Source organism: Panicum virgatum, chromosome 1K (genome assembly GCF_016808335.1).
Source record: "Panicum virgatum strain AP13 chromosome 1K, P.virgatum_v5, whole genome shotgun sequence".
Lineage (NCBI taxonomy): Eukaryota > Viridiplantae > Streptophyta > Magnoliopsida > Poales > Poaceae > Panicum > Panicum virgatum.
Window position 1 is genome coordinate 41,505,507 of NC_053136.1, and position 70,893 is coordinate 41,576,399.

The 70,893-nt window shown below is 47.0% G+C and overlaps 4 protein-coding genes and 2 long non-coding RNA genes across 7 annotated transcripts; 5 read left to right on the forward strand and 1 right to left on the reverse strand.

The window, feature by feature from the left end:
- Nucleotides 1-12,914: 12,914 nt before the first annotated feature.
- Nucleotides 12,915-13,844, forward strand: LOC120708661. Its single transcript, XR_005689413.1, has 2 exons — nt 12,915-13,057; nt 13,359-13,844. It is a non-coding gene; the product is annotated as an uncharacterized LOC120708661 (long non-coding RNA).
- An 860-nt stretch (nt 13,845-14,704) lies between these two features.
- LOC120708702 lies at nt 14,705-17,987 on the forward strand. The gene is made up of 3 exons (XR_005689434.1): nt 14,705-15,689; nt 15,768-17,520; nt 17,735-17,987. It is a non-coding gene; the product is annotated as an uncharacterized LOC120708702 (long non-coding RNA).
- Nucleotides 17,988-19,664: 1,677 nt separating this feature from the next.
- LOC120655390 (neural Wiskott-Aldrich syndrome protein-like) lies at nt 19,665-20,222 on the forward strand. Its single transcript, XM_039933182.1, has one exon. It carries the CDS (start codon nt 19,665-19,667, stop codon nt 20,220-20,222), a length of 558 nt encoding a protein of 185 aa, XP_039789116.1.
- An 854-nt stretch (nt 20,223-21,076) lies between these two features.
- On the forward strand, nt 21,077-22,303 carry LOC120708606 (caldesmon-like). 2 transcript variants are annotated; one of them, XM_039993968.1, is made up of 2 exons: nt 21,077-21,441; nt 21,533-22,303. In XM_039993968.1, the coding sequence occupies exons 1-2, from the start codon at nt 21,316-21,318 to the stop codon at nt 22,142-22,144; spliced, it is 738 nt and encodes a 245-aa protein (XP_039849902.1). In that variant the 5' UTR covers nt 21,077-21,315; the 3' UTR covers nt 22,145-22,303. The 2 variants fall into 2 exon arrangements, with proteins under 2 accessions (XP_039849902.1, XP_039849894.1); XM_039993960.1 differs by having other exon boundaries at nt 21,518-22,301.
- A 1,156-nt stretch (nt 22,304-23,459) lies between these two features.
- Nucleotides 23,460-24,716, reverse strand: LOC120655402 (putative nuclease HARBI1). Its single transcript, XM_039933188.1, has one exon. It carries the CDS (start codon nt 24,714-24,716, stop codon nt 23,460-23,462), a length of 1,257 nt encoding a protein of 418 aa, XP_039789122.1.
- An 18,092-nt stretch (nt 24,717-42,808) lies between these two features.
- Nucleotides 42,809-46,480, forward strand: LOC120708493 (receptor kinase-like protein Xa21). The gene is made up of 3 exons (XM_039993782.1): nt 42,809-42,941; nt 43,238-45,803; nt 45,955-46,480. The coding sequence occupies exons 1-3, from the start codon at nt 42,921-42,923 to the stop codon at nt 46,329-46,331; spliced, it is 2,964 nt and encodes a 987-aa protein (XP_039849716.1). The 5' UTR covers nt 42,809-42,920; the 3' UTR covers nt 46,332-46,480.
- The last annotated feature ends 24,413 nt before the right edge of the window (nt 46,481-70,893 follow it).

Genomic DNA, 70,893 nt, shown 5'->3' on the forward strand with positions numbered 1-70,893 from the left:
ATAAAGACGGCAAATTAGGCACGAGTAGCATGCTGGAATTGATGAAGAACCCTGCTAGAAAGCTATATGTGGTGGATATACAAGTCGTATGTACTGCGAGCTCATACTAAGATTGGGTTTCTGAACATTTGGAAAAAGGATTTGGTAAAGCATCATTGGTTTTGGTGAAGTGCTTGTGTGACTCTAATACCAATAGGTGATTTATTCAGACACCTCAACATGGCGATTAAGACACTTCTAATCTAATTGCGAATCTAGAACCTGGCTAAAACAGCACTTCTAATCTAGCTGCAAATCTGCAGCCTGGCTAAAACCAGCTCAGTCCCCTCATCGAAATCCCAAACTGAAATTACCATCAACCAATCACTTCAAAAGTTCAGAGAGTAAGGGCTAACACGATCACTTCATACCACTGGTGCAGCATCAGATTGGCCACGTGCTGGCCCGTGCCATTGAAGTGACGCCATGCTCCGCCTACGACGACGCGCCGCCGCATGACCGACCGCCGCATGTACAAAATGTAGGCAATTGACATTTTGACCGTTATTTGGACTCGAGGTTTTCCTTCACATCTGCATAAACTTGTGATCCTGTAAAAAGCTTGACAACAATTAGGGCCTTGAGTGTCTAGTCTCATAAAGAAAGAGCATTGGTCAATAAAGAAAGACAACGGTCACTTCAGTAAGGCATACGAATGTGAGGAACGAGAGTACTCTATCTTGCTTGTGATGAGTGAATTGTCAACCGTGCGGTGTGATCGTGCGCTTGGTCTTTGGATTGCAGGTACACGGGTGTCAAGTGTCGACGGGGAGCTGACGTGGAGGTGCTGTGGCCGATGGACCGTGCGGTGGACGGCGGTGAAGGGCAGCCGGGACCGGAGCTCGGACCGGGTGGCAGCTGTGGCGTCCACTCCTGGATCGGGGGCGCAAGCGGCGACGGAAGGCGGGTTTCTTGGTTTGCGCCACAAAACCAAGGAGGCGGACGGCGGTTGAAGACGCCAAGTCGTGGAGGCACGTGCGTCGGTCTCGGGACTGACGGAGGCGACGGGCGTCGACGGCGTCTAGGGCCTCGCTGCGGGCGAGGAGGTGACGGGCGTCGGGCGGCGTCTAGGGCCGTCAGAAGGCTGAGGCGGGAACGGCGTCTAGGGCCACGGCGTGGAGGCGGGAATCTTCCCGCGCGTGAGGCTTTGGCGGTTTTCTCAAAACCGGCCACCTACCCAGGTTTCGCGGACCCTCCAAAACCGCGGACCGGATCTTCGTCGATGTGGCAGCATCGCAGCAAAGACTTCGAGTCGAAGAAAGAAGCTCCGCCGTCGATCGAGGTTGTACAGCAGGGTGCTGCTGCCCCGACCGGTCTGACCGGTCCCCTGGACCGGTCTGACCGGTCTGGCCGCAGCAGCCGGGTATAAATACCCCCCACCAACCCGTGGGTGGGTGAGTCTCTTGAGTCTTTTGTTTTCTCTGAGTTTTTTCTTCTCCCAGCCTCTGCTCTAGGTTAGGGCCAAGGACTCCAACACAAAGAGAGTTTAGATTATAGCTATTCTCTTCAATCTAGTGGGTGGATGATGGGCGGATGGCTCTAGCCTTTATATAGGTGAATTCCTCTGTGATTAATGGATGAAATTTGTTTGAGATTCACTTGTGTGTGCTGAGCATCTCGTCCTTCCCTTCTCTCTTGCGTTTTGGGTTTAATTCTCCTCTTTTGGTGAGTTTCTTGTTTGGAGGAGACCAACCCTTGAATTCGTGGTTTGATGGACTCTTTTATGATGATTCTAATCTTTCTAGCCAAGTGCTAAACCTACTGGACTCGAGAGTTCTCACGAATTGACGATTTAGTGTTCTTGAGAAAACCCCAATCCTCTTTGATCTTTCCTCGATTTCTCTTGATCCGTGAATCTTTTGGGAGAGATCTTTTGGGGGTATGTTCACGGAGTAGTAACGAAGCTTTCCACAAAATTTGGTTGGATTTGGACTTTGTTTGCTCGAGATTCGACATTTGGAGCTTTGTTGGCGGGCTGTCTGGGAGCGACCGGTCTGACCGGTCTGTGCAACTGGTCTGCAGTTTGAATTTCCCAGCCCGATCGGTCAGACCGGTCCAGTACACCGGTCAGACCGGTCTGTGTGTGCTGTGCTGCGATCTGTGAAGTTTCTCTCGCCTTTGCTTCCGCGCTGCGATCTAGGTCTTCTGCTTCGAGATAGCTTGTCCATAGCTATTCTCGCTTACCTAGGTTCGAGGGCTTGCGGTGATTTTGGGACATAGGCCGACGTTTCAGATTTCGGAAGAAATTTTGATCGGCTCCCATTCACCCCCCCTCTGGTCGCCGGCTTCGGTCCCACAATTGGTATCAAAGCTCGGTTGTGGTTTTCAGTACCTTAACCGGTTCGAAAACCACTCGGCGACCATGGCGAGTCTTGGTAAGATCCCCGTATTTTCCGGTGAGGACTATGCCTACTGGCAGGTTCGCATGAGAGACTTCCTGCAGAGCATGGGAGCCGAAGTCTGGGAGATTACCACGAACCAGCTTTACGAGGTGCTGGCTGTTCGGACCACACCTCTTCAGGTGACCCAGCACGAGGCTAATGCCAAGGCCATCAATGCCTTGTTCGCTGGCGTTTCTCGTGCGGAGTTCTCACGCGTCCAGGGTTTTCAGGAAGCCCACAAAATTTGGACGTGCCTTGAGAACTACCACGAGGGTACACCTCAGGTGAAGGCCAGACTGTTCGAGACTCACCGGCGTGAGTACGAGAACTTCACACAGGAGCCGGGTGAGAGCATTGACCTGATGTTCAGTCGTTTTCAGTCGATTGTGAACAAGGTCAATGCGAACAGATCTGCTGGTGCCCTTGAGTACACAGAGCACGAGAAGGCTCTCAAGTTGCTCTACGCACTTGACCGCTCTGTGTGGGATCTCAAGGTGAACACGATCATTGAGTCTGCAGGCTATGAAACTCTGACCGTGAACGAGTTTTTCAGCAAGCTCAAGGCCACGGAGGTGGATAACCAGACACGAGCCAAGCTCAATAGTGCCCCTCCTTCCAAGAGCGTCGCTCTAATGACTGGCCCAGGTGGATCGAGCTCTAACGCTAACTCTGCTCTTGGCTTTTCTCTTGCCTCTTTGCCTTCTGTTTCAGATGAGTAGCTAGAGACGCTGGGCGACGACGACTTGTGCCTCCTCATTAGCAAGTTCCAGCGCGTCTACCACAACAGGCAGAGGAAGAAGAACCCCGGGTGCTACAACTACGGCGATCTGAACCACTTCATCGCCGATTGCCCCAAGAAGTCCGGCGGTGGCCAGAACAACTCCTTCGACTACTACCGCCACCGCGACCGCGACGAGGGAGGCTCCAACAAGGAGCGTCGGCGACACAAGCACCGCAGTCGTGACTGGGGAGGATGCTTCGACAAGGAGTCACTCAAGAAGCGCTTCTAGTACAAGGCCAAGAAGCGGGAGAAGGCCTTCCTGGCGCAGCTCAGCAACCTCGACAAGAGCTCCGACACCGACCGCTCTTCTTCACCGACCTCCGACGACGACAACAAGAAGAAGAAGAAGCGGGACAAGGAAGCCACCAGCTTCATCGGCCTTTGCTTGGTGGCCGGTCGGCGCAAGAGCTTCTACACCATGGCGGGCGAAGCCGATGGTGCTCGTGCATCTTCAGGTGGACATGCTACACCGACGCACTCCGGCTCTTCTCCTGGATCCGAGAGCGATTCAGAGGTAAACTCCACGATCGACCTGCTTGATACAGAGGTTAGGGAGTTATACGCCACTCTCGACAACCAGAAGAGGCTGCTTAAGGAAGCAGCTAGAGAGCGTAGAAAGCTTAGGGCTGAGCTGGCTTGTGCTAGGGAGAAATCTAGTGAGGATGAGTGCGATGGCTGCATATCTCACATGAATGATATTGTTGCTCTCCGTGCCAAGCATGATGAGAACGTCGCGAACTTAGATGTTGCTAAGACTTCGCTTTCTGACGTGTCTCACGAGCTAGCCAAGGCCAAGCATGAGCTTGAACTTGTCAAGGACGCTCCCATTGTTAGTAATGTACTTGAATGCGATGAGTGTCCTATATTCAAGTCTGATCTAGCTTGTTTGCAGTCCAAGTTTGCTACTATTATTTGTGAACTAGAGGAGCTTAGATCTAGGCCTGCTTTGCTTGGCGCTTGTAAGCTTTGTCCCACGCTTAGGTCGGAGCTAGAGGAGAAGAACGCTTTGATCAAGTCTTTTGGAAAGACTAAGGTCGTAGAGTCTAGCCCACCTATTGACTGCTCTGTTTGCCCTGGTTTGATCTCTGATTTGGATAATCTTGCGGTAGAGAAAGCCAACCTGGAGAATGAGAATACCTATCTTAGGGCGATTCTGAGTTGGGTTTCTGCTAGTGAGCCGCAGTTGGGCATGATGATCAAGCAGTTCAAGCATGGTGATGGGTTTGGGGTCGGTTACACATACACGAAGTCAGAATTTGACAGGTTGTATGGTAAGATTGGCAAGGCTGCTGGAAACACTGCTAGCACGAGCACACAACCTTCGCTTGTTGACCCCGCGGATGGTGTGCTTAAAGAACCACCGAAAGCACCTCCGCAGAAGCAGGTTTGAGTTCCAAAGTCCAATGCACTGAGGAACCCCCTTGACATGCTCCATGCTGCCACAGCCCAGGTTGCCCAGAAGATGAGGGCTGCTCCTCCCCGTCCGTAGGCTAGGCCTCCACCTCCCAAGCGTGAGGTGAGGTACCACTGCGAGTTCTGTGACAGGGAAGGTCACCTGGAGGAGTTTTGCTTCAGGAGGAAGCGGGCTGTGAGGAGAGAGCAGGAGAGACGGAACGCGGACATGTACTCTGCTCGGGTGCATAGTCCTTCTCGGCGTGGCGATAGGCGAGATGCTAGGGCGCGCCGTGTAGGTGGAGGTTAGGGAGACGGTGGTGGTTACCGTGCTCCAGCGGGTGGTCGCTTTGTCGGTCGTGCTCCTGGTCATTTTCAGTACGGCTATGGACCACGGGACTGAGGCTTTGGAGGAGGTTTTGAGGCTCCACGCTTTCCTCGCGGTGGTGATCGTCAGCCTCGCGGTAGACGTGATAGGTGATACGCTTTGCCTGACTTTGCTTACCCTTCTGTAGAGCAAATGGCTCGTCACTGGTTTGCTTTCTCACTTTGCTAACCCCAGTGTCGAGACATTTGCTCCTCCTTTGTCTCGATGGTGATGCAGGTTGGAGGCCTGGAGAACAAGTGCTCCATGGATCTTGGTCTTATGCAGGTTTGATCAAGACTTGATGGTTCTCCAAGGCTGATGGATAGCCCATGGTGGCTGTTGTATCCTATGTACATTTGAGTTTGTCTTTTGAGTTCTTTGTACATTTTCTGCGTGTGACATGTTGTAGATTCTACATCTCTACTTGTTTTGCTTGATAGGTCTGTGCTTTGGTGACTAGCCACTCTGTATGCTAGTTTTTGTGATTTTCATTTTGTCTTGACTCTTGCTAGCTCAGGGTGTGTGCTTTGTCCAGTCCCCTCATGCTTGTGTAGCTTTTGCTCCTTAGTTCTGGTTGCTAGCTCAAGTATCTTCTTCATATAGTCTTGCTGTCTTGGTTCATGTTGTTGAGTGACTTTAGATTATTCTAGGGATATCTTTTGTCTTGATATGTTCTAGAGTGTCTTTTGGTATACCCTTGCATGTGGCTTGACTAACACCTAACCATTTGCTTGAGTTTTGCTCTGGATCTTTGGTGTTTGCTATCTTCTTGTGTCCTAGCTTCTCTTGTGCTAGGTATCACTTGTTGAGGGGGAGATCTACCTCAGGTGCTGATGATGATCCGGAGTTACTGCGCCGGCTGCAGGCTCTGGCCCCTTCTGCTTCGACTACCTCAGCTCAGGAGGACGATCCAGTACCACTACTTCCACTTCGATCTTTCACCTCTACAAGAACTTGTTCGAGCAGAAGGTGGACCCGCTGAGAACGTAGGGGAGGTGACCTCGAGCTTGCTATGCTCTAGGTCCACCGGGATCTTCATCGAGGTATGTGAGCGTTCGGCTTGTACGTTTTCCTCTCAGGATGGACTTGTGGTTTTCTGATTGTTGCCTTTTTCATGGTACTCAGTTGGATCCATTTGGTATAGTCCTGTGTGTTTTTGAGCTGTTGTATTTGCCGAGTGCTTCATTTGCTTAGCTTTTGGCTTGTCTTTGTCTTTCTCTTAGTTTCAGCTTGGTTAGTTGCTTTGTGCATATGCATTGTACATGTTTGCATTTCGCATTGTCTCACTTGCACTAGCATTCTTGTGTACATTGCTATGATCTTCTAGTGCCTGCTAGTGTGAGTTGATAAACTTGATCATGTATAGCTTGCTTCATTGTGTATATGACATCATCTGAGTTAAGCTATTTTGATTTGAAAATCTGAAAACATGATCACCCTGTCTTGGCTATTAGCATGTTAGGGCGTGTTGATATGCTTTGCTATTTTATTCATGCTAGTGTGGCCTTTCGTTCAGCAATTCATACTCGAAATGATCTAAATCTGATAAAATTGCTTGAACTGTTCGTGAAATGGATTGAAAAGATCCAGGTGGGATTGCTTGTCGCACTGATCGAGCTTTCGGGACGGCTCACTTTATACTTGTGAGAACCCGGGCAAGGCTGTGCATGACTGAAACGAGTGCTTTAAGCTTCTGACTGTCTTTTGGCATAGGCTTGGCCTTGTTACTAAGTGAAGCATGACAAGCTTTTAACCCCTGGCATTAAGAATTGATTGCTATAAATTCGATTGAAAAATGAATGTTGGCAACTTGTTTTGGCTGGTTTGCCTCACCTGTATGAGTTTGAGTAGCACTGCTTTCCATTTCCTACTTGTTAGTGCTAGATCATGGGTGATGCTTTTATTTCTCCTAAACTGAACTTGCCTAGCTCTAGACTGATTTGATATACCCTGTTGAGCTAGATACAGGTCTTGTTTATGGATGCACACGTGCTTGTGACTAGATGTTGCTCATATCCTTGTATCCCTGAATGCTTTCACTTACATCTCCTGCATTGCATTCATTGCATAGCATCAGTTCAGGGGGAGTCTCAGCTTCAGGGGGAGCTTTAGGTCTTTTTAGACTTGATGTGTGCATGTGCCAACAAGGGGGAGAATTTTGACAGAAGTGATCGAACAAGGGGGAGACTTGTTTAATTTTTTTTGAAAAACTTGTTGTGCACAGGGCTTTGAGAGTGCATCATTTTGGGAGAGCTGCACTTGTGAGAGGGAAAAGCTTTGCTTGAGGAGTTTCTGCTTTGTTCTTGGCTCCTGGTTTTCCTCGTTTTCCCTCTGCTTCTTGCATGACTGCGTCGAGCGTTAGCTCTGTCTTTGAGGAGTCATGTTTTGGCTTTTGATCGATTGCGTCGAGCCTTTGCCCTTGTCTTAGGGGATCGATCTTTGCTTGAGTAAGTGACTGTTCCTGCCTTTCTGAGCTTTTTGTCACTTGCTTGTGCTTCTTTGTTCTTCTTTGGTTTCACTTCTCTTGGTTTGTTTGTGGTGTGTTGACAATGCACTCATCAAGGGGGAGATTGAGGAACGAGAGTACTCTATCCTGCTTGTGATGAGAGAATTGTCAACCGTGCAGTGTGATCGTGCGCTTGGTCTTTGGATTGCAGGTACACGGGCGTCAAGTGTCGACGGGGAGCTGCCGTGGAGGTGCTGTGGCCGATGGACCGTGCGGTGGACGGCGGTGAAGGGCAGCCGGGACCGGAGCTCGGACCGGGCGGCAGCTGTGGCGTCCACTCCTGGATCGGGGGCGCAAGCGGCGACGGAAGGCGGGTTTCTTGGTTTGCGCCACAAAACCAAGGAGGCGGACGGTGGTTGAAGACGCCAAGTCGTGGAGGCACGGGCGTCGGTCTCGGGACTGACGGAGGCGACGGGCGTCGACGGCGTCTAGGGCCTCGCTGCGGGCGAGGAGGTGACGGGCGTCGGGCGGCGTCTAGGGCCGTCAGAAGGCCGAGGCGGGAACGGCGTCTAGGGCCACGGCGTGGAGGCAGGAATCTTCCCGCGCGTGAGGTTTTGGCGGGTTTCTCAAAACCGGCCACCTACCCGGGTTTCGCGGACCCTCCAAAACCGCGGACCAGATCTTCGTCGACATGGCGGCCTCGAAACAAAGACTTCGAGTCAAAGAAAGAAGCTCCGTCGTCGATCGAGGCTGTACAGCAGGGTGCTGCTGCCCCGACCGGTCTGACCGGTCCCCTGGACCGGTCTGGCCGCAGCAGCCGGGTATAAATACCCCCCACCAGCCCGTGGGTGGGTGAGTCTCTTGAGTCTTTTGTTTTCTCTGAGTTTTTCCTTCTCCCAGCCTCTGCTCTAGGTTAGGGCCAAGGACTCCAACGCAAAGAGAGTTTAGATTATAGCTATTGGATGAAATTTGCTTGAGATTCACTTGTGTGTGCTGAGCATCTCGTCCTCCCCTTCTCTCTTGCGTTTTGGGTTTAATTCTCCTCTTTTGGTGAGTTTCTTGTTTGGAGGAGACCAACCCTTGAATTCGTGGTTTGATGGACTCTTTATGACGATTCTAATCTTTCTAGCCAAGTGCTAAACCTACCGGACTCTATAGTTCTCACGAATTGACGATTTAGTGTTCTTGAGAAAACCACAATCCTCTTTGATCTTTCCTCGATTTCTCTTGATCCGTGAATCTTTTGGGAGAGATCTTTTGGGGGTATGTTCACGGAGTAGTAACGAAGCTTTCCACAAAATTTGGTTGGATTTGGACTTCGTTTGCTCGAGATTCGACATTTGGAGTTTTGTTGGCGGGCTGTCTGGGAGCGACCGGTCTGACCGGTTTGTGCAACCGGTCTGTAGTTTGAATTTCCCAGCCCGACCGGTCAGACCGGTCCAGTACACCGGTCAGACCGGTCTGTGTGTGCTGTGCTGCGATCTGTGAAGTTTCTCTCGCCTTTGCTTCCACGCTGCGACCTAGGTCTTCTGCTTCGAGATAGCTTGTCCATAGCTATTCTCGCTTACCTAGGTTCGAGGGCTTGCGGTGATTTTGGGACATAGACCGACGTTTCAAATTTCGGAAAAAATTTTGATCGGCTCCCATTCACCCCCCCTCTGGTCGCCGGCTTCGGTCCCACAGAATGTACAGTACAAGGCTATCGAAAATTTTAGCAATACTTGTTTCCCGTGTACATATCTACCATTAATAATTAATGCATAAGTGCAGGTATCCTCTGCATTTGCCCCTACTCCGAGCCACCTGTTCCGCGGTCATAGTCAGAAGCGATCGCTACAGGTAGGAGTGGGCATCAGAAGCGATCGCTACAGGTAGGAGTGGGCATAATTAACCGAAAACCGAACCGAAACCGAAATATTCGGTCATTAATTCAGTCTTAAGTTCCCAGTAACCGAAATAATTACGGTTAGTTCGGTTATAGGTCTCGGGTAACCGAAATACCTGAACAAGACCGAACTATGCATTCAAGCCTATGTATACTTCTAGCCCACCTGGCCCAATAACATATTCTTCCAACCCTAGGTATATATTCCCTCACTCTGTTCATTCAATGATTCAATCCAGTCCGGGCCTCCTTTCCCCTACGCCGCCAGGGGCCGCATGCCGCCACCTCGCTTTCCCCCCCTCCCAGGCTTCCATTGTCTTGCTCACCGGCTTCCTCCTTCGCTCCCTGCCTCTCGCTGTCCTGCTCGCGTAGTTGCGCGCCCGCTGGCTCGCTCTCCTGCACAGCGCATCGGCTTCTGGCCCCGTGCCTCGACGGCGGCCGCGGGCTGTGCGAGTTGCACAGCCGCTGGCCACAAGCTGCAGCGATGGTGGATCCCGAAGGCCTCGAGCAGCACACATCCTTTCTTCTCACTCCCGTGGCTATCTGTTAAGCTCGTTGCTCAGGAGGCACAATAGTCCCATTAGCTGTGCGCGTTGCTTGAAGTTTTTCTTTGGATAAACTTTGATTTTTATTTGATTTCCTATCTAAACACAAACTACTCGGGTAGTTCGGTTATGACCGAGACCGAACCGAATTACTCAAAACCGAATTTCGTCGGTCTCGACTTTTTCAACTACCTGATCGGTTCCTAAATCTAGATAACCGAAATTTGTAAAAGACCGAAGAACCAAACCGATCGGTTTGGTCTAATCGAATGCCCACCCCGAGCTACAGGGTTCTAAAACTCGGAAAATTTTCAAGTGCATACTGGTGACGAAATTTTCTAGGACTGTTTCCTTCTATGCCAACTAGTATCTCTAGTATAGATGGCCAAATGGACCAGCACGACACGATCCGATCCTAACCCTAACAATCGTGCTTTGGCACTGCGTTCCTGGTCTCACACCCAGACACGACACTATCCACATGCAGTCGTGCCCTGCTAGCATGATAGGCACGGTCGGCACACCGTGCTCGTGCCGACCCGAGCCTGCTCGGCTGTTGGCCTCCGCCCTCTGCCATGTGTCCCGGCAATTAGCGCCGCCACATGTGCCGGCCGCCACCGTCCGCCTCACACACGCCGACCTGTGCCGCGCTCTTGGCTGGATGCTAGCCTCCATCCCGGCCTTCATTGCCGCCACGCACCCCTAGGCTGGCCTCCGCCATGCCCCGGCTGGTTACTTTCCGCGCCCACTAGCTGACCCCGCACACGTCGGGCATTGCTGGCTGGCCGTCCCCAACCCGTGGCCCCATGCCCGCCGTGCGAGGCTCGCCGGCCGGTCCCCAGCCCGCGGCTGCGCGCGTGACAAGGGCTGCTCCTGGGCCGTCCCCTGCCCACAGTCACGCACCCGCCGGATGCCACCGCTCCCCGGCCGCTGCTCCTCCATAGGCGGGGGAAGTGAAGGGGAGGCCACGGGCGAGATGACCAGATGGAGATTAGGGATTTAGTGTTGGGTTGGGGAGTATGAGCTATTAATGGACCAGATTGTGCTAGGAACAAAATTAGTCGGGTCGGATCGGGTTAGGCATGTTAGTCGTGTCGGGTTAGGGTCAGTACTACGGGTCAGAGTCCCGACCCAGACACGATCCGAGATATCGGGTCGGGTTGGCCCTGACCCTATTGGTCGTGGGCTGAGCTAGGTTAGGGTCATGTTTTTTTTTTTGTTGTGCCTAGTGCGGCCCATTTAACCCAACTCATTTGACCATCTATAATCCATTCTCCAGGATCCAGTTCAGTTACCCGAAGCAAACCAGCCAGAGAAGTTGCAAGGTTATGCATGTTCAGCCAGCCTCGAGCTGTCCTTCATTTCTGCAGATGACCATGTACTTTGCACTTTTATCTGAATACAAAAAAAAAGTCAGGATCCAAACGTGGTGTTAGTAGGTCTAAGAAGATAACACCGATTACTTCACCATATGCTAATGTAGCTTCAAAAAATATTGAAAATTCTATTTACAAAAACTGAATAAAACTGTATTGTGAAACTTCTACCGTCACAGTACTAGTTCTGGTTGCGCTAAAAATTTGGACGATCTACAGTACAATAATACAAGGATGATTTAAATTTACCAAGATCTACAATAAAACAGTTATGCCAGGCGTGAGAGGACATCAAACGCCTGCCTGGATCGCTTGGCTTCGTGGCGAGACCAGCTAGGCTGCTAACAACATCTTTTGGCGGCGTCGGCGTCGGCGTCGGGAGCTCACCCCTGCACAAGACGGCCGTGCCGTTCGATCTCTATCCCACGCCGGCGGGGCGCCCGAGGGGCCGGTGAATCGTGTCGCGAGCAGCCTCGAGTGACCGCTAGCTCCGGTTTTTGCAGACGAGTGGCACGCTCACGTGCACGTACGAGTACAGCGAGCAGCAGCTGGGATTTTGCAGCTCATTCGGTTGGGTTCGTTGGTTTTGTGCGAGCCTCTTGCGGATGGCGGGATATACCGGCAATGGGCAGTGGGACAACCGGACAAGGTGTTTGTACTGGCTTCGTACAAACAGCTAGCTCTCAAGTGTATTACGTCCATCTTCTGAAGTACTCATGATGATCAGTTTACTAGGTTTGCTGTCTAAGATGGGCTAACTACTTGGTGCAATCACGGCGACGACACATGTAAAAAAGTTGTGTTGATGAAGATGCTGACTTTTTTTTTCAAGCACGTGCAAAGCCAACCACCTCCATGATGGTGATTTAGCAGAGTTCGAACCTGAAATTTCTAACTTTCGAAAAAAAATCATGAAGATCATATGCATGACAGCTTGCAGAATATCATATCCTACAGTTATCTCGTCCTCAAATGAACCACTTTGTACATAAAAAGGGGAGTGATGCTAGTATCTTCGCCTTCACACAAATAATTGTTTCACTAGATATTTCTGCGAAGAATATTTCACCTTTGCAAAATAACCCTATGAACCACGGCACTGTACAGACCATTCTTGTCGGGATATGATACATACAAGTTGACTTGACCCGCGACCCTGTCAAAGATAACCCATGAACGAATCATGCCCACACGATGCAGTCTGGAAGCGCGATCATCACAAGGGTCCAAATCGTATTTGGAAAGCGAAAATCCAGCGACCGTAGACCATTCCACGAGCTAAATTTTTGTCGTCATCAAAACCGCGCGAGACATGTCACACATCAGCCTGGAATATCTCTGGGCGGTTGTGCTGAAAACGACTCTGGGATTCGAGGCTGGCCACGCAGCAACAATTGACAATCCTGTCCAGCTCGGACAAAGACGGCGGCGCTGGGTGATGGGGTGGAAGAAGCTGAAAAGTGGCGGTAACTGGCGAGTTTGACGGACTCGGGGTCTTCGCTGAGATGCCGGTCAAGCTGAAGCTAAGGAGTAGCAATGTGTGGTTGTAACGGTGAGGTAAAACTGTTTTTAAACCCTTGGGGACCTCAGCCAGTTGAGCATCCAAGCTCATACTTCCAGTTCAAACATCGTTTCCAGGCAAGACTAGGGGTGGTAAAGGGCCCTAGATTTTGGCCTAAAAAATCTAAGGACTGAGCCATTAAAGGGGCGGACTCTAATCTTATACAATTTTGAGCTAAAAAATTTAAAAATCTTGTTAGGTTGTGAAAAGGCCACTAGAGCTATAACTCATTACCACCGAGACCAAGCCGATCAGAAAGGCCGCCGTCTCCGGCACAAGCAGAGGTACCCTACCCTGTACACTCTCTGCTTTTGATTCCTGTACTTCTGTCTGGCTTGTCAATATTTATCTCTGGCAATGAAGGGTGGTGAACATTTGTCAAGCTGTAGCCTTTCTTCTGCTCGCTTCGTTCTTATTCTTATGAATAAAATGGGGAAAAGAAACATTGCAGAAATATTGTTTAGGAGCTTATTAGGATTGCAATCTTGCTCATACCTCTGCTTACAGCATGGACGCGATGTTGTTCCTCTAGATTGAGCATGCACGCATAGTACGCCGCCAAGTTTAAGCGTTTATATTTTGCAGGTGGCAGTGAAGTGCATCATGTGTCATTCCAAGCAGCTGGCGAAAGTCGCCATGCCCATGCTTATACTATTGCCGTTGCTGCTGCTGTGCTATGGAGTTGGAAACATCCATTGCTCAACCGTTCATGATAACAGCGGAGATCTGAAGGCACTCCTCGATTTCAGGCAGGGCATTCCCAGCGATCCATATGGAGCCATGAGCAATTGGACCATGAACTCCCACTTCTGTCGGTGGAATGGTATCACGTGCACCTGGACACGACGACAATGGCGTGTCCTGTCGCTCGCCCTCCCAGACAAAAATTTAGCTAGAAAAATCAGCTGCTCTCTCTGCAACCTCACCTTCCTTGTTTATCTTGACCTCTCCTCTAATAACTTCGTGAGTCCCTTACCAGACGCACTTACAAATTGCTCCAACTTAAACTACTTAGATTTATCATCAAACTTACTGGTGGGTACAATTCCTCCAAAATTAGGCCTGCTGTCACATCTAAACTTTCTCGATTTGCGTTCAAATCACTTCGAGGGAAGCATTCCTGGTGAGCTTGGCCAATTGGTGAATTTACGAAGCTTGATCCTAGGAGAAAATAGTTTGTCAGGTGAAATCCCACATGCCATCTTTAATAATCTTTCTTCTCTACGATATCTATATCTGTATTCCAATTCCCTAGGCAAGGCATTGCCATCTAACATAGGAGAACTTTCCCTAATCTCATAGAGCTTGCCTTGGAAAACAACATGTTTGAAGGTCCCATCCCAGCTTCCCTAGGGAATAGTAGGCTACGAGTAATAGATTTATCACATAACAATTTCACAGGGAAAATTCCTACTTCATTCGGAAAACTTTCAAATTTAACTTTTCTAAGTCTTCAGCATAATCATCTTGTAGCAAGGGACGATCAAGACTGGAAATTTTTAAATACATTAAAAAATTGTAGATATCTAAATGCACTCTCACTCAATAACAATAAGCTGCAAGGATCTATACCGCAGTCAGTCGGTAATCTATCGACAAGCCTTCAGTATCTTTTCCTAGGCGGGAATAGCTTGTCAGGACAAGTTCCGCAGAGCATAGGGAAACTTAGTGGCTTAACTAGACTGGGACTGGGTGAAAACTATCTTAGTGGTACAATTGAATGATGGATTGAAAACTTAAAAAACCTACAAAGTATACGTCTACAATCCAACAACTTCACTGGGCCAATCCCATCCTCTATTAGCAACCTTACTCAGTTGGAGTACCTCTACCTATATGAAAACAACTTCACTAGGCTAATCCCATCCTCTATTAGCAATCTTACTCAGTTGGAATACCTCTACCTATATCAGGTTGATTAAAACCTACTGCCCTTTGGGCTCCTCCCCGCGTTCGACGGTAAAAAAACGGACGCGTGTCGATCAGCGCTCGGTATGGCATTTTTCCAAAAAGGCCCTTTCACTTTCTTAAAATCATCCAGCAGTCTAACTTATCAGATTGGAACAGTAAAAACTTTATATTATTTTGCGTTTAGATCCTTGTTGTAAATCTTATTTCAACATAAAGAAGAGAAAAATCGGAATTCTTGTCATTTTACAAAAAACTGCCCGCGTATCGTTTTTCGGAAAACCCCCTCCCCAATCCAAACCCTCACCCACTTCCATCCCCCCCTCTCTCTCTCTTCTTCTTCCCTCTCCTCTCCCTGCCGCCGCCGCCGCCACTCTCCCTGCCCTCGTGCCTCTGCCTCCCCTCGCTATCTAGCTCTCCGCCTGCCTACACCGCTGCCGCATCGTCTCCCACGCCGCCTCGCCCAGCTCAGCCCCCCAGCCTTCGCCTCCCCGGCCCTCGCCTGCCCCTCCCACCCCGGCCCCTACCTCTGCCGGCACGCGGCTGTAGCCCGGCTACAGGGCATCCCGCGCTAGATCTGGCGGGGGCGTGCTCGGCGCGGCGGCCGGCGACCCCCCGGTGCGGAGGCCCTGGCCGGCCTCGGGCACGGCACCAAAGGTCCCCGGAGCGGAGGCCCTAGCCGGGCTCGGGCACGGCATCGGAGATCTCACGCGGGCGGGGGCAGGAGCTGCGATGGCACGGCGACCGACTGCGGGAGTGGCGTGCGCCTGGAGGGAGCGGCGGCGGCTGGAGTCGCAGAGCTGCAGTCCCTCCCTTCGCTCTCAGATCCGGCGAGGTCATCCGCGTCTCCCGATCCCCCTCTGGCCCTCCCTCCTTTTCTCTTCCGTATCTGCATCTAAACCCGACGGCTGACCAGCTCCTCCTCCGCTCCCGCCTCCGCGCGGAGTCAGGGATGGGATTCCTCTACATGAGCCGCGGCAAGGATTGGATACTGCTCGCATCCCACAAGTAAGGGTACGAACCCTAGCGCCGGTCCCGCCTCCTCATCCCCTCCGCTGACACGTCGGTGCTCCTACGTGCCTGCAGGCAACTCCAATCAGTAGCCATGCTTCGTGTCTCCTCTCTCTGAGCCAGCCATGATTGGTTGAGGAGGAGAAGGATGCGGGCTGCGCCCGATGCTTGTTGGACTCGACGCAAGCGGCGGCGGCGGCGTGGCTCGCATGCCTGCATGGGCACATGGCGGCGTTCGTTTCTTACTGCTGCTTCGCGCGCGGAGAATCCAAGCACTGAAGGCAGAAGAATCCGCTGAACTGATCCACTGCAACGCCTGCTTCACCGATGCCTTCATGTCCTATTTGCTCACCTCCAATCTGATTCAAGTAATGAAACTAGACCCGCACTCAGTAAGATTTTGACTATGCTGGTTTAATCAGATGGCCATTGATTCATGTGTTACTTCTACAGAACATAGTTTTTTTAGCAGTAGTGATTTTGTGAAGTCCTGCATTATGTGACATATATAGTTCAATGGGAATAACTTGGAAACCATTTTTTATGTAAACACATTTCTGATATTTTAACTTAACAGGTATATTGCACTGACTGGCTTTTTTCATGCTCCATTTTGTTTGCATTTGCATCTGGTTAAATATAGTAATTCCATTTTGATTAAATCAAAATGAGTTGTGATGTCTTCTGTTCAAGTAACTGTTCATAAATATGTTTGGTCTGACCACGGAGAACAAACAGAAGGCATACAATTAGGTAGCCATTGATTGTCCTAACCAGCATGCACGTGCATTATATCTTGCAAAATATATTTGAGATGCTTGCTTGACTTTTAGTTTGTTCATTGTGGCCTCATCTGTTCATGTGTTTTGGTATCTATTTTGTCATGTAACCTAGGACAGCCTCCATTTAGAATATAAAACTTCATATTTTCCTTTTGTTGCATTTTTGTGTCTTTTAATTTATTGTGACTGCAATCTGTATTCAATGCCATGTTGGGTTCCTACATTTGTATTCTTCCATTTGCTATCTCATGCCTTATTTAGGAGCTTCTCATGATTATGGATCTCTTTTATTTATGATAAATAATGTGGATCATTCATAAGATTTCTGCCTCCATTGTTAGGTAGTTAGATTTTCATTCCACAATGGTTACATTGGACACCTCACTAGCTTCCTTTGAAAGAAGAAGAGAATTATATATAGCCTGTGACTTGGCTAATGTTTGAAAAATGAATAAATGACTACAATTAGCGAAGAAGGAAAACCAGTTGCTGTTTGATAGTACGTCAGTAGCAAACATAAATATAAAATATCATCTATCTGTTGTAAAACTGTTATGCATAACTCTTGCCAGTGCATCAGTATGACTACCTCTTTTTTTTGGCATTTGCATTAAAATCTTGGAAGTCTGGAAACGTGGTTCCGGATGCAAATTAGTAATTTAGTAGCCTGGTTAACTAGGCTGCTGGGTTCCAGAAAATACTACGTATTATCAAATCATGGTAGCCATAGTTTTCCTTTCTTTTCTTACATCTGAACTATTTCAAAAATGTCTCACCAAACAGAATATCCTTCAGCTACACATGTGCTAATTCCTTCTTCCATCAGTAGGATAGCTATGGAAGCAATTGCACAGACACAAGAACGACAAGGTAATGTGTTCTAGCACTACTTGTTTTAGATCAACTGAACCTCTTGCATCCCTATGTCGAAAGTTGTCCTATGTGCAGAAGGATCCATTGGTAGGAGCAAAAAGAAAAGAGTAAAGATCAGTATACACAACTAAACTGCTGCTTTGATGGCTCCACATTAACCTCTTGAACTCTTGGTAATAAAAAAAGCATCTGCATCATGCATGTTTCTATATCATTCATGGCCTGTCTTGGGCTCCCCTGCAGGGCTGCATCATGCTTGCTTGCTTGAAAAATGCTTTAAGTTACTCCATTTCTATTGTTTAACGGCATAAACCTGATGCTGTTGTTTTCCACTCACTGCCATTCATGTTGATAACTACTGATTAGAGAATGTTTAATTTGGTGCAGCCCCACAGCTAGAATACCTGGTGGTCAGATACTCTGATGATCTCAAGTTAAAAGGCCCTGGGATTATATAAGAAGATAGTTATGTGAAGGTTTTTAATGTGTCCTAAAAGCTTAATCAAGACTGCGGGGCATTGACTGTCTCTTACGGTTATACTACGAATATTACGCATTCATGTAGCACTTGCTTATTGTCACGATTGACCATTATATGCATTGTCAAGAAATTAATGTATTTTTATTGGCTTCTTTTTAACGTGACTGGGAGCATTGCTCTGAATGGGGTTATGTGGTAGGGCGCGCAAAGCGCGCCAAATGTTCTAGTGAAAATAAATTTGAGGGTCCCTTACCAGTCAGCTTGGGGAATCTTTCACATCTCATAGAGTTGGACCTTAGCTATAACAATCTTCATGGGCCCGTACCATCGAACTTTGGAAACTTTCAACAACTCATATTGTTAGACCTTAGCGACAACAATCTACAGGGTGGCATGACTCTGGCAACATAACTCTAGTTTCTACCAAAACATAAATATAGCTCAACTGTCCACATTTTTATCAAATACATTTAGTGGAGGATTCTAAGACACTTTTGGCCAGTGCGTAGTTCTTCGGAACACGAAACCCTACATGTGCAAAGTACATCACGGGAAATTTTCTTGATGATGACGTGAATGTTCATTTGGGAGACTTTGGCATTGCAACTATCATTCAGTTGGACATTCAGGCTGTAGCAGTTCACTCGCTGGGTAGCGGAACTAATGCTGTATGTCCTCAAGAAAACTTTTCAAACGTTTTGGCATCTCTGCCCTTGATGATACTGTTTGACACGACGACGGAGATACAAACAACGAGTGGAGGCAACGCAGAACACACGTGAGAGACTTTTCCCCGGATACCAAGTTAAGAAAAGTATTGGTTGTTTTTCTCCAGCGTCGGCCAGTGGCAGTCGGTGACCCCGGTGTCGCACCTCACGTCAGATGCGCCGCCCTGACGCATGCCTGACCATGTTGCTCTGCTCAGAATTCCTTCATCTTTATTACCTAATCTCCTCCCTAATCTTGTTCTTCTTGAGCAATAATCGGTGCACGTGTTGCGAAACGGGTTCTCACGTGGGGGAGGATAGATCTGGGTCTTCTCTTGATCTGCAGCTAAAAAGAATTGATCTGGAAGCGATTGTTGGTCCTTCACATTCTGTCGAGTTATATGTGCCGTTTGTTTTCGGTCCCATCAGGTAGCTTTTTTTAATCTTTTAATGTACAGTTTGTTGTCGCTTTGAAAAAATTGGGATCGAACCACTAGTCGAATTAGCGGCTACACCATCCGTTCCTTTCAAGGATCGCTCTCCGTTTAAAAATTGAGTTGTTGAGCCATTGTAGGCTGTAGTCTTGTAACGTAGCCGCATCATTTTTCTTGTAACGTGGCTGCACCGCTGCAGTAAAAATACGAAGAAAAGCCAAATTTGTTTTTCCTGGCCCGTGGCCCGTGGGCAATATTATTGTGTAATGACTGAATTTCTATATATGTTAAAAGACCCACCGCTCGATGACTTTCTATTCGTCCACATCGGCTAAAAAATTTTGCACCGCTTGATGCACATCTCACGACTTAGAGCAACTCCAACAGATTGATTTTCCCTATTCCCTTTCCATTTTTTCTCAATATAGGGGATTGATGTTGAAAAAACATACTCCAACAGATTGATTTTTCACTCCCCTTTTCCCTTTATTTTTTCTCAATCCCCAATAATTTCAATCAAATCCCGAATAGAAAGGGGAAAACCCCGTCGCCCCTTTCCTCGTCGCTCGCGTCGCCCCTTCCTCGTCGCGCGCCGTCGCCCCTCCCTGCCCGCCGTCGCCAAGAACTCGCCGTCGCCCCTCCCTGCCCGCCGTCGCCCCTCCCTGTTCCGACTGCAGCCCCCGCAGCGCAACGCGATGGCCGCCGACGAGCCCTACCAGCAGCCGCCCGCCAGCCTTCGCCAGCCTCATCCCCCTCCTGCGCCCATCCTTCACTGGGGACCGCCGCCGCCCATGGCATCCACTGCCGGGGCCGCCGGGGCGGTGCGCTGGGCCGACCTCTCCCAGGTGGCTGCCACGAGCATGCTCCCCATGGAGGGGTGGCTGGTCGCGCCGCCCATGGGCATGCCCTCCATGGAGGGGTCGCCGGCCATGTCGCCCACGGGCATGCCCTCCATGGGCACAGCGCCCCAGCTTGGGCCAAGGGCACCGTGGGCGGTCGTGCCACCTCGTGCTGCGATGATGCCCCCAAGGCCGAACGCCCCACCGAAGCCCAAGATCCCTACCACCGGCTTGGCAAAGGCAGCGAGGAAGAAGCCGGGCCCGAAGAAGAAGAAGCCTTCAACTCTGGTGGCCTCTGCTTCAACGCCGACAAGAAATTCTTCATCGTCGTCAAACATGGCAGCTCCCAATTGTGGCACCGAGGAAGACACCCATGATGCCAACAACGTGTTTGATGGAATGTCTGCAAGGTAAATTTCAGAAGTTCCTTGCTCTGAATATATGATATGCATGAAGCCTAATAGGAATGTTGTAGCCTGTAGTCCTGCACAATTAGTTCCTTAGCTTGCTGTCACTGTACTCTGTTAATCAAATGTAACAAAGAAATGACATGGCATTTTATTTAGATGGCATGCGTAGTATCATGTCTCTTGATATGCTGTGTCACATCAAAGATCCAGATGGCGTTGTAGATCACTTATTCACTTCACAAACACTCCTGCAATTAGCAGTCTGCAGTGCAATGAAGGAACTTTAGAGACTTGCAGTACCAGATTGAACACATTGAATGCTCTTACATTCTAGTTTACTGCAGGAAATTAAACACATCATTGCCTTTTCTTTCTCTCCTTCCTTTGCATTGTGTATATTCAAGTCAGGGATGCAATATTGATGTTTTAATGCAGGCATTGTCAATTATCATAAAATAGCCATCCTTGGAAATCCTTACATTTATGGTTTTTTTTTTCATTCTGGGCCAACATCTGTTAATAATTTAATGAGACCCCTGAGGCCCTGACTGCAGGAAAATCCCAATAATTTACTTGAAAGAAACTGGGTCCTCTGTGGTCCTGCCCCATCAATCCAGTAAAACATGTCAGAAATGCTGAACCCTTGTTCCCTTATTTTACCACCATATATTTCCATGAGCTGCCTTAATTTCCATATATTTCTATTTGACTTGAGTACTTGAGTGATTCTACATCACTATATATGAGTGATTCTATTGGTGTTCAGTGTTACTTGCATCTCTATATATGATGAATTTGTTTGAATGTGCAGTGCCCAATCTTTTTCAAATATGATGGATGAAAGTGTTGAATTAGAAAATATCTCTCTCTTCCAACCATTGCCAAGTGCTGATGAGGAGCATGATGAAGATGACACTTTGATCAGTCCAACAAGGAAAAGAGGACACAGGTCTGCCAATTATTCATCAGATGAAGATGTTGCCTTGATCAGGGCATGGGAGTTTGTGTCCCTTGATGCCATTGCAGGAGTTGATCAGAGTAGTAGCACTTATTGGAGCCGCATCTCAGAGCACTTTCACCGTAATGCCAATACAACAATGTCTAGAACAATCGGGTCGCTCCAGCATCGTTGGTCTACAATCCAAGAATGTTGTAACAAATGGAAGTCATGTCTTGCCCAAGTTGCTCGCCAACATCCAAGTGGAGTCCCACTTCAAGAACAAGTGAGTAGGCCATTTTGTTCATTTTGTTCATTTTGTTCACTTGATCCTAACATTTTGCTCTTTTTTGCCTTGATAGGCCAACCTCGCGCAGGAGAGGTACAAGGCCATGGATCAGCAGAAGCATAGGCCCTTTACCATGCAACATTGCTGGACATTGCTGCAAAACAATCAGAAGTGGATAGACAGGGAGTTTGAATGCCCACCAAAGAAGCCAAGGTCCAACTGTTCATCTTCAACTGATTTTGAAGCTCATGAGGAGGATGAAGGGACTGATGAAATGAGCAAGAGGCCTGCAGGGAGGAAGAAGGAGAAAGATAGGTCGAAGAAAGATGCCGGTGGCTACAAGGAGGCGATACAAAAGATGATCGAATCAAAGGAGAAGCTTGCGGTTGACAAGGACTCAAGGTGGACGGAAATCAAGGCCATTGAGGAGCGCAAAGTTGCAATTGAAGAGCGCAAAGTAGCTGCGGAAGAGCGCAAGGCAGCAAACGAGGAAGAGAGGCTAAGGCTCAAGGGTGAGAAGGCACGGGCTCAAGCAGCTGCGGAAGAGCGCAAAGCAGCTGCAAAGAAGAAGGACGAGGACCAAAAAATCATGTTCATGGACACGAGTGCTCTTGATGACACACAGAGGGCATATGTCGAGGCCATGCGTGCTAAAATTCTAGCTAAAATACTAGGAGGCAGTGGAAGTGGGAGTGTCTAGTGCTTCTTTGGTGTCTAGTGTCTAGTGTCTAGTGTTTGCAATGTGTTCCTAGTTTATCTAGCCTGAACAGATGTGTCTAGTGTTTGCTAGCATTATTGCAGTTGCAGCAGCATCAGTTTACCATTACCATTGTATCAGTTTGATATCAGCATCAGATTAACACACTTCTGCAAGCTGGGATATGCTCTTTGGTAATGTGTTGGAGTAATAGTATTCTGTGTATTCTGTTACACAGCAATACAGCACTTTCTTGCAAATATTACTTGCAAATATTACTTGCCCGGTCAGCAATGTGTCTCAGATTACTTGCAAATATTCAGTTTAGATATATTATTCTGAATGTACATTGTTATCCCTGTTTCTGCTTCATTTTTGCTAGACAAAATTATTGCCATCAGAAATGCAGGGCTAACATGTCAGGCATATGCCAGGGATGCATATTCAGTTTGATAGAGGCATCTTGATGATGTTCAGTACAACATCTTTTTTGTGTGTGAAAATTACAGCAATTATGTTGACCAATAACTTGGAGACATCAGGTGCCCCTTCCTGATGATACTGAAAGGAGACACTGCTATGAGTTAGTTCAGAACAAATGAATCATGTCACCTATGCTAGTATTTGCTCTTGTATCAGTATTCAGTACTACTACTCAGCACCTGGTAGTGCTCTGTGCTGGGTTTGAAATGACAAGCTCGAGCTGTGCCTCAGCTGCATGACTCACAGAGTGCATTCAATTAGATTCGAGTTGAATCAACAGGCTTAAGGTAGGACAAGAGTGTGTTTGAGCTAGTCAACAGAAAGGTTACAGAACTGGTCAGCATTTGTTCTAAGAATTTGCATTCATTCTACAGGTACAACAGAAGAGTAGTTGTACAATTATGAAGCCAAAAAGTGACAGCTACAAGAGTAGTTCAGCTACAAGAGTAATTTTCATTGCATAATGTCATTTCAATCAGGTTGCCATTTCAAACATTTCAAGCAACCTGATATTCAGTCTCTGAATTCAGAGACCATAACACTGCATCTTGTCAAACATTGCAGTTCAGGTTCAGTTCAGGTTTGCAATGGTGCATAATTTATATCTGAAACATTGTAGTCTGCATAATTTTGTCAAACAATGCAGTTCAGAGACCATAATACTGCATAATTTATATATCAAACATTGCAGTCTGCATAATTTTGTCAAAGAATTCAGAATTCAGAGTGATGCAGAATAGTGAACAATTATCATCATTGATACAAAAAGTGAGAAATATACATTAAAACAAAAGTAGTTTCAGCTACAAGAGTAGTTCAGCTACAAGAGTAATTTTCATTGCCCATGTAGTTGCCACAAATGCTCAACAAGGTCATCACGAAGCTGGCTATGTGCCACGGGGTCTTCGATCTTTCGATGCATTTCTAGAAAATTGTAGATTCGGTCTTCATCTTGTTCGGGTTCCACAGGTGTTCCCACATGGTCATACACAAAATCTTCAGGTTGATCCCTTTCATCCTCTATTATCATGTTGTGCATGATGACACATGCTGTCATGATATGCCACAAGGTCGTCTGGTCCCAAAATCGAGCAGGGCCTCGGACAATTGCAAACCGAGACTGCAACACCCCAAAAGCTCTCTCAACATTCTTCCTCTCAGCTTCTTGAACCTTTGCAAAGTGTGCTGTCTTGTTACTGCTTGAGTTTCTAATTGTCTTGACAAAGGTGGACCATGAGGGATAAATGCCATCTGCGAGATAGTAGCCCATAGTGTAATCATGGCCATTGACTTGAAAGTTCACAGGTGGAGCCTTCCCAGCAGCAAGCCTTGCAAACAGTGGAGATCTGTGTAGGACATTGATGTCATTGTGAGAACCAGGCATCCCAAAGTATGCATGCCAAATCCACAGATCACGTGATGCGGCTGCTTCCAAAATGATTGTAGGATCATGGCAATGCCCGGTGAATTGCCCATGCCATGCTGTTGGACAATTCTTCCACTGCCAGTGCATGCAATCTATGCATCCAAGCATCCCAGGGAAGCCTCTAGCTGCACCCATTTGCATAAGTCTTGCTGTGTCCTCCTCATTTGGTGCTCGCAGGTATTGCTCCCCAAAAACCTCAACCACAGCTTTGACAAAGTCCCTTAGGCTCTCAATTATGGTGCTCTCTGCGATGTAAAGCGCCTCATCAAGAGAATCAGCAGGAACCCCATAAGCAAGCATGCACAATGCTGCAGTGATCTTCTTCAAAGCACTGTGGCCAAGGTCCCCGGCTGCATTCCTCCTCTGCTGAAAATATGGACAATGTGCTTCTACAGCACCTGCAATGCACAAGAACAACTTCTTTGACATTCTAAACCGCCGTCTGAATGTGACCGGACCAAACACAGGTTCTTCTGCAAAGTAGTCATCAAAGAGCTTTGCATCTCCTTTCTGCTTGTTCCGACGAACCACCTCATGCCCTTGCACAGAACCACCATGTTTGGGCTGCTCATTCTTTGCAAGATCAGCGAGCATTATAGCCGCCACATCATAGTCCTCATTCGATGACGAGTCATCTTCAAGCAACCTCAGGAGCAATGAGTCCATCTGCACATAACCCACAGAAAAATAAGTTGCAAAATTAATCCCTCATGGCGGTGGCTCATGCTCCAAACTACTGGATGTGTGATGGGATAATTAAGGGAGATGGAACAAGGGAGATTACTGATGCATTGCATCAGGAAATACATTGGGTGCGCGATAATGCTTCTCTGCTTGACGAAGTGTTTGAAAAAGTACTCATGGAAGACCCGGAGGCTCCATTTTTGGTGGTCAAGAAGGATGATATTTCTTTCTCTAGAAAGAGGCCATGTTGTCGTTGGATTTGTATGACTTCATGTGTTGGCAGTTAATAAGTAGTAGATTAAAGGGAAGGTTGCATTACCTCCAAAAGCTTCGCATAATCAAACCCACTCATAAAGCAGAGACGCCATCAACAGATTGCTACAGCTCATTCGTGGACAAAATAGATCTGGAAATACTTGATTTGTCAGGCAACAGAGACATGGAAAATCTGCCAGAAAACTTATCAATGGCTAAGAGCCTCCAGATGCTTATCCTTGATGTGGAAATACCCAATCGACCACGGGCTTCTTGGCGGTGGCCTGCCGCCGGACCGGGCGCTGGCGTCCCTGCCGCGCGCGCGTCCAAAGTGGAAGATGCGCGCGGCGAGTGCGAGGATGACGACGGGGAAGAGGAGGACGAGCTTGGTGCCGAGCAGGACCTTGCGGAGGGCGGCGAGGTCGGGCTTCTTGCGGAGCGAGGAGGAGGGCGGCGGCGGCGGCGCACCCTGCTCGCGACGGGAAAGGAACGCGGGGGGAGGGGAGGGGAAAGAAAGATGTGACTGATAAGTTGACCCCACGTGACAGGATAGGGAAAGGGGAAAGGAAAAAATCTAGCTGCTCTATAAATTGAAAGTTAGAAAGGGAATTCCCCTATATGATAAGAAAGGGAGTAGAGAAAAATCAATCTGTTTAGTTGCTCTAACTCCCTCCCACCACCGCCCGAACCCGGCCTCCTCCTTCCCACCGCCATCCCGTCCTCCCCTGCTCTCCTCCCCGCCGCCGACCCACCTCTCCTCACCCTCCCCGTCATCCCCGTCCTCGGCTCCTCCTCCTCCCTCCCTCCCTCCCCGCCGCCGACGCGGCAACCAATCTCGGCGCCGGAGCTGCTCGCGCCGCGCGGGCCGTCATTCTCCTTTGCCCCTCATCCTCGGCGCTCCCGCGCAGCGTGGCGCTCGCGCGGCCTCCTCTTCCCCATGGTGGCGGGCAGCGACGACGCCACCGGGCTGCGGTGCGGCGCCAGGCGCGTGCCCGTCGGTGTCCGGCACCGCTGCTGCGCCGCGCGAGCGGGTCCCGCTGGTGGCCACGAAAGCCTAGCGACGGCCGCCGGCATGACGACTACCCGATGTCCGGCGGATGCTTGATGCTCACCACTTCGCGCGGCGCCAGCACAGGCAGCGGGGGTGGAGGCGCGTAGGCCCGCGCACACAGGTGGCGGTGGCAAGGCACCAGCCCTCGCTCCCAGGCAGCAACAACGGCGACGGCGCCGCTGCGCGGTGGACCGGGAGGCTGGGAGCAGGCGACCCGCCCGCGGTGCCTGCGGCGGATGGGACGCCGACCACGTCCGGCGCCTGCACAGCCACGCGCCCGTCGACCACGAGGGCAGCTCCAGCCCCGTCCAGCACATCAAGGTGCCCGTCCACCTCGTAAGCTCCGTTCCATCCTCCTCACTGCGGTGGTTGGATAGCAGCTCCGCTGCAATTCCATCCCTGCTGACTACAAGTGCTTCGTCCATGGAGGATTTACACCATGTGTTTCATGGTTGGCTCGTGCAACTTGTGCTTCGGCAATGGAGGATGCAGTCCATGTGTTTGATGGTTTGCCTCTGCAGCACTGACCAATTAACCATGCTAGATTTAGCTAACAGGGACTTCTATTTGACGGAAAAAAGACACATTCAGGCTACTTGCCTTGTCTAAGATAATGTTCCTAGGTCGGATATGATTTTTATTTTTTAAGCAATAATTTAAGCAAGTTAAGTGTACCTGGGATATGATGCTCCTTTGTCAGTCTCACATAAAAGAAAATCCGGCCAGATAACATGTTTGCATTAATAAAATAACAACCATTGTTTATCCTTCGCAATTAAGCTCATCATATGTTTTTTTGTGGCAAGATCTTACCTGATGTAACCATACTTACCACCAGCTGTAGATGAGGGCTCGTGCTTATAAAGGTAATGAGGTTTCTTGAGTGCTTTGCAATTAGTTTTCTTGACTGCTGCTGTATCTCTATAGTAGCTATTGCTATTCTTCTATCCTTATAGACCATTTACAATAAATAGTGCACCTATTATAATGATTCCACGCTAGAGTATCATACAGTTGAGTTCTTTTTTTGGCCATAGGGAAACTTAGAGATACTTTGTTAACAAAGATTTTTTTTACAATGCTAAATCGCAGTTAATACTTATCTGATGTTCAAAACTAATCTTTTGATTGATTGGGATATATACATATGCAGATTGGTATTTACACCTTCAGGTATCCTTTAGACAATTGGTTCAATGGAACTGTGCAAAACTCACCACAGTAAGGGATTTATTTTTCAACAAAAATATTTCACATTGTTTTTTTCCCAAATGCGTAATTATGGCGGAAGATAAGGGAAAAGAGAGGTTGCTGATAAGCTCCTTCAATTTGTAGGAAATCAATATTTATGTAAACCTTTATTAGCTATATTCGCTATTATTTCTCGCTCGACCGGGCTTCATCAGGTTGTCCAAATCGAGCCAGAAATGGGCCTTGACGTGTCCTAGAAAGGAAATGCTATGGATTTCGGCTGTGAGTCTGTGACTGAAAGTGGCCTAGAAACCGATATCACTAAGCCCAAGAAGTACCCGTGGAAAGGACTACTGGCCCAGTCACGGAGTCACCTTGAGTCCTTGATGTACCTGCACGTGTACAAACTGATAAGTTTGACCGACTCAAGGTCTTCGCAGCAATGGCAGTGTTGACGCAAAAATCAACACACTAAAATTCGAGGGTAAGTATTCGCCAAATAAGAAAAGTAGACCAAGCGTGCCAGTCAATTTGACCTGAAATTGACAAGAGAGAAAACAAAGTCGAATTCGAGAGCGTATCGGTTGGGATTCCGAATATCTCTCATATAGGCATATCAGCAAGCTCTGCTGATACAGTAAACGACAAAAAGATATTAAATGTGAACGTATAATAAACAACTGTGTCGACAGGATTAGTCGATGCACTAAATGACAAAACCGGCTTGAAGTAGCCGATCGCGCGTGTATAACAAAATCTAAGTTACGAATGTGTAACTTAGATGATGTAAACTAAAAACAAATCTAAACCGGCTCTTGAGATAACAAAAGTGTTACTGCAAAACTTAAAGACGATCTAATATGTTTTTAGCAGATAGATCTGATAATGACAAAAAAGCATAGAAAAACCTACAAATCTAGCCGATATCAATAAATTGTGAATAAATCTAGACGAGACGACAGCGATATACCCGAAAGTCAAAGCCTAGATAAACTTGATAACTTTTGAATAGATTTGAACGAAGCCACAGCGATGCGCCGGGTAGCTAAAGCTCAAATATACTCGGTAAAACAAAAACTTACCAGCAGATCAAGTCGCTCGAATGTGAGGCGTCCTCGATCAACTTGAAAGAACTCGTCGAAAAAGAAAAGAAAAGGCGAAATCGTCGAAAAAGTGCAAAGAAATTGTAAAGTGTTGTTGTATTGGATGTGTATCAAGTTTCTCCGGTCCCTTACAACTGATATATATAGCCTAGCGATATCAAGTCCTAACCGATTACGGCAAACATTACTTGACTCTAAAGAAAAGACTTACTAAAGATAAACTACTTTAAATATTACAACCGAATCGTCAAGATTCTCATAGAGTCCGGGTCCTCTTCTCCTTCCTTGACCTCATCGGCAACTCTCCATCGGCCGAGCACCAGAACGGACAAATCAGCATCTTCACAGCATATTCCCCTGGTCCATCGGATGGACTCCATCGGCCGATTCCAACCCTGTGTACCTTTTGGTTTCTTTCAAATTGGCCACCTTCCCTTCACAAAGATCACCTCCTTTGACACGTATCAAAAAACGGTGTCAACACATGCCTCTCAGTTTCGGAATAATTTATTTTGTTCCGAAACTAGTCCAACCAGCATTTAAAGCCATTCCTCATACCCCGTGTACACGCCTTACTCCGTACAACTGGGTAAAACTCTTATTTGCCCCTGGCCTTTTGTCTTCCGTCCGCGCAAACCCAACGCGCCGATTCACCTTCCGTCTTTTCACCTACCCAGACTGGGCCATAAATATCACCCCTTGGCCTTGCATCGGCAACAAACCTCCATTAGCTACAACACCTCCTTCCTTCCTCCTTCAGTAAAAACCCTAGGTCTTCCTGTAGCAATGGCGGGCATCAAACGCTCCAACGAGGGTCCTTCCGACGCCCCTCCGGCGATCCGCCGCCGCTTGGGGGTAAGCTTCTCCTCTTTACCCCCAATCACTATATTCTGGCTTGGTTCTAATCTCCAATCTTTGCACAACGATGACGCCCCCTCTTCTTCGAACTCCTACAATTCGGAGGGTCCCTCCCCTGGTGCCGATGAAGGCACAGTGGAGTACATTCGTCAACTCCTCCGAGAGAAGGATGAGGAGTCTCGGGAGAACTACTCCCAGGAGACCATCAGGTGTCAGTGCCTCGCCTCCGAATTGGAGGCGGCACAAGCCGACCGGGCCATTATCCGGGCCCAACTCACCGCCGCCGACTCCAGGATTGCCTGTGAGTCATTTCTTCCAAAGCATTGTCTCTTTCTTTCTCGAATCTTTATCTCTAATTCTTTGCTTCAGTCCTGGAGTCACAGATCCAAGCCCTCCATGCCGCAGCAGCCACCGCCACCAGGTCGGTGAACGCCCGCGGCAACACCGTCGCCGCCCGCCTGCAAGATGATTATTTCTAGGAGTAGCATCTTCCTAGAAATAATCTTTTGCTGTATTGGCCAGATCCTCCGATCAGCACTTTTGTAAACAATATTATTAATGAAGTATTTCCCTTTTTTGCCAATTTTCATTGCAATTTTCCAATTGACATTGCAAAAAACCAACTCTGACCTGAATTTGAACAGTCCGGATTGTGTAGATTTTTTGCACTAAGGGCGATACATGTCATATCGGCCATAACAATCCAACCGATAACTTAATTAATCGGCTATGCATCCACCCAAACGCTAGGGTAATACTTCTTCAAATATTTTCCATTAAGAGCTCTAGAATACTCTTCCCGTTCGAGCGTTTCCAAAATATAAGCATTGCCAGGAACTTATCTGCTTATTCTAAATGGCCCTTCTCATGTTGGAGACCATTTGTCGAATTTTGAACTCTTTGTTCCTATTGGCAAAATCAATTTCCAAACTAATTTTTCTTACTAAAAGGTTTTGGCTTTTACCTTTTTGTCATACCAACGGCCAACTCTGATTTTGTTCGCTTCAACATTCACAAGAGCCTTCAACCGATGGCCAGCAAAATCTTCCAATTCATCTTTCATCAGAGCGGAGTATTCATCAGCTGTTAACTGATCTTGAAACGTGACACGTCATGAATTAAGTTTCAATTCCCATGGGAGGACAGCTTCGAGCCCATATATCAACTGATACGGAGACAATTTAGTATTACCATGACAAGCCATTCTGTACGCCCACAAAGCTTCATGAAGCACAGTATGCCACTTCCGAGGATACTCATCAATCTTTCTCTTGATCAATTTAATGACTTCTTTATTAGATGTTTCTGCTTGACCAATGGCTTGGATATAATATGTAGAAGAATTCAGCAATTTAATCCCCATTCCAGTAGCAAATCCCTCAAATTCATCTGATGTAAATATAGTACCCTGATCGGTCGTAATAGTTTGTAGAATACCAAACCGATAGATAATATGTTCTTTGACAAATTCAATCATCTCTTTTGATGTAACATTTTTCAGAGGAATTGCCTCAACCCATTTGGTGAAATAATCAGTAGCCACCAAAATAAACTTATGATTTTTGCTGGATGGGAGGTATATCTGGCCGATCAAATCAATCCCCCATCCCCTGAATGGCCATGGCATGATTATTAGATTCATGGCTGACGCAGGAGCTCTTTGCACATTACCAAATTTTTGACATTCTTGGCAGCCTTTGTAATATGTGAAGCAATCCTCCAGCATTGTTGGCTAAAAATATCTGTTTCTCCTGATCACCCATTTCATTTTATAGGCCGATTGATGGGACCCACAGACACCTTCGTGAATTTTACCCATCACTACTTTTGCTTCTTCTTTATCAATGCATTTGAGCAAAACTCCATCAATCGTCCGATAATATAAATCTTCCTCCAACAACACATACTTGATTGCTTGGAATCTGATCTTTCTGTCTACTTTTTTGGAGGGATCCCTCAAGTAATCAACAATCTCTCTCCTCCAATCATCGACTGTTAACTCTAAGGCCATTACTCCTTCCATCGGCCGATATCCCGAAGCATGCTGAGCCAGCCGATTTGCATCACTGTTACGAAATTTGGGAACATGCTCAATGGTTACCTTCTTGAATTCTTTCAGCAGCCGGAGACATTCTTCGTGATATAATCACAAAATATCATATTTTCATTCATACTCTCCAACTAACTGATTGATCACCAGCATAGAATCTCCAAAAATCTCAACAACATCGGCTTTGATTTCTCGAAGTAATTGAATTCCTTTGAGAATAGCATGATACTCAGCTTGATTATTAGTTGCAGATGCCTCAATTGGAAATGAGAACTCAAAATTTGCCCCCCGAGGGGAAATCAACACCACACCAATTCCAGAACTATTCCCACATGAAAATCCATCAAAGAATAAAGTCCAAGGAACAAGATCTACCATGCTTAGCTCTGACCCACGATGTTGTACAATAAAATCGGCTACGACTTGACTTTTAACTGCTTTAGTCGATTCATATCTCAAATCAAATTCTGACAAGGCCAAAATCCACTTTCCTATTCTCCCATTTAAAATCGGCAGCGAGAGCATGTATTTAATGACATCATTCTTGCTCACGATAACACATTCAGCCGATAATAAATAATGTCTAAGTTTAGTACAGGAAAAGTATAAGCAAAGACATAATCTCTCGACAGGAGAATACCTGGTTTCAGCATCCAGCAACCTTCTGCTCACAAAATATATAGCTCTTTCTTTTTCTTCAAATTTTTGAATAAGGGCCGATCCGATAGCATGCTCATCAGCCGATAAATACAATTTAAACGGCTTGTGCTTTTGGGGAGGAACCAACACTGGAGGATTCACCAAATAATGTTTGATTTCATCTAATGCCTTTTGATGCTCCTCTCCCCATACAAACTCCTGATCGGCCTTCAATTTCAGTAAAGAATTGAACGGCTGAATTTTTCCAGACAAATTGCATATAAATCTTTGAATAAAATTAATCTTGCCGATCAATGATTGAAGTTCAATTTTTGTCGTAGGGGCTTCGACTTTGTCAATGGCTGATATAGTCTTCTGACTAATTTCAATCCCTCGCTCATGTACCATAAAACCCAAGAATTGGCCAGCCGATACACCAAAGACATATTTATTCGGATTCATCTTTAAACCATGCCTTCTTGTGCATTTCAAAGCTTTACGCAGATCGACCAAATGCTCTTGATGCCCCTTCGACTTCACAACTACATCATCAATATATATTTCTACAATTTTGCCGATGAGTTCATGAAAAATATAATTCATGGCTCTCTGGTACGTCGCACCGGCATTTTTCAGTCCAAAGGTCATGACTACCCATTCGAATAAACCAAGATGTCCTGGACACCTAAATGCAGTCTTGTGGATGTCTTCTTCTGCCATAAAAATTTGATTGTATCCAGCAGTAACATCCATAAAACTGATTACCTTGTGCCCAGCAGCGGCATCTACCAACATATCGGCTATCGGCATAGGGTAACCATCCATCGGCGTAGCCTTGTTGTGATCCCTGAAATCAATGCACAGTCATAATTTGCCATTCTTTTTGTAAACAGGAACCACATTAGAAATCCATTCGGCATAACGACACTGCCGAATAAAATTAGCTTCAATTAACCGTGTAATCTCGGTCTTTATATCTGGCAAAATCTTAGGATTGCATCGTCTTGCTCCTTGTTGATATGGCCGATATCCCAGTTTTATAGGCAAGCGATGTTCCACAATAGATCTATCCAAGCCATGCATCTCATAGTATTCCCAAGCAAAGCAATCTTTGTATTCGCTTAATAAACTCTTCAGTTCTTGCTTGTATTTGGGATCCAAGTTAGCACTAATAAACGTCGGCCTTGGTCTATCCCCATCTCCAATATCAATTTCTTCTAGTAAATCGGCCGATGTAAATCCCTGCCCCAATTTCCCTTCTTCTTCTAGGAACTCATCCATTAGGAACTTTCTGAAGAACCAACTGCTTGGATCGGTGTGGAACTGTTACTGGCCGATTCATCATCAGCTTTAGCCTTGACACGCCAGACTTGTGTCTTGACTCCCTTTCTGCTCAGAGTTTGTTCCCACTCTTCCTCTATGATTTCTAGTTGGCGTAGCCTCTGAACACATCGCTTCTGAGACCTGGTCAAACCTCCTGGACACCACTGAGACTGACCTGTACGATCAGGATCACGCTATGGATCTCTCCGCATCGGCTGATCATCTTGCACTCTGTCATCGGCCATCTGTTCTAGCCGATCGTGTGCAGGTACTCTTCTCCCAGCAGGATCACGTAGCATGGTCCTGCCCCCCAGTCGATCATGCACCGATACCTTTTTTCCTAGTCGATCATGCACAGGAGTGCGCTCACATTGATAGGGTTCATCAATATGATATGGCCTTTTGTATGATCGGCTGCCTTGACTATTGCACTCAGGACAATCATATGCCGATGGCAATGTCAACCCTTCTTCCGAGCAGTAGACAAAGAAAGGATACCTCCAATGTTCCTTCTCACGTCGTTCCTCTTCTTCTCTACGCTGCCGCCTTTCACGATCACGCTGAAACTTATTCAGCAACATTTGAGACGTAACACGCCTAAGTGGCGCCGATGAACGTCCAGCATCCTCTTGCAAACCCTTTCCTTTGATCTCATTGGCCGCTATCTGTGCTCTGGGATCAATAGCCCCAGACTTCTTGGCCGATGATGACATCAAGACCTTGGCTTGAGAACAACTTTTATCTCTGGCCACATCAACCATGTTCGTGGCGAAAGGATGTCCATCGATCTTCATCGTCTTCTTGGGAGTCTCAAATTTCAACCTCTCTTGCTCAAAAGCCATCTGAATTTGCTACCGGAAGACCATGCATTCATTTGTATCAAGCGACGTGGCATTATGCCACTTGCAGTACTTCATATTCTTGAGCTCCTCTTCCGACGGGATCTTGTGATATGGCTTCAACTTGATCAACCCTTCTGACAATAACAAGTCAAATATTTTGTCGGCTTTGGTGATATCAAACCCATATGACTCAGGCTCTTTCTTCCCAAATGGACACGTCACCGGCTTCTTGCTGTTCTGTATCCACTCAGCCGATGCGACCGTTTCTTGCTCCTCTTCAGAATCATCATTGGTAGAATATTCAACATAATTTATTTTTTTTCTGAAAAGGCTTCTTGGACTCGTAGGATCGAGTCTCTCCTGACATTCTGGCTGCAATCTGGCTAATGCTCTCAAATTCTTGAGACACATACTTATCTTTAATGTCTGGCAGGAGCCCATTAAATGCTACCTTTGCCAACGGCTGATCGGACAAAATCAGACTGTAGCAACGGTTCTTGACATCTCTGAACCTTTGAATGAAAGCAGCAACCGATTCATCGTTTCTTTGCCTTAAGCCAGTCAAATCGGTCAACTTCAATTCAGTAATCCCAGAGTAGAAGAACTGATGAAACTGTCTCTCCAGATCGCCCCAATATAATATGGAATTTGCTGGCAAAGTGGTGAACCAAGCAAAGGCCGATCCAGATAAAGACAAGGAGAACAAACGGACTCTGAGTGCATCATGATTATCCGCTTCTCCCAACTGTAGAAGGAACCTGTTAACATGCTCCATCGTAGAAACTTCTCCCTGCCTCGAGAACTTTGTGAAGTCGGGCATCTTGTACTTGTGTTGGAGAGGAATCTGATTATAAGCCGGAGGATAGGGAGTCTTGTACATAACAGATTGTTGCTTTGGCCTTAGGCCAAACTGCTCCATCATCACTTCAGCTATCTTTGTGCCCCAATCAACTTGCGGTTCAACTATTGGCATCTGTTGAGGAGAGACCATGCTCGCTGTATTCGTCATCATTGCATGTTGCTGAGCTATATGATTCATCGGCTGTTCAGCCGATTGCATCTGATGTGTCTGCTGAGCTACCCGATTGGGTGTCTGCTGAGTCATCGTCGGCTGTGGAGCTGATGGACTAGCCGACTGTTGACCAGTAGTATCCATGTACGGCACGTTGACATACCGCAACTATCCAATCGCCTGATCATGGAAAACCCAGTTGACACCTTTCTGATGAGGGGACTGTGAAAGAAGGATTTCCGTAGGAGACTGCGGTTGGAGCATAACTGCGAGACGCTGCTATGGGGTCATCGGCGGTGGTGCCGATGCATTAGCTTGCGTAGCCATCTGCGAACTCCATGCACCTTGTGCATTCGGCTGTGTTGCCGATGCATCCTGCTGCGCACCCATCGGCTGAGTGGCCGATGGATCAGGCTGAGAGGTTATCAGCTTAGAAGCCGACGCTTTAAACTGCATCTTGAGTGGCGTAGAAAAGAAATCTGAATGCATACCATACCTAGTAGCAGGATTCCATCCTTTAGGAAACACGGACGCAGACCCATCTTGCACAGATGTAGCAATAGGCGGCGTAGTTGAGTAGATAGGATCTGCTGTAACCGCTGACGCTGCAGTAGTAACCTGTGGTGGTGCTTGACTGTTGCTTGTTCCTGCCTGGCTATTTTGAGCCGACAGAGCTGCTGCCATAGACACTTCCAATGGAATATATTGCATCTGATCTGGCTGTATGTAGCAAGGATGCAACCTGGAAACGTACCTTCAGCAAAAGTCTTGAACACTGCGTTGTGCACCATGTTACCCATAACTGTTGCACTCTTGATGAAAGCCTGTGCTACAGCTTGGCCAACTGCGTCCATCATCTTGTTTTCACATTGAACCTCTGTCAATGGTTGGAAAAATGGAAGATCAAACTTCTTGATCACATCGCCAGATCTGGTGACGATGTACGACTTGAGGCATTCACGTTTAAACTTCTCCACCAGCTCTTCATATTCCTTCTTTTGTTCTTCTTTGAGTTTGTCTTCAGGAACAGGAATATGATTTTCTTCACTGACCACAGATTTATGTATGTTTATATGTCCACGATGTTGAAGCTTTCGGTCCCACCGGGCGTGCCAAAAGATGTGTTGACGTAAAAATCAATACACTGGAATCCGAGGGTAAGTGTTCGCCAAACACGGAAAGTAGACCAAGTGTGCCAGTCAATTTGACCTGAAATTGACAAGGGAGAAAACAAAGTCGAATTCGAGAGCGTATCGGCTGGGATTCCGAATATCTCTCACACAGGCGTATCGGCAAGCTCTGCCGATACAGTAAACGACAAAAAGATATTAAATGCGAGCGTGTAATAAACAAGCGCGTCGGCAGGATTAGACGACGCACTAAACGACAAAACCGGCTTGAAGTAGCCGATCGCGCGTGTATAACAAAATCTAACCTACGAATGTGTAACTTAGATGATGTAAACTAAAAACAAATCTAAACCGGCTCTTGAGATAATAAAAGTGTTACTGCAAAATCTAAAGCCGATCTAATATGTTTTTAGCAGATAGATCTGATAATGGCCAAAAAGCATAGGAAAACCTACAAATCTAGCCGATATCAATAAATTGTGAATAAATCTAGACGAGACGACAGCGATACGCCCGGAAGTCAAAGCCTAGATAAACTCGATAACTTTTGAATAGATTTGAACGAAGCCACAGCGATGCGCCCGGTAGCTAAACCTTAAATATACTCGGTAAAATGAAAACTTACTAGCAGATCAAGTCGCTCGAATGTGAGGCGTCCTTGATCAACTTAAAAGAACTCGTCGAAAAAGAAAAGAAAAGGCGAGGTCGTCGAAAAAGTGCAAATGAATTGTAAAGTGTTGTTGTATTGGATGTGTATCAAGTTTCTCCGATCCCTTACAACTGATATATATAGCCTAGCGCTATCAAGTCCTAGCCGATTACGGCAAACATTACTTGACTCTAAAGAAAAGACTTACTAAAGATAAACTACTTTAAATATTACAACCGAATCGTGAAGATTCTCGTAGAGTCTGGGTCCTCTTCTCCTTCCTTGACCTCATCGGCAACTCGTCATCAGCCGAGCACCAAAATGGACAAATCAGCATATTCTCCTGGTCCATTGGACGGACTCCATCGGCCGATTCCAACCCTGTGTACCTTTTGGTTTCTTTTAAATTGGCCACCTTCCCTTCACAAAAATTACCTCCTTTGACACGTGTCAAAAAACAGTGTCAACAGGCAGTCAAGCAAATCTAAGGCGTAAAGACTGTAGCAGATGATGAGATGAAGTACATGTGTGTGGATATGAGGATGCTGTAAAATCTGTTCTTATAACCCGTAACAGGCCTGCTGCCATGACAAGTTGAGCATCCAAATCCAACCCAACTAAAAGTTCACAATTCTCTCGCCGCCACCCGGCAAAAGCAAAGCGTCCAAACCAAACAGATCAAAGGCTAAAGCGTTGTCCTCCGGCTGAAACGGGTACGCCCCCTCCTGATTCCTATGCTTATGCCCTCGTCCCTTCTGATTAGCACTCCAGCTAAACGTTTCTTTTAGCCTCCCTCATGGCTGTAACTTTGCCATGCATGTCGTTTCCTTGTTGGTGGGCATGAAGCGAAGGCGCTATCAGTTACTATGCTATATATACATCTTGCAGATGACAAGTGTGTCACCCAAGCAGCCTGCGAAACTCGGCATGCACATTGTGTTGCCGTTGCTGCTGCTGTGTTATGGAGTTGCCAGCATCCATTGCTCGGCAGTGCACGAGAGCAGCCAGGATCTCCGCTCACTGCTCGACTTCAAGCAGGGCATCACCAGCGATCCACACGGAGCCTTGAGCAATTGGACCACGAGGTCCCACTTCTGTCACTGGAATGGTGTCCAGTGCACCTTGGAGCAACCATGGCGCGTATGGCAGCTAAACCTCACCAGCCAAAGTTTGACAGGCCGAATCAGCTCCTCCCTAGGCAACCTAACCTTCCTTTGGCAATGCCCTCAAAAAAAAAACCCTTCTTTTGGCAACTTGACCTATCACAGAACAACATAGTGGGTCCCTTGCCTCTTCTTGGTCGCCTCCAACAACTGTAGTACCTTTTCCTGAACAACAACAATTTGTCTGGAATCATTCCTGATGAAATTGCAAACTGCTCCAACTTGACCAGCATAGATTTATCTTCAAACTTGTTAGTGGGTTCAATTCCTCCAAAATTAGGCCTACTATCCAATCTAGTATATCTCAATTTGAAGTCAAATCAACTCAATGGAAGCATTCCTGGTGAGTTTGGCCAATTAAAGTTAACAACCTTATTCCTTGGAGACAATAGGCTTTCCGGTGAAATCTCACAAGCCTTCCTTCGTCTTTCTTCTCTACAGTATCTAAGTCTAGAGTTCAATATGCTAGGCAAGGTATTGCCATCTAATATAGGAGAAGTTTTCCCTAATCTCATAGAGCTTAGGTTACAAAACAACAAGTTTGAAGGTTCCATTCCATCCTCTATTAGCACTTTGACTAAGTTGACACCCCTCTACCTAAATGATAACAAATTTGAGGGTCCCATACCAGTCAGCTTGTGAAATCTTTCACATTTCATATGGTTGGACCTTAGCTATAACAATCTTCACGGGCCCATATCACAGCACTTTGGAAACCTTCAGCAACTCACATTGTTATACCTTAGCGACAGAAATCTACAGGGTGGCATAACTCCAGTTTCTACCAAACTTAAATAGCTCAATTGTCCACATCTTTCATCAAATACGTTGGCCAGTGCCTAGTTCTTCGGAACACGAAACGCTACAAATGCAAAGTACATCACAGGAATACACTTCTTGATGATGACATGAATACTCATTTGGGAGACTTCGGCATTGCAAATCTCGTTGTTCATTCCAGATCAATAGCAGCTGGACATTCAGGTTGCAAAGATTCACTTGCTGTGACAGGACTATAGGGTACATGGCTCCAGGTATTAATCAAGAATGTTACGATCTCCTGTATTTGTATAAAGCAATCTGTTATGCAATCAATAATTTTTCCCCGTCTATATTTTTGGAGTATGCTCAAACTGTTCATGCATCAACCTTTAATTTGGGGATGTCTACAGTTTTGCAATACTACTCCTGGAGATGATTATAGGGAAAAGACCAACTGATTTTATGTTTGAGGGAGGGTGCAACATTATCAACTTTGTGGAGAGAAATTTTCCAGATCAGATGTTGCATATCATTGACGTTCATCTCCAAGAAGAATGTGAGGGCTTTATGAAAGCACTGGCGGTAACAGAAAGCGAGATCTATCGATGCGTGCTGTCTCGTGCGAGTTGCTCTTGCTTGCACGCGTCCATTCCCAAGGGAAATAATGAACATGAGATAAGTATCCATTAACTTGCATGCGATCAGAAAGTCATATGTTGCAGCGATAAAGTGAAAGGAAGCCATGGTTCACTAGATCTTGTGTATAGCTTGTGTTGTCTTTGAATGCAATCAGCATAAAGATGGCAAATTGGGCATATGAGTAGCATGCTGAAATTGATGAACTACCCTGCTAGAAAGCCATACGTGGTGGAAAGACAAGAGTATGTACTACCAGATCATACTGAATTTGTGTTTTGAACATTTAGAAACTGGGATTTGATAAAGAATGAAAGGTTCCATAAAGTATCTCAGATCGCTTTGATGGGTAAATGACTGCTAGTATCAGGTGTATTATTCTTAGACAACTTGGTATGAAACTCAACACATAATGCACATCACATCTCAGATTACATGGGGCGACCTCCCTAATGCCCTCATCCAACTGCAAGTCTGCAAGTGTGTAATAAACTAATAAAGCTGGAAAGCATCTCGAATCCCTTTCACCCAAATCCCAAACTACACCTATCACCTACAAATTTGACTTTGTAGTGTAAGGGCAAATGAGATCCTTCGCATACCATTCAAGAGGCTGCCGGTCGGCTGCGCGCTGGTCCGTGCCCTCTGCGCCGCCACCCTCCCCCCTCAGATCTCGCGCGCCGCCGCCCGCCGTTCCTGCATGCTTGCAGCGGCAGAGTTCTAGCCGGATTAGGAATCGGCGCGATTTCCCTGACTAGGCCGTTCGTCGAGTTAGGCCGGAGAGTACGCTCGGTTGGCCGGGCCCGATGACTATGCTAGACCGGGCCGAGCGGCACATGAGGACAGGGATCAGCCCAAGTACCGGCCCATTCGCACGAGAGGAAAAGGAAATCAAGAAGCCGAGACGGCGGCAGCGATGGTCATGCGGACCTGCGAAACAAGCCGCTGATGGACACTGACAGGTTGAATTTTCGCAGACTAACATTTTTCACTTTTGAATTTTACAAACGTAATATTCTACTCCAGCTAGCTCAGAAAGCTACCGCGGGAAGAGGACAGGATACTGGCCTGTATAAGCGGTCAAGCTACGTTGAGGTCTGCATCGTGGCACATCGGGTCGTCGTTGTAAGGAATGAGACGTGTGGGTGCAGCGTTCCTGTAGAAATGCTTTTTAAGTTTTAACCTTCTGGTGGCATCCTGACTCCTGGGAGCCTGAGACCTAATCTAATCAAGATTTATACGAAAACAAAAGGAGATCAAACATGCCGTGCTGTTCGCTCCATGATGACCTAAGCAGAGGTTCTCTGTCTCCTCTTTTATTATTACAGCATCTTGTATAATTCGTTCCTTATTGTTTCTGTCTGTCAATGGAAGGTGCGACAGTGGATAATCCACAATATATAATCACATAATGGTTCAGTGGCTAGTATTTTTACTAGCTTCTTATCTTGCAGGTAATATCATTAGCCATATGTCGCGGGACTGTTTTGATAAACATTATGGGTTTTTTTCGTAAAAATATCTAAGAGAGAAGGCCGGAGTGCTGGTTGATTTCGCCAAAAAGAGAGGATTTTTTGCAAAAAAAAGTCTAAGAGAGGAGACCAGACTGCGAGGTGATTTTTTCACTAAAGGTTAAGAATTATTTTTTGCAAAATAACCGAAATTCGTGTGATCTGGGCTGTCCGCCCAGCCTATACCATGGCCTGGAAAACTGGAAAAGCCGACCACGTGGCCATGCTGCCCGGCCACGTTTTGGTGCATGTTTCGTTTCATATTGTAAGAAGATGAGGGTTTTTGGTCCAACTGGATATTTGGATGGTGCTACTACTGTACCATGTCCAGCCACACGCACACACTAAAAAAAGGGGAGAGAGAATGCAGCCACCTGACATTTTGACAGTTATTTGGACTCGAGTTTTTCCTTCACGTCTGCATAAACTTCTTGTCAGTTATCCTCTACATTTGCCAAGAAAAGCTTGACAGCAATTAGGCCTTGAGTAGAATAAAGGGAATATGAGGTTGTATTTCCTTAAGACATGAAAAAGCATGATCTAAATGTTTCAGATAGAAGTTCGCATCCTCAAACAGGGAAGATCTATCTCTGGTGGTTTATTTCTCAGTAACACCCAAAAGCAGATCTATCTCTGTCTTATTCCACTGATTCCGAGCTCCCTGCCTCCCCTAGCAGACCGCCGCTAACCTTGCACGGTACCACCATTATCAGTGAAGCATTTGGTGTCCGTTTCAGCCATTCTTGAGCACAAGACGCCAGACGGCAGTGCTGTTCGATCTCGATCCCAAGCCACAGCCGGACACCCGCGACTAGAGCTTTGCGGGCTTACGAGCACAGCGAAGATTATCAGTTTACTGGGTTTGATGCTGAAGATGAGGTCACTATACATGGTACAATCACGGCAACGCATGCAGAATTCTGTGTTGATGAAGGTACTGACTAATTTTCAAGCACTTGCAACGCCAACCACCTCACTGATGGTGATTTAGCAGAGTTTGAACTTGAAATTTCAGATATGGAAAAACAACACGAAGATAGTATCTACGACTCTTTGCAGGATACTTCAATTTATTTCATCTGTAAATGAACCATAAAAAGTGAATTGCACATATTTTCTTTTGAGAATTTTATAATGATTGAAAAAATAAGAGCTGTCCATATGACAAAATCGTTATGGTCAAGGTAGGAAGTACCTGAAAGTATCTAGATTAAAGTATCTGGTGGTACAAAAATGTGAGATCAAATAGCAAAAAGTGGAACCGAATACTAATTTAATTATTGTTTACCTTCCATAGATTAACGGCCAAAAAAATTTAATGCAAAAGTACCTGAAAGTACCCATTGATACTTTTCAATCATTGTAAGAAAACTCTTTTTTTTCAGAAAATAATTGTTTCATTAGATATTTCTCCAATTCAAACGATATTCAACATTTGGACAAAAAAGAAAGACCTACGAAGCACGGCATTGTACTAGATTGCTCTTGTCAAGATAGGATACATCCAAGTTGACTTGACCCGCTACCTCGTCAAAGATAAGCCATCAACGAATCATGCCCACACAATACATTCTGGAAGCACTGATCATCACAAAGAACCAAATCGGTTTTGGAAGCGAAAATCCAGCACCGGTAGACCAATCCACGCTATATTTTGCCTGCATCGAAACCGCACGAGACAGGTCCCACATCAACCCGGAATATCTCTGTCCGTTTCCTGCTGAAAAGTACTCTGGGATTCCAGATTGGACACGCCACAACAATCTGGTCTCGCTCAAACAACGACGGCGGCACCGTGAAGTTGAGCAAGTGGCAGTAACTGGTGAGTTTGACGGACTCAGAGTCTCTGCTTCATCGGCGGTCAAGCTAAGATAGGGCATCACAATACGTGGATGGAGTGCTGCTGAAAAACTGTTTTTAAACCCCTGGGGGCCTCAGCTAGCTGAGCATCCAACTCAAAGTTCACACTTCAAACACTCACTGCCATCTGCTAAGCAAAACGAAGCAGAACATGGCTGCCGGCTGGGCAGAGGTACCCTACTCTCCCTCCCTCCCTTATTTTTGCTCCTACTTAATTACCCTTTTCAGCTTTTTTTTTCTTGATATAACTTGTCATGGTTATAGAGGGAGGGTGTCGGCCTTTGCTTTTGTGATAATAAAAATAAAATTGACATAATATGTCTGGTGTCTTAGAAGATAGCACACATATTGTTGGTGTCTTAGAATTCTATAGGATTGTAAGCTTGCTGTTAAGCCATGAATACACCATCAACGCAACGTAGTTCCTCAAAGTAATACGGCGCCAAGTTTATGCTCTTTTTTTTTCAGGTGACAGTTAAGTGCCTCGTGCATTACTTCAAGCAACCGGCAAAAGCGAAACTCGCCGTGATTATAGTAGTGCCATTTCTCCTGCTGTGTTATGGACTTGGCAACGTCCATAGCTCGATAGTTCATGAGAACAGAGAAGATCTTCGCGCCCTGCTTGACTTCAAGCATGGTATCACCAGCGATCCATATGATGCCTTGCGCAACTGGAATACAAGCACCCACTTCTGTCATTGGAATGGAGTGAACTGCACCTTAACTCGACCATGGCGTGTCACGGTGCTCAATCTCACCAGGCAAAACTTGGTTGGCCAAATCTCCCCGTCTCTTGGAAACTTAACCTTTCTTAACATGCTTGTTCTATCCCACAACCTTTTGCATGGAATCATACCCGATTCACTTACAAACTGTTCCAATTTGAACTATTTATTCCTATCTTACAACAACCTTACGGGTGCGATTCCCACTAGCATAGGCTTTCTTTCAAAATTAATCTCCTTGCAGATTCACAGAAATAATCTCGTTGGTCTTATCCCGCCTGCGATAGGAAACATTAGCACTTTAAAATCACTTGACCTTGGAGAAAATCAATTGAACGGGCCAATTCCCGACAAGCTTTGGCAGCTACGGAACATGGTGTCCTTTTACCTAAATGAAAATAGTTTATCAGGTGAAATCCCACAGACTGTCTCTAATATATCTTCTCTCCTGGATTTATCCTTGTCTGCCAATATGCTGGAGGGCACATTGCCATCTAACATTGGTGATGCCTTCCCTAAGCTCCAAAATCTGTTCTTGGCAATCAACACTTTCCAGGGTCAAATTCCAGCTTCCATTGGTAATGCTTCAGGTCTAGGAAGAATAGATCTATCATCTAATGGTTTCAGTGGCCAAATCCCAAGCTCTTTTGGAAGGATCGGAGCGCTGTATCATCTGAACCTTGAATTAAATAAGCTTGAAGCGAGAGACGATGGTGAAGGCTGGGATTTCTTCCATGCGCTCGCAAATTGTACTAGTCTAATGGGTATTTCAGTATCCAACAATCAACTAGAGGGAGTCATACCAAATTCGATAGGTAACCTACCCACCGACCTTACGTATCTAGCAATGAGTGGAAACAAGCTATCAGGAGTTGTCCCCCCAAGCATAGGAAAATTTCAGAACTTAGTTACTCTCTTACTAGATGGCAACAGCCTTACCGGTACAATTGAAGAATGGATTGGCAAACTGACAAAGCTACAAACTTTAGGCCTCCATGGGAATAACTTTATCGGGACAATTCCACCTTCCATTAGCAAAGTTACGCAGCTGTCATCCTTCTCTCTTGCAGAAAATAACTTCAACGGTTTCATACCTCCTGGCTTGGGGAACCTTCAACGTATGTCAACATTGAACCTTAGCTATAACAATTTCGAAGGGAGCATACCTGTTGAGTTGGGTAATCTTATACCACTCACCAAACTAGATCTTTCATCGAACAAGCTTAGTGGGGAAATTCCTGAAACTTTGGGCAAATTTGCACAAATAGAGACCATTCGAATGGATCAAAATTTTCTTACAGGAAACATTCCGAAAAGCTTCGGCAATCTAAAGAGCTTGAGCATACTTAATCTTTCCCATAACGATTTGTCGGGCCCCATGCCAGGCTTCTTAAGTGATTTAGACCTTCTAACTAAACTGGACCTATCTTACAACAATTTACAAGGACAAATACCAACATATGGTGTATTTGGTAATGCTACAATTGTTTCACTCGATGGCAATCCGAGACTGTGTGGTGGAGCCACGGATTTGCATAAGCCTCCATGCCATGTTAGATCTACAAGAGCAAGGACAGTAAACTATTTGATCAAAATACTGATCCCAATATTTGGGTTCCTGTCACTCCTGTTACTTGTCTATTTTCTACTCGTTGACAAGAGGATTTCAAGAAGAGCACATCTATCGCAGCTTTCCTTTGGTGAGCATTTTGAGAAAGTTACGTTCCAGGACCTCGCACAAGCCACAAAGGACTTCTCGGAAGTCAATCTCATTGGGAAAGGAAGCTACGGTTCCGTGTACAGAGGCAAATTGAAGGAAAGCAAAGCAGAGGTGGCTGTGAAGGTTTTCGACCTTCAGATGCCAGGAGCGGAGAGAAGCTTCCTGTCAGAGTGTGAAGCACTGAGAAGCATTCAGCATCGGAATCTTCTCCCCATCTTAACTGCCTGTTCAACCGTAGATAACTCGGGCAATGTTTTCAAGGCTTTAATTTATGAGCTGATGCCTAATGGGAACCTGGATTCATGGCTGCACGACAAAGGGGACAAGGGAGGTACTAAACGTCTAAGCCTAACTCAAACAATAAGCATAGTTGTCAACGTGGCAGATGCATTGGATTATTTACACCACGACTGCGGAAGGCCCACTGTCCATTGTGACTTGAAGCCGAGCAATATCCTTCTAGATGATGATATGAATGCTCTCTTGGGAGATTTCGGCATTGCACGTCTCTACGTTGATCCTCAGTCAACACGGGCAGCTTCGACAAGTTCGATTGGCCTGAAGGGGACAATTGGATATATTCCTCCAGGTATACCGGCTACTCCCTCACACACTAACACGCGCGCGCAAGCGTGCACAGTTTTTCTATAGCAACATTTTTTTCAGGTATTACACGATTGAATTTTCTAGGGGACTTACTCATAGACTGTACTTTTTGTATATTTTCCCTATTTATTTAGAGTACGGGGGAGGTGGCCAAGCTTCAACGTCCGGGGATGTTTATAGTTTCGGCATAGTGTTGTTGGAGATTTTCACAGGAAAAAGGCCGACAGATCCTACGTTCACGGACGGGCTAGACATCATCAGCTTCGTGGAGAACAGCTTTCCGGACCAGATATTTCACGTTGTTGATGCCCATATCGTGGAAGAATGCAAAAAACTTTCCCAAGAAAAGAAAGTACCAGAAAATGAGGTCTACCGGTGCTTGTTGGCTATTCTGCAAGTAGCACTTTCTTGCACGCGTTCATTACCATCTGAACGGTCCGATATGAAGCAGGTAGCCAGCAAAATACATGAAATCCAGACGTCATATCGTGGATGGAACTATAAGGAGTAAGGGAAAGGGTGCTCAGTATAGTGAATTAGCGTTTTCATTATACTACTACAATTAAATCTGTGTTTTGTATGAATGTGTTTAACGCGACCAGTGATATAAATATACTGTACATCTGAAGAATGCTCGGTTACAAATTTATTCCGAATGAAGTAACCCTGGCTTTGCTTCTACGAACTACAAGCATGAAAGCCACTGGCGGAACCTCATGGAGGCCTAACTAGATGCTGGTCCCTCCTTCTGACCAAAAAAAACTTTCTGATCTGCTCATATTTCTCACTCAAATACTCCCTCTGTTCAAAAAATATAACTCTTGTTTTTCGAGGAGTCAAATAATTTTAAATTTAACCAATTTATATAAAATGGTATTAATATTTATGTTGTAAAATAAATATAATTAGATTAATTATGTAATATATTTTTATACTAAGTTTATTTGCATTGGTCAAACTTGAAATTATTTGACTCCACGAGAAGCGAGAGTTTCATTTTTTTAGGATGGAGGAAGTACCATATTTCCTTTGCTTCTAGAGTACTTTATGTACAACGGTTGCTGATTGCACCCCTCTTAACATATACACATATATTTACATTCCGCCACTGATGAAGAGCCATTATGGAGAACATAAAAATGAATCACAGAAATGCCTGCCTGCTCACTTCGCTTCACGCGCTTGCCAAGAAAACAATCTGGGCCTTGGATGCCGGCCCAAGAAAGTGTAGTTGTCGCAAGCAGCGCTGCTGCGATCAATAATGGGTAAATTCCCGACAAGCTTTGGCAGCTACGGAACATGAAGTACTTTTACCTAAATGAAAATAGTCTATCAGGTGAAATCCCACAGACTGTCTCTAATATATCTTCTCTCCTGGATTTATCCTTGTCTGCCAATATGCTGGAGGGCACATTGCCATCTAACATTGGTGATGCCTTCCCTAATCTCCAAAATCTGTTCTTGGGAATCAACACTTTCCAGGGTCAAATTCCAGCTTCCATTGGTAATGCTTCAGGTCTAGGAAGAATAGATCTATCATCTAATGGTTTCAGTGGCCAAATCCCAAGCTCTTTTGGAAGGATCGGAGTGCTGTATTATCTGAACCTTGAATTAAATAAGCTTGAAGCGAGAGACGATGGTGAAGGCTGGGAATTCTTCCATGCGCTCGCAAATTGTACTAGTCTAATGGGTATTTCAGTATCCAACAATCAGCTAGAGGGAGTCATACCAAATTCGATAGGTAACCTACCCACCAACCTTACGTATCTAGCAATGAGTGGAAACAAGCTATCAGGAGTTGTCCCCCCATGCATAGGAAAATTTCAGAACTTAGTTACTCTCCGTCTAGATGGCAACAGCTTTAGCGGCACAATTGAAGAATGGATTGGCAATCTGACAAAGCTAGAAAAGTTATACCTCCGTGGGAACAACTTTGTCGGGACAATTCCTTAGCAAACTGCATCAACCAATTGAAAATAAATATCAGCTGCATACCTGCATCAACCAAATCTGTCCATAGTACTCACATAATTAATATCATATCCAAGGTATTTTTAACTTGCTTAAGTTATTGTTTGAGTTTTAGGATCAATCTTCTCCGTAGCTTCAAAACCGAGGCTCACTTCAAGACGTTTGGGCAGACGCTCTCTGACAGCCACATGGCTGCCTTGACTGCTATCCTCGGCTAGATGCCCGATGAGGATTTGCAGGTGCGTGGCACCGGCACGTGGTTTGGGTTCTGACCCTCTGGTCGCTCTCTCCCCTTTTTCCGATGAATCTTTCCTCTATTCTGGTTTGGAATGCGCATGGTCTTAACCAAGTTGATCGGAGCAATTCTGTAAGAGATGTTATCCGTTCTGTAAATGCACCAATTGTGTCTTCAAGAAACTAAGGTCACTGCTTTGTCTCAGCACCTCTTCCAGTCAGTGTTCGGTACTGTTTACTACAAATTTGTTGATCTGCCAGCCATTGGCACTGGGGGGGGAGTTCTGATTGCTTGGAAAAGTGACGTCTGCCAAACTTTATCCTCCAGAGTGGAAACATTCTCAGTTTCGGTTCAGTTTGCTAAGCAGGAAGGTCGCAATTGGTGGTTTACAGGTGTTTATGGGCCGCAGGCAAATTCTGAGAAGGTGGCGTTCTTGCAGGAACTCAGGGACGTTCATGCCCTCTGCTCGGGACTGTGGATTGTGGCTGGGGATTTTAACCTTATTTATCAAGCTGAGGACAAGAACAACACCAACCTCGATAGGGCAATGATGGGAAGGTTCAGACGGTTTCTCGACGAGGTCGAAGTAAAGGAAATCCCCCTTTTGAGAAGAAAATACACTTGGTCGAACGAACGGTCTTCTCCAACGTTGGTCAGGTTGGATCGCACCTTCTGTTGTGTGAACTGGGAGGACGTTTTCCCTTATGCTGTTTTGCAGAGCACGGTGTTAGTGGTCTCTGACCACTGCCCGTTGGTCCTCGGGATGAAGGTTGCGTTGCGTCCGCGAGCAAGCGGCGTTTTCATTTTGAAAATTTTTGGACGAAGCTTCCCGGTTTTTTTGAGGTGGTTCAGCAGAACTGGAATGCCCCTGTGAACTCCTCTTGCGCGGTCAAGCGCCTGTTTCTGAAACTGCAGCGGTTGGAAGAAAATAACTTCCAACCGATGTTCTCCAATAGCTCATAGATGTCATGATGAAATCCCAGCTTCACCAATGCTTCATCATCAAAATCATAATTTGCTCGTAGTCTTCCCTTCATGAACTTGAGCCTTTCTTCTTCTTCCTTCGACAAGATAATAAACTCTTGTTTTTCGAGGAGTCAAATAATTTTAAATTTAACCAATTTATATAAAATAGTATTAATATTTATGTTGTAAAATAAATATAATTAGATTAATTATGTAATATATTTTTATACTAAGTTTATTTGCATTGGTCAAACTTGAAATTATTTGACTCCGCGAGAAGCGAGAGTTTCATTTTTTTAGGATGGAGGAAGTACCATACTTCCTTTGCTTCTAGAGTACTTTATGTACAACGGTTGCTGATTGCACCCCTCTTAACATATACACATATATTTACACTCCGCCACTGATGAAGAGCCATTATGGAGAACATAAAAATGAATCACAGAAATGCCTGCCTGCTCACTTCGCTTCACGCGCTTGCCAAGAAAACAATCTGGGCCTTGGATGCCGGCCCAAGAAAGAGTAGTTGTCGCAAGCAGCGCTGCTGCGATCAATAATGAGTAAATTTCTTGTATGGCCCTAAAAGAAATGGCAGTTCCTTTTTTGGCACTGAAAAGTTTAAACTTCCTTCTTTGACCTCTTCTATCCTTTCTATAACCCTGCCGTGATCTCTGTTAGCTGCTCCGGGCCTGAGTTTCAGGCAGAACCCGACATATTCAGTTTGACAAGTTAGGGGCTGAATCTGAGGATGTTCATGAAACAAAAATTGTAAAGGAATGTTGGGGCTAAATTTCTCTTTTTATATATTTCAATGCTTAGTAGTGAATTTTGGAGTTAAATGAACTATAAAGCTCGGGTTCAGAAAGAATTCAGACTGAAACCGAGATATACAGCAATGTTCATAGCCCCTTTTGAGCAAGTTAGAGCCACATTCAAACAAAGTGCATGTAATAAAAACTGTAGAGGGAAGTATCCTTTACAACTTTGATGTTCACATATTTAAATATTTAGTAGCGAATTCTGGAGAACCGAGCGCTGCAAAACTCGGATGCAAGAGATGGTAAAGAAGAAACAGGTACAGGTTCAGACCACGGCCGTTCTTATCTCCCCGCCGCCCTTGCGTCGATCTCCGGCGGGAGAATTGAACTGAGCCACGCGTGGGGTACAGGCCGGGACAACAGCAAGCAAGGTGGGAGGAGGTGGTGGGCATGAAGGCGGTGAAGGATTCAATTAAAACCCGGCAAGGGCTGTCGTCCTCATCCTCTCACCCTTTTTCCCCTCCCATGGCCGAGCCCTCTTCGCCGGAAAATTCATTGTCGCCGAGTCCTTCCCGCCCAATTCCCTGAACCACCAGCATTACAGCTACCTCAGCGATCCATTTGAGTCCTTCCCGAGCCGAAACCGCCGCCGCAGCCGCTAGCTCGCCATCATCTTCTTCCCTCACTCAGTTATGTTAGGGTGTGCTTGGGAGAGCTCCAATTCAACTTTCCTACTCCGCTTCACGAAATCCCTGCCAAACACATCTAGCTCTGGTAACTCCAGATCTGGAAACTTCAGAAAAAAACCTGAAGTTGGAGGGTCAACTTCATATTTTTTATGGAGCTCCTCAAGGGTTACGGTGCTCCAAAAACTCTAGTTTCATACCTTCTCATGGAATTGAATAGAAATTACCCTCCACTGTCACTATTTACAACATACCGTTCTGAAAAAAAACATCGCACCCTTTCTTCTTCCATGCGTTCCTCTCTTCTCCTCCCCATCCCATCTGCTCCGCCGCCGTCGCCCCTGTGCTGCTGCTCCGCCGGGCTGTTTGGCAGGCAAAATAAGTTGCCGGCCCTTCCAGCCGCCTGCTCCCGCCGCCAATTCGGTTGTTCCCAACCTCCGCGAGGTGGGCGAGGCGGAGGTGGGCACGCACCGCAGCGACGGACAACGGTTCATGTGCAAGGGCGCCACGGAGGCCACCGCGTTGGAGGAGTTCCTAGACGGCGTGGGCGTGGTGTGCGGGCCCAGTCGAAGGCCGAGGCCTGGAGCCTGTGCTGCATGGCGCACCAGATGGGCTGCTGCCGAATGGGCGCCACAGCCGCGGACGACAGCATCCTGCCGAGCGCGGTGGACGTCAGCCCCATGGTCACCATCCAGTCCGTCACCTACTGCCTCGCCACGGTCATCGCCGAGTCGCTCGAGCTACTGATACCACGCTTGTGCAAGCATGTTTACCGCTTGATGAAATGTCCCTGTGTATTGCAAAACAACTCCATAGCGATGCATGATTCACGTGTATTTTCACGCTTGAGCAAGAGTGATTGGACAGTTGGACTTGGACTGGTAGGTGCTTGGAACACTAGACAAAGCTGCATATTGTTACTGCAGCGTGAAAAAAAAAGGGCAAAGGAGACTATTCCTCCCAAAGCCTCCCTTTTCCTGGAGCTGGAGTCAGCTAATTAGCCAAACAGGTAGAACAACTCCTTAGTTCGCGGAGTTGAGCTGAAAAAATCTAGAGTTGGTGGAGTGAAGCTATTTTTTTAGAGTTGGAGTACTCCCAAATAGACCCTTAGTATGATATCCGACTCGGTCAAAGGATTGAGTTCTTCTCCACCCACGAGCCCTGATCGGGGGCGTTTTTACCGTTCACTGGCAAGTGGGTCCCCCTTCGCGCAGCGCCAAATAAAAGCAAGAAAGGGGACACCGGGGCACAGTAACCAAAGTTGACAGTGCCACAGTTTCATTGCAAACCCTAGCTCGATCCTCGAGGGCGCTAAAGTGAAAGGAAGGCTCCACTGCGCCGTCGTCGACCCCGCCACCGTCGTCACTGCTTCCCCTAATACGACTTGCCGGCCACCTCATCACCGACCATGGACGCCTCCACCACCAAGCCTGACGGTTGCATTCTCTTCTCCCTATCCCTCTCCCTCGCTCTGTTCATGTATTCCTGATGTAAACAATGTTGTTTATTCACTCTTAATGAAGTTAGTACCCACTCGATCTACTGCTAGAGATCCGTTTCAACTTCAACAATGGTATAAGAGGGCTGATCTAGTGCATAGATTGGGTCGGCGAAGAAAAAGAAAAGAAAGAGAAGAAAGAAAGAAAAGGAAGAAAGAAAAGAGAGAGATTTCTATTCCAAATCAGATTGAAAGAAGAAGAAAACCCTAACCCTAACCCTAACCCAAATTAAGAAGACCTCACCATTTCGGCCGCACCGCCGGTGCACGGGCTAGAGCACCCCGATGAGGCCCCCCGACGGAGCCGCACGTGACTCGGTCATACACGGCGCCGGCGAGAGGGCACGCAAGGGCGCAGGTGGTGCAAAGGCGGAAGAAAAAGAAGCAAGAACAAGAGAAGCAACTCAACCTCAGATCGAGAAAGATAAAAAATGAGCAAACCCTAACCTTAGAATATGATGGGCCGGTGGGAACTACTTGCGCCCCATCACCGCCGCCCACCGCCGTGCAGGAAGAAACTCAGAGGCGCCGGCTTGCCGGCGCTTCACCGCCGTCGCGCGGGAAGTCGCTGGTCCGCTGGGACCCTGCCCCGTCGCACGAGATTGCAGCTGGGCGCCGGCGAGGGGCCTGCGATGGCACCACCTCCTCCGGGCCACCATGTCCGGCCACCGCCGGGATGAAAACAAGGAAGGGGAGGTCAAAGAGCTAGGGTTGAGGGGGAGCAGGTCGTCGGGGGTTTTACCTCGCCGAAACCGATGGACGGCTGTCGGATTCGATCCGACGGCCAGGAGGAGCCGGGCTGGTCCCGGCCCAACAGCGGTCTTGGCGGGGTCCAGTCGGGGGTAAGAATCCCAGCCTAGGCACAGATTATGCCCTGGGACGCGGGAGCGCACGACGCGCAGGCAGGCCGAGTGGCTGCTGTGCTGCTGAGCCGAGCCGATCTGTGGCAAAACCGCCTTGATTAATCCAGCTTAAGTGCGCTAACCATCCCTTGAGGGCAATCTAGGCTAACATGCACTTAAAATGGGATAACCAGACAGTCTGTCGGGCCATATCCCGATGCAACCACTGGGATTTCGATCGAAACAAAGCATACATAAACCCACACGAAGGCGAGCCCAGAGTTTACAACATTCCACAAATTTTACATCACAGAGTTTGACACTTAATTATTACAAACTGAGTTCGATAACTTAATCAAGGTACTTTAGAGTTTGGAGTAAATAAGTTCTTCAGAGTTCACATGCAGCGAAAATAAGCGATAACTCTAACAACGATACAAGATATCATGATGAAGTCCGTACATGACTTCACTCGGCACGATCATCGTTGGCCGGGGATGCATCCCATTCCACGGACCAACCAGGAAGAAGAGTACATAGCCAAGTTAAACTAGCAATCATATCCTCAAAACTTTTACCTGAAAATAAAACCACAAGTAAGGCTGAGTATGCTAATACTCAGCAAGGCTTACCCGACTAGTGGTCTATACTTAGCCGACTCCTAGACTTGCAAGGCTTTTGGCTTGAAGAGTTTATTTTGCCGAAAAGCATCTAAATAAGTCCTTACTTTCAAGTTTTAGCTCCAAGTTCTAGTTTAATTAACCATTTTAGGTAAGCAGCTATCCAATATCACACATGGTAGAAAATAAACTAAATTAAGCATCCATCATTATTAATTATCATCATCATTGTTCCTCTTCTTACTCTATGTGGTAAAAGGGTTAAGCAGTCTCAATGGCCGCGAGAAACAGACGATTCGAATCGAATTTCTTAACCTTGTAAGGCAAACCTAAACACACGTCACGTGGTTACTCCAAGAGTCACACATGCAACCCTTCCCCTTTATCCCCGGGCATAGAACAAGCCCACCGCCCTGGGGTGCCCTGCACCCGTGCGTGAACAAAGACCAGACGGTCGGGAGTATGTTCGACGGCCGGTTCCATCAGATACTTAAGCTTACCGATTACCATACTCTCGGCATGTGGTTAGTACATTCAAAATCTTAACCACATGCTACCACACACTTCGACCTTAGCCATTTTTGCTATACCCGACAGGGCCTCAAGCATTTCCATGAATCCGTAAAACAACCCCGCCCGTCGACCTTATAATTCCAACATAAAGTAAACAATCAACTTCTATTTTTCGCGAGTGACAGGCAATCACTCGACTTTTACCGAATCCTATTAGCATGGCAAGCAAACGGCCTACACATACTAGTGTTCATCTCATAGGTACCTAAGATCATGCAACTAGAGTTTCAAATAACTCATATAAACGTAAATGCACAAGTACATAAAGTAAGAACATTGCATATATAGTGAAATATAGAGTTATGCTCCGGAGCTTGCCTTCTTGAGCAAAGCTAGCCTTGGGCTCTTCCGAACTTTGGTTTGAGTCTTCAACAGCTTCAGTTAGATTAGCTTGAGCTTCACACTGTCACTCTTGGACTCCGGCACCAGCTCGTAGGTTCCGTCGGCAAGAGTAGTCGATTCTATATGAGATGCATATGCGTGAGTTATTTTTGTTGGAAAAGAGACATCAAGCACTTTACTACAAGTTTATACTCCAACAAACTCAAATGAAGTTGTACAAAAATTTAGTTATAATTCACCGGGGCAGTCGTTTATTAGGTTTAACTTAAACTGACAAACCTTATTAGGCACGTGAGGGTTTTGTTATTTTTAGAAATGATTATTTTCAATTGCAAGCATGGAATATTCAAAACAGATGCTAGGGATAGTTTCTAGTGTTGAGATTTTTATAAAGAGCACATTATTTAAGTGCAAACCCACTGTAAAATTTTCAGCCATTTTCATTTGGCAGATTAATTATGAAAAATACATTAAACAGCTACTGCTAGGATAAAGATCCATTTATACAGAACGAACCATGCAAGTAATGATGCTAATATTTTTACTAAGTAACACTGAGCCCATTTTGAGTCTACTGTAAAATTTTCAGGTTTAATGGAGCAATTTAAAAAGCATAGAAAATAAGTCAATCTAAATCTACAATAACCAAGATTTATTTATACAGAGAGTTCCACAAAGTTTCTGTGCCTCTAACTTTTCCAACATGGTAAGCTACTAAAAAAGGTTCACTGGTAAAAATATCAAAATTTATAAGTAGAGAAACTATTTATCATGATTTATTGCATTTATTCATGGCAAGAAAAATTACTTGGGCAAGTTCTATTGAAGCAAAAAGTCCTAAACTTTTTATACAGCATCTAAGCATAAAAACAACATCGCTGTAAAAGTTTCAATTCATGAAACATAGTATAACACCTAGAACCATTAATCCATATATTCATATATGGCAATAAACAAGATGTAACAAGAACTTTAGCTAGGGACTTGATTTGGTCTAGCAATTTTTACACAAGGCCACTTGCCTAGAGTTTAAGCCCAAAAAGCAAGTGCAGAACTACCCTAGAACATGAGTTACATTAAAAAGCTCATAAATCTAATATTTAATATAGTTCAAAATCCATTCAAAATTTTAAAGTTTGCATGTAACGAAAGTTGCAGATCTAGTTACAACGATTCCAAAATAGTTAAGTTTGCATTTTTCTAATTTCTCTATGATTTTTAAATGAATTTACAAGTTCACTGGTTTGAATCTAAAAAGAAAAACTGGGCTTCGCAGATAGGCCCCTAGAGTTTTGCATCAAGGACCCTAAAAAAATTTGGGCGATCGCAATCAGGTCCCTGGCCATGGCTGCCGGCGGGGAGCTCGGATTCCGGCGAGGGTGAGGCTTGCTGGCGGTGGGGGATGGGTGGAGGAGCATGAGGGCATTGAGGGCTACCTTGTGGTGTCTTCGAATGGGGCTGGGATGGCCGGAGTTGGGCTGGCCACGGGAGCAGTGCCGCGGCGGCGGGTGGGGCTCTGCTCTGGCGAGCTCGGGTGGCCAGGGCAGTCGGAGGAGGGACCGTGGAGGTTCAGTGGGAGGCGAGGGACCGGTTCAGGGGCTCATTTTGAGAGCTGGCGGTGCGGTGGGGCAGCCCGGCGTGCAGGGGGCTGGGCCGGCAATGGCGCATGGCAGGGGCTCTGTTCTGTTAGGCTGGGAACCGAGGAAGAAGAAGAAGGAGCAGAGAAGGGAAGGGACGGCTTTGTAGGCGAGCAAGGGAGGAAGAGGAGGGGTTGGAGGCGCTGGGGCGAGCGGCAGGGCTCGGCATTGAAGGCCGGGGGTGGGAGCATGGCCGAGCGGCTCTGCAGGGCTGTCGGGGTGCGGCAGGGTGCGTGCGGCAGTGGTGGCAGTGCTGGGAGTGGCGGCAGTCAGTGCTTGGTCGGGCGGCGGCGCAGCCGGCGGCGGCCACAGGCGGCAGGGCGGCGGGGCAGGCGGCGGGGCAGCAGCTGCTCTGTTCTGCAGCAAGGAGCAGGAAATAGAGTGAAGGAAGAGAGAGAACAGAGAGGGAAGAGAGAAGAGAGAGAGGGCTGAGTTTGACTTAAAATTTAAAATAGTTCCACTTAAAATTTGAACATGTGCCTTAAAACAAAATTGTTCCCCAAGAAAAGTACTACAACTTTTATTTTGGCCAAAAGTTCAGTATTTAGGCAAAATGAATTTTAAACTCGCACACAAGATAGCAACGTTCAAAACTTTTTCAAAAGATTGAAAAACTCATCATTTTATGTGCTTTATTTCAAAATTTGAACTCGACTTCCATAGAACTCTTGTATAGCTTTTTAAGAGGGATATGCGGATACATTTTACTAGACATGCCGAATCGAGTATGAAAAGTTACGAAAGCACCCTATACGTAGCACATCGGCCAACATAAACATGCAAATACACCCATACACACACATACTCAAGCATGCATAGGCACAAGAAATGCATTGTTTATATTAAATCTTGGTGATTATGCATGATATCATTTTTAAGATTTATTGCTTAGTATTTTTAAAAACCTGGGGTGTCACACGATCCATCTTTTGGGCTGGACCGAGCGTGAGCGAGCCGACCCGTGAGCGCCTAGCAAACCAAGCTGCTGGGCTACAGTGTTGTCGGGCCGAGCGGCTAAGCTGAGCCGCGGGCTCGGCGCTGCGTGCAAGTGGGCCGCGGGAGAGAGAGCAAGCGCGAGCGGGCTGAGCCGCCTCGCATGAGCTAGGCTATGGGCCAACTTTTCAGCTGGGCCGCCTGCTTAGAAGAGAAAAAACAAGAAGTTTATTCCTTTTCAGAAGCCTCTTTTGATGTTTTTAGTCTAGTTTTTCATCTCTACTAGCAGAGACGCACGTGCGGCACGCACGTATTTTTTTTTTAAAATAGAAGAATCTTATAAATAAGAATTTTAAAACAATGTATTCGAGCAAAATGCTTATAATAATTGGGGCAAAATAGAGACAATACCAGTAATAAATATGCAGTTTTGGTAGAACTCATAAGCATTTTAATTGAGTCGGTTATATCTTTTTCAGTCTCGTATAGGCATTTTAATGTTGATTCTCAATAAAACTGTTCTACAGAGACAATAATGTTGTTTTCCAGTAAACAATATTATTGTTCTATCTAGGCATAACAGTACACTTCATTAAGTAATTTTGTTGCCTTTAGAAAATAGATAACATGCAAGTGCCAGCAATGCTAATACAAGAAATAAATATTCAGCCACTCTCGTTTTTCCTCTGATTCATTCTTCCTCGCGGTTTGAATCTGGAGGCAAAATGCTTATAATAGGGGCAAAATAGAGACAATACCAGTAATAAATGGCATTGGTTCAATTTACATGCCGTAAATAAATTGATATTCAGACATATCGCTTTGGTACTGCATCTAATAAAATGGTCCTACATATCAGAATGGTGACAGCAAAACTACTCTATATGGAAGCTTGAAGAAACCATCTCCAAATAATACTATCTGATTCAATTTTATTGTAACAAAAGCAAAATCTTGAGGACCACAAAGCAAAGCAAAGCTGTCATGAAGTGGAGGTACCTGACTTACAACCACACGGTCTGAATACCCAAGTTAAACATTCTTGGATACATCTATGCATGTCGACTGACTCCACAACCTTCTGGGCCATGGAATCAGACAACTGATTACCAATTGTGACTTAATTCTCAACGTCAAACATGACACCAGACGGCCGCAACCATATATAAATGAATATATTTTATTTTAAAAATTACTGAATATTCATGAACAACACGAGGTCCTCTGCATAGCACCGCCGGAGCTTGAAAGCACGAGCACGCCTTTATGCAGCTTACTAATCAACAAAGCTAGCAGTGTTGGAGAGATTTTATCAAGTTCTACTCTATAGTTCACATGCTATAGTATAGCATCTGTTCCTTTTCTTTGAAGATTTTCAAAAAAGTCTCGGCACTGATCAACAATTTCTGTCGCCCTTCTCCTACAAACAATCCATGTCGTTCAGCCGTGGCCACCAACCCGCCACTGAGCTACCGTAGCCGCTGACCCGCCACCGTGATGCTCCCTTCCCAAGACTTGAAGCATCGGCATTCGGCAGCACGCCAGCGCCTCGTCCTGTCGTCAGAATTGAAGGGAAGCTCCTCCATGGACATCATCTCCTCCGTTCCCGGAAGGCGGCGACGTGAGCTCCTCCATGGACATCATCTCCTCTGTTCCCGGAAGGCGGCGACGTGAGTCCCTGCATAGACGGCAGCCTGATGACCGGCCCCGTTACTTAGTGTGCACGCGATCACGACGGAATCTGCGGCTACGTGCTACTCGTTTTCTAGATGGCGGCGGGGTGCAGCGGCACCGCGGCTAGCGCAGCCGCGACACGCGGTGTAGGACCGCGTGGAGGCAGCTCGCCATGGGAGGAGCGGCGACAGCAGGGATGTGGGCGAGTCGGTGACGGTGACCGGCGGTCGGGCTCGGCGGCTCGGCCTAAACGGGGGAGGGCTGGGCGGGGTCGGGTGGGGGAGCAAGGAGGGCGTCAGGGAGAGCTCTGAGCTTCTGATGCCACGACAATGGCAATACGTGGGATTTTGGACGCGGTGGGGTTGGACGCGGACGGATCGACGACTGAATCTCGGATAGGCGAGGCCCCAAGGGGGGAGAAGAGTTCGGCAGAGAAGAGAAGAATCCGAGACACACGTGAGACTCGACGAGAGGGTATACGTGGGCGGGTAGGATAACTGATGGTGACAAAATAATTAACTTTTTGGTAGAAACACTCTCCAACATGTGATTTTTATGGATCTCCACCCTCTCCCACCTCCTTCTGACCCTGACAGGTGGGTCTGGTATGAGGGGTAAGGTGGGCCCAGTTTGGGTGAGAAAGGTTTTCAATTGTTTTTATAGTATAGATTCAATTTTGAAACAATGAAATAAATTGTTTAGAGATTAGATGAGTTCACTAAAATTTTTATGAGATAGAATTGCTACTAAATAGAATTTTTTTTTCTGCTGCAATGATGTTTATCTTCCAATTAAATTAGAACCAACGGAAAAATTTAATTGGAAGGTAGCCGTATGCTTTTCAGTTAATTATGATATTGTTATTCTCTGACCAACTGATGATAGCAATATTATAAATTTTATTCATGAGTTTTCCATGCATTAGCTCTATTTCTGCATAACGGTGATATAGAACTAATGTGATAGCAACACCACTGACTTTCCTATTAACATAGGCCTACACCAGGGGTCAGCATTGAGCCCTTATTTATTTGCTTTAGTGATGGATGAGGTCACAAGGGATATACAAGGTGAGATCCCTTGGTGTATGCCCTTTGCTGATGATGTGGTGCTAGTTGACGAGAGTAGGGTAGGGGTCAATAGGAAGTTAGAGCTGTGGAGACGCACGTTAGAGTCGAAAGGGTTCAGACTTAGTAGGACCAAAACCGAGTACATGATGTGCGATTTCAGCGCGACTAGGCATGAGGGGAGAGACGTTAGTCTAGATGGGCAAGTGGTGGTCCAGAAGGATACTTTTCGGTATTTAGGATCGGTGCTACAAAAAGATGGCGACATTGATGAAGATGTTAGGCATAGAATTTCAGCTGGCTGTTTGAAATGGCGGCAAGCTTCTGGCATTCTTTGTGACAAGAGGGTGCCACAAAAGTTAAAAGGCAAATTCTATAGGACAGCAATTCGTCCGGCGATGTTATACGGTGCTGAATGTTGGCCTACAAAAAGGCGACATGTGCAGCAACTGAGTGTAGCAGAGATGCGGATGTTGCGGTGGTTTTGCGGGCACACAAGGAAGGATAGAGTCCGGAACGAAGTTATTCGGGATAGGGTCGGGGTGGCACCAATTGAGGAGAAACTTACTCAGCATCGGCTGAGATGGTTTGGACATGTCCAACGAAGGCCTCCTGAGGCGCCGGTGCGTAATGGGGTTCTTGAGCGGGTCGATAATGTAAAGAGAGGTAGAGGTAGACCTAAACTGACGTGGGATGAGTTGGCTAAGAGAGACCTTAAGGATTGGAATATCTCTAAAGAGATAGTTTTGGATAGGAGCGCTTGGAGACTAGCTATCAATGTGCCTGAACCTTGAACTTATTTCTTTCGGGTTTCATCTCTAGCCTACCCCAACTTGCTTGGGAAAAAAGGCTATGTTATTGTTGTTGTTGTTAGTGATATAGAACTAATGTAGAAGAACATTGTATGTTTACCAGAGAGAAAAGACATACAACCGTTGATTTTCATCAACACTTGAGATTACTCGGCTGCAAGCCAAAGGCTGCTTTGCTTGGGAAAGGCCTTGGGGGCAAAATGAGTCCAGTAATTCTCTCATTAGCTTCCGCGCTATTGTTGGTTTATTAGTTTTCTAATTAAATTGGAACCAACGAGACGATTTAATCGAAAAATGATGTATAAGTAAAAGTTTTTTTGTCATTATGACTACAGTTTGTAGCAATAAGTTAGATGCATGTCTAATTTGACCAACGTTGAATTAAACATGTGGATATGAATGAAAGGTAAAAAGTAAGGCTTAACAGGTTGAATCTATCTGAGCACATCGATAAGAGAATGAATTATTCGAATAATAATTCAAACCTTTCCTTGTAGTACCATATTGACTTGAAATGAGTTTCAGGACAAAAGGAAGTTGAGGACAAAAGTAAAAAGATAAGAAAATATGCGAGCATGACTTGCAAAAGTACCACAAATAAAGGACTTCGTCAAGTTCTTGAAGTAGAATGAGGAAATGGTACTCCCTTTACAAATTGCGAAAGAATCTTGTTTGTATGATATTATCATGTAATGCAGTAAGTGATAAATATCTCCTCTTTCCTAGAGTTCAAAATAGTTTTCGAAATTATGTCGGCAAAGTTTATGCCTTATTTCAAGGTGGAGGATTGTGAGATTAGTTAAGAAAATACTCTTTATTGTGAGATCAGTTAAGAAAGATACTCTCTATTCCCCTATACCTTAGAATGAATGCAAGGCATAGAATGCATTGAGGACAAGAATGATCTATAAACAATGACTATGACCGTCGGGGGAGTACAACGGTCATGACATCGATACCCCTAAGCAAAGAAATGACTAAATTCCTGGACCTTTTACAGTTCCAATAGGAAGATAGCAAAGTTAGCCAGTATTCATACCGGAAGAGCCTCAGCAGAATGGAGTAGTTGAAAGACGCAACCATACATGGTGAGAAGTATGGTAAGTTACTCATAAGTTTGTGCATGGAGGCATTAAAAACTGCCACTCATGTTCTTAATCGAGTACCAATCAAGTCGGTGCCCAAAACACCGTATGAGTTGTGGACAGGAAGAAAACCACACTTGACTATTTACGAGTGTGGGGCTGTCCATCTAAGGCCAAAGTATTCAACCCAAATATTGGGAAGCTAGATCACAAGACAATTAGTTGCCATTTCATTGGCTATTCAGATAAGGCGAAAGGTTGTTGTTTTTCTTGTCCTAACAGACATACGAAGTTCGTAGAAATGAGTAACATTGTCTTCTTGAAGGACGAGATGGTCAGGGGGAGCATGGTACCCCGAGAAATTAGCCTTGAGGAGAAGCGGGTATACGCACCCACTTTGATGATTCAGGAACTGTTTTTCTTGATATTTGTTGCTGCTGCACTGACAGTGCAGGACACTGTGGTTAGAACACCTGTTGTTAGTTCTCCTATGGCAACAACGAATAAGAAACCAGGAATCTGTCCTTCAGGAGCTGATAGAAAACTATTGTCACACATAAGGAAGAGCTGTAACAGCCCATATGAAAGATGCGCCAAATATTGAGGCCCCAAAAGGTCTTAAAGTGTTAGAAAGTTAGTCATCCCTGATGACTACGAAGTATGTGTTTGCAAGGAGATTCAAATAGAGAGTGATCACACCTCATTTGAAGAAGCCATGAGAAGCGCTTACTCGCAGAAATGGCTTGAAGCCATGCGAGATGAAAGAAGCCAAGACAATATGCTGCAAATGGGTCTACAAAACAAAACATGACTCCTAAGAGAATGTAGAAAGATATAAAATGCGACTTGTGGCAAAAGGCTTTACACAAAGAGAAGGAATAGATTATAATGAGACACTTTCTCTAATCTCATACAAGGATTCTTTTAGAATCATAATGGCGTTAGTGGCGCATTAAGATTTTAGAATCATAATGTAAAGACGACATTTCCCAATGGGGAACTGCATAAAAAGTTTACATGACACGACCCAAAGATTTTGTCGTGGAAGAAAAATGACGTATAGAATGCCACCTGAAGAAATCCATTTATGGATTAAAACAGGCCTTCTAGACAGTGGTATTTGAAATTTGATGTAACAATAAGAAAGTTTGAGTTTAAAGAGAATGAGGAGGACAACTACATTTATGCAAAGTTCAAGAATGAGAAATTTATTTTCCTCATCCTATATGTGGATGACATCATACTCATTGGTAGTGATGTTAATCTGCTACAGGAGAACGAGAAAGTTTGTTCTCAAATTATGATATGAGAGATATCGGTAAATCTAGATTCATTTTGGAAATACAGATTCACCGAGATAGAAGTAAAGGGGTATAAGGACTATCGTAGAAGGCATACTAAGAAATTGTTCTAAAGAAATGTAGTATACATGCGAGTAAGTTTACGCCTGCTCCTATAGTCAAGGGTGACAGATTTAGAAAATTTCAAAGCTCTAGAAGTGAAGAAATGATCGATAAAATGAAATCAGGTCCATGTGCTTCAACTGTTGAAGCTTCAAGAATGCTAAGTAAGAATTGACCTTGATGTAGGTCAAGTATCCGAGATGTTTTGGCAGAAATCCAGTCCAGATATATATCACTGGAATGGAGTTGAGTATGTCTTGCAATTTTAATTACAAAGAGTTACAGGCCTCATGCTCAGTACAAAAGAACCAATACTCTCAAAAAGTTGTGGGTACAAAGACACTAGGAAATGTGTAGAGAAATCCATAGCAAGTCAGCAACATTCGCAGTTTGGAGTTTTATTGTGGAAAAGCTCCAAAACAAATAGACAGTTGTGTATCATTAGTGATACGTACCTATAGTATTACATGATATGAGGCCGCTGAGCAGGCACTTAAAAGTTAATAAAGTCATACCCGGAATCAAATATTTCACTCCTGAGATAACAGGTCAAATGTGCTGCCAAACATATTGACATTGAGAGATATGTTGTCAAGGAGAAAATCCAGAATCACATAGAAAGTATTAAATGTATAAGGACCAAGCAAGTGCATACGGATCCACTTACCAAAGGCTTACCGCCTAGTGTGTTTAGAGAAAACTCAGTCGACATGGGTTTATGGTAGAGCCTGTGATCTCTGGATAGTAAGGGGCCCAAGATTAGGATCTATTTCAAAATGGAAAGGTGTGTTGTGGCTGTTAATCTTACAGTATTAACTATTATGATGAGGCATGCTTTATACGCCGATTTGTGACGAAATGGGTCAAGTAAAGTATTCTAAGGTTAAGAAAGTAAGGTGAAGATCAAAAGGGAGAATGTTAGTATGATCTCCGACTCGGTCAAAGGACCAAATCCTTCTCCACCCATATGCCCTGATCTGGGGCATTTTTGCCGTTCACTAGCAAGTGGGTCCCTCTTCGCGCAGCGCCAACTAAAAACAAGAAAGGGGACACCGGGGCATAGTAACCAAAGTTGACCGTGCCATAGTTCCCCTACAAACCCTAGCTCAATCCGATCTACTCGAGGACGCTGAAGTGAAGGGAAGGCTCCACTGCGGCACTGCGTCGTCATCGACCCCGCCGTCGTCGTCACTGCTTTCCTTACTGCGACTCGCCGGCCACCTATTCACCGACCGTGGACGCCTCCACCACCAAGCCTGACAGATGCATTCTCTTCTCCCTATCCCTCTCCCTCTCTCTGTTCATGTATTCCAGGTGTAAACAATGTTGTCTATTCACTCTCAATGACGTTAGTACCCACTTGATCTACTGTTAGAGATCTGTTTCAACTTCAACACATCGTTGCGCAGGAAGAAGGGGCCACCGGTGAGCCATGTCCTCCAGGCGCCTCTGGTTTGTGTCTGGTCTAGGGGATTGATTTGGGCTCTGGGATGGTGTAGCCGCCGCTCACCGGTCTGTTCCGTGCCCGACATGGCCGGAACACATGCTGCTATCGTGGCCATAGGATGGCGCCGTTGAGCCGCATGCTCCATCCATCTTGCAGCCACCGTGGTGCTCCCTGGCCATCTTTTTGAGGGGCCTAAGGCCCTAGCATCGCCGGTAGTCGGAGGCCGAGCTTCAGCTTGTCTGGAGGGAGCGCTTGGAAGACGGGGTGTTTGGGGGCCGGGTATGGCCGTCGCCGCCGGTGAGCCAATAGCCCTTCCCGCTCTTGTACCTCGACCATGGCCATTGGCCGGTGTGGCGGGGGCGGGGGCGGCGGCGGTGGTGGCACTGTCAGCACCACAAGAACAGGGGGTCCCCATTCTGCTTGACGAAACTACAAGAGGCCCAAGAAAAGGCCCAGGTACGGCCCAGCTCCGGCCGTGGGCTGCCTCTGCTACTCGAGTTCCTGGCAGGGCCCAGGAGCTGGAGGAGGACCAACCAGGCAGTCCCTTAGCCAAGAAGGAACTGCCAGGTCGTGTTTACCGCGCCGACACCGTGTTAACTTCGTGGGACCCACTGTAGCGCACCCTCCCCGTAAAAACATCATGATTACGGGAGGCGTGGGTACTGAAGGCGTCTTGAACAGAGAGGGAGAGGGAAGGAGCCCCTCCTCCCGCCTCCATCCCATAGAAGGGTGATGGATGGTGGGGGTGGACCCACCGTCCGCGCCGACCATCCCCCTGAGCCAGGTCCCGGAGTCCGCTGGGGACCCCGGGACCCCTCGGGAGGCAACCAAGGGCCCACAAAAGACCCCTGGGGTCCCTCAGGTAGCCTCGGGAGACCCCGGAGCCCGCTGCTGGGTCCCATCGGATATGATGAGCCCAGCAGAGGGAGTGTCCGGGCAGTACGGCGCCCACCTCCTGCTCTACGTGTTCACACCGGGGAGGAGTAAATAAAGTCATGTAAAATAGTAAAAAGATGACCCCCTGGGTGTCCATAAATAGGATAGCTAAGCGAAGTGTAAGGCAGATCAGATCCACACGATCTAAGAGCAATCACAAGCTCCCACAGGACATAGGGTGTTACGCCTCCGAGCGGCCCGAACCGGTCTAAACCGTTCGCCTCCCACGCACCACAAACCATCGACATCTACAGCGTGTTACACCCCTAGCCGAATCTCTAAACGGGGGTTCCCACGAATCCCTACTTGCGGTACTCACCCAATGTCAGCTGGCGTGCTAGGTAGGAGGTGTTGGCGCGTAGAACCGGTGATCCACTTCACTAAACTTCCACAAAAATCCATGGCGAACGAGGCATCCCGTTCCGACGGGGAGAACGGCAACGAGCACCCTCCCCGCCAGGGGCCACCAAGGGCTCTGGCTGGAGCGAGTCCGGACATCCCTCCTGCCCCCGCTCTGGCTGGGGATTGGCCTGTGTCGTTCATCACTTCGCCGCCACGACTCGGTGCTCCCCACTCCAGGGGCACCGCCTCCGCCAACGTCTAGTTCGCCCAACTCCGGTAGGAGGGCCGGAGGCGGGCTGGCCAACACGCGTCTCCAAGGCGCGCCCGGTCCAACTGCGGTAGTGTGGTCCCTAGGGAGGCTCTGGCCGCATCTCACGTGCTACTTCGTCACCCCCCGATGAAAGCTGAAGTCGGAACCCCAGAGGGGGAATGGCTCGACGAGCTTGCCAGCCTCGTCGTGAAGGCGTGCCCCAGGCCGGGGGCCTCGCACTCCTGTGCCATGGTAGGGGGCTCCCGCTAGTTATCCGCCCTCCCGAGCCAGGCTCGGGAAGGAGTGGGAAAAACCATTGACCTGTGCTCCCAGCTCAATGGGAGAAGGGCAAACGAAGATGCCCGAACTACCCTCAAATGTGCACGAGAAAACCGTCGAGAGGCCGACGAGGGCCATGTGTCCTTCGGCTCCCCCGTCTTGCGAGACGAGGGGCAAGACCGTCTGTAACGAACATGGCACCATTTATGCCATTTCGAGTGATTTTGGTGATCGAATGACAACACAACACTTGGACTAATATGATTGTTAAGATGATCATTCTCAGGCTTTTAGGTTCAAGTGATGACACAGAGAAAGAGAAGATAGGCGTAGCAAGGCCCGAAGCGCCCTGAAAGCTCTTCGGATCAGGAGCACAGGAAGAACCGATGCCTAAGCATCGGTGCATCCGATGCTTGTCGGAAGAACCGGTGCTATGAAGTTTGGTGCAGAAGAGAATCGAAGCCAAGTCAGCCTATAGGCACCGGTTGAACCGACGGGTCAAAAAGGGGGCATCGGTGCATTGGGCGTCCTATGTTCCAGAGACGATGTCAAGACCCAGGAGAAGTTTCTTCAGCACCTGTTGAACCGACGGTGCATCGGAGTATTGCATCGGTGCAATAACGTCAGCACCCAGGAGAAGATTCTTAAGCACCGGATGAACCGGTGATGCATCGGTACAAAGCATCGGTTCAACCGGTGGTCTCTGCGTCAGCTGTGAGGACTTCAACGGCTACTTCGGGTTATGAGTGACCGGATGAACCGATGCTACCCCGCCAAGAGGCATCGGTTCTTCCAGTGATACGTAGATTTTCAGCTAACCGTTGGAGCAACGGCTACAAGACTTGGTGGCCTATATATACGCCTCACCCCGGCCATTTGAAGATTGCTGGAGTCCCAAGACGCCTCATACACATCCAAGAACATCTCCAAGCCATACAAGAGCTCATAGATCATATCCTTAGCCTGTAGCACTAGCTTAGTAAAGTGTGAGTGCTAGATTAGCTCTTAGTGAGTGTGATTGCAAGGCCTTGAGCCTTTGTGCTGTGGTTCTCTAGTGAACCAAAACAAGAGCTTGGTGCGCCGGCACCTTGGAGTGTGAAGCTCGCCGGCAACGTCATCGACCCTCCGACTTGGTGTGGAGCGGCGACGATATCTTTGTGCGGCGGACGTGGAGACCCCCAACGTGGATGTAGGTGTGCCTTTGTGGCTAACCGAACCACGGGATAAACACCCGCGTCAAGAGTTTGCTATCTCCTATCCCTCTCTTTAAGCTTCCGCATTTCATACTAGCAATTTGTGTGCCTTTACTTTCATAGAATAGTTTCTTGATAGGAAAGGCTATAGGTTGCTAAACTCTTTTGGGATAGGAGTTTCACACTAGAACAACCTAGTTGCACATCTAGATAGCATGTTTTAGTTTAAGTTTTGTGCATACTAGTTAGAGCCATAGGTCTAAGTTTTTATTAGTGCCTAATTCACCCCCTCCCCCTCTTAGGCTAGAGCACCCGATCACTTTCACCGTCCCACCGAGGATGAGGACATCGGGCCCTACGAGGCCGGATGTCGGGCATTCACCGCGGACTTGCGTCGATTCAACTGGCCGACCAAGTTCAAGCCGGACATACCGGAGAAGTACGACGACACCATTGACCCTAAGGAGTTCCTCCAAATCTACACCACCGCCATTCACGCTGCTGGTGGAGGGCCCCAGCTCATGGCTAACTACTTCCACGTCGCCTTCCGGGGCACTGCCAGATCTTGGCTGATGAATCTTCTGCCAGGGTCTGTCGAGTCATGGGGGGAACTGTGCAAATAGTTCGTCATGAAATTCTCCGGATCATTTACTCAGCCTGGGACCCAAGGCGATCTCCTCACAGTTAGGCAACGTAAGCGGGAAGCGCTCTGTCAGTACATCTAGCATTTCAGTCAGGTGTGCAACATCATACCCGGCATCTCGCCGGCGGCCGTCATCATGTCTTTCAGCGAGGGGGTGACCAACAAAAGGTTGGTCGACAAGCTGGAGACCCACAATGTGGAGACCGTCGCCGAACTATTTGCCCTGGCAGACAAGTGCGCTCGTGAGGCCGAAGCCCAGAGCTGCACCAGTGGGCGGAAAGAACAACAGAAAGGATGTCGCTGTCGCGGTGGCGGAGTGGCGGAACAAACCTCCAGCAGGGAGAAACCCTGCGAGAGGTTCCAACAAGCCAGCCCCGCCGCACTCGGCAGGCAGCAAATGGTGTGAGATTCACCGGACCGACCGTCACGACCTCTCTGAGTGCTGACTCCTGAAGAACCTCGCTGAGGAGCGGCAGAAGGAGCGTCGGGATGACTGCCGGAATGCTGGCGACGGAGATGCCCCCGGTGGAGCTGGTCTGGGCTTTCAGGAGCCTCAGCACGCTGTCGCCACCATCTACAGCAAAGCCAATGCGCCACCCTCACAGACGAGAGCCAATCTCCTTTGGAGAGAGGTCTGCGCTGCCTCACGGGTGCCAGCAAGCTCCCAACTCCTGAAATGGATGGGAACACCGATCGTCTTCGATAGAACCGATAACCCCGACAACACGGCATGTGTCGGCATTTTACCGGTTGTTGTAACCCCTGTCATTTGTAACATAGGAGTAGGAAGGGTACTAGTGTATGGGGGAGCAGGTCTCAATCTCCTCTCCTCTGATGTATTCCATAGGATGCAGATCGGGGATCGCAAGTTGACCCTGTCTAGGCCGTTTTGCGGTGTCACTGAGGGAAAACCGTACCCCGAGAACAGATAGAGATACCGGTCACTTTCGGAGTGCGCAACAACTTCCGCATGGAGCACGTCACCTTCGACATGGCAGACTTTGACCTCGCGTCCAATGCCATACTTGGGCGACCAGCGCTCGCCAAATTCATGGCGGCTGTGCACTACACTTACGACACCTTGAAGATCCCGGGACTCCGGGATCATCTCAGTCACGGCGGACATCAAGGGAGCTGTACACTGCGTCGAGCGTCTATACGAGGCCATGGCAGCGGCATCTCTGGAGGACGAGGAGAGGGACGAGCGGGCACCTCACCAATCGACCAAGCAACGGATCTCCCCCGATGGAGCAACCCTCACCAAGGCTGTGCACCTTGGGGATGACCTGAAGAAGATCGTCACCATCAAAGCTCAGCTAGGTGACAAATAGGAAAGCGCACTCGTCTCCTTCCTCCGGGTTAATGCTGATGTGTTCGCGTGAGAATTGTCCGACATGCCCGGGGTCCCCAGAAAGGTGATCGAGCACCATCTAGCCGTGCGTCCCGACACACACCCAGTTTGACAGAATAAACAACGACAGGCACCGGAGAGACTGGATTTCATCCGTGAGCAAGTGCGAAAGATGTTGGACGCAGAGTTCATCCGGGAAGTCTTCCATCCCGAGTGGCTGGTGAACCCAGTCATCGTCCCCAAGGCCAACGGCAAGCTCCGCATGTGTGTGGACTACACCGACCTCAACAAAGCCTGTCCAAAAGATCCCTTCCCACTACCTCGCATCGACCAGGTTGTCAATTCCATGGCAGGATGCGACCTCCTTTGCTTCCTGGACGCGAACTCCGGGTACCACCAGATTAGCATGGCAAAGGAGGACGAGGAGAAACATCGTTCACCACCTCGGTGGGAATGTACTACTACGTCGGCATGCCCTTCGAACTCAATCACGCTGGTCTGACCTTCCAACGGACCATGCGAATCACCCTGAAGGACCTGCAGGGCCACAACGTCGAAGCCCATGTCGACGACATCGTGGTCAAGACCCGACAGCAGGAAACCCTCCTGCAGGACCTATCGGAGGCCTTCGATAGCTTGCGCACCACCCAACTTAAGCTGAACCCTGAGAAGTGTGTATTCGGGGTACCAGCGGGGAAGCTCTTGGGCTTCCTCATGTCAAGCCAAGGCATCTAGGTGAACTCAAAGAAGGTGGAAGCAATCGAGCGCATGCAACCCCCAAGGCACCTGAAAGAGGCACAATGCCTCACGGGGTGCATGGCGGCTCTTGGGCAATTTATCTCCAAGCTTGGAGAAAGAGGTCTCCCTCTCTTCAAGATCTTGAAGAAAGTGGGCTGGTTCGAGTGAACCGAGAAAGCTGACCAAGCGTTCCGGGGCTTGAAGGGGTACCTCTCGTCCCCTTCGGTGCTGGTAGCACCCCACGATAAGGAAGAACTCCTCCTCTACATCTCGGCCACCCCTCAAGTCGTGAGTGCAGTGCTGGTCGGAGAGAGAGAGAGACAGAGACCCCCGGACAGAAGCACCTCGGGATCCTATAGGGAAACCATTGGACCACGGGGACGGGGCGCCCCGGGATCCCGCAGGAAGCCCGCCAGACCCCGAGGCCAAGGCACCCCAGGATCTTGCGGAGGGCCCACCGGACCCGGAGAAAGGGACCCCGGGCGTTCCCCAAAGGCACCCCGGGTACAACATCCCGTGTACTTCGTCAGCGAGGTACTCCGGGATGACAAAGAAAGATACCCACAAGCCCAGAAGATGCTGTAAGCGGTTCTCATGGCATCCCGGAAGTTGCGACACTACTTCCAATCGCACCAAGTCACTGTGGTCACTTCCTACCCACTTGGCCACATACTCCAAAACTGAGAGGGGACGGGGCGCACGGTGAAATGGGCAATTAAGCTAGCCGAGTTCGGGCTGCGATTCGTCCCTAGGCACGCCATCAAGAACCAATCCCTAGCTAACTTCTTCGCC

Coding starts and splice junctions, on each gene's coding strand:
- LOC120655390 (XM_039933182.1), top strand. CDS start 19,665: ATGGCCGCCGACGAGCCCTACCAGCAGCCGCCCGCCAGCCTTCGCCAG.
- LOC120708606 (XM_039993960.1), top strand. CDS start 21,316: ATGTCTAGAACAATCGGGTCGCTCCAGCATCGTTGGTCTACAATCCAA. Junction 21,442..21,517: donor GAGTCCCACTTCAAGAACAA/GTGAGTAGGCCA, acceptor TTGCCTTGATAG/GCCAACCTCGCGCAGGAGAG.
- LOC120655402 (XM_039933188.1), bottom strand. CDS start 24,716: ATGGACTCATTGCTCCTGAGGTTGCTTGAAGATGACTCGTCATCGAAT.
- LOC120708493 (XM_039993782.1), top strand. CDS start 42,921: ATGGCTGCCGGCTGGGCAGAG. Junction 42,942..43,237: donor TGGCTGCCGGCTGGGCAGAG/GTACCCTACTCT, acceptor TTTTTTTTTCAG/GTGACAGTTAAGTGCCTCGT. Junction 45,804..45,954: donor AATTGGATATATTCCTCCAG/GTATACCGGCTA, acceptor CTATTTATTTAG/AGTACGGGGGAGGTGGCCAA.